Source organism: Otolemur garnettii, unplaced genomic scaffold (genome assembly GCF_000181295.1).
Source record: "Otolemur garnettii isolate 467f Iridium unplaced genomic scaffold, OtoGar3 scaffold00035, whole genome shotgun sequence".
In the NCBI taxonomy this organism is placed as follows: domain Eukaryota; kingdom Metazoa; phylum Chordata; class Mammalia; order Primates; family Galagidae; genus Otolemur; species Otolemur garnettii.
The window spans coordinates 7,963,917-8,036,005 of NW_003852430.1; the positions used below are offsets into that span (position 1 = coordinate 7,963,917).

Below are 72,089 nucleotides of genomic sequence, written 5' to 3' on the forward strand. Positions count from 1 at the left end.
GGCTATCCTCCCCAAAGCACATCTGTAAAGAGATTAGACAGCCAAATGTCAGGGTCAACTGGGACCATTTCCAGTTCTACCAGCAACTTTGCAATTTGTCAATTCATACCCCTTTTGCAGTAAAATAATTGAGATCCAACTTGGAAGATCAGATGGGACATTCACATCTGACTGAGAATTACAGGGCAATTATCATTGTCAAGAGCCTCTGCGTGAAAGAAATGCCGGAATGGAAATGATGTAGCTGCTCTCGGCATGAGGAACTGTGGATCTCGCTTCATTCCCAATGTTGGCAAATAGGCAATGGGAGCACAAAGCCTACAGACAAAACTCCCCTCTGGGGTTGAGGCAATATAAAATCTGCAATAAAAAATTGTATACAAGGCTCGGCACCTGTAGTTCAGCAGCTAGCGCACCAGCCACATACACCGGAGCTGGTGGGTTCAAATCCAGCCCCAGCCTGCCAAACAACGACAATGACAACCAAAACTAGCCGAGTGCTGTGACAGGCACCTGTAGTCCCAGCTACTTGGGAGGCTGAGGCAAGAGAATCCCTTAAGCCCAAGAGTTGAGGTTGCTGTGTCTTGTGATGCCACAGCACTGTACTGAGGGGGACATAGTGAGACTTTGTCTCAAAAAAGAAAAAAAAATTGTCTACAAGTAAAGTATACCTAGCCAAACTGTCAAAGAAGGAACAAAAATAATTTTATAAAGGTCCAACACCAGGTGATTTTTATAATATGAAGCCAAAGAATAATAAAGGAAACTGAAATACTGAAATAATAAAGGAAGCAGAAAGTTTGGTCCGTTCTCTAAGCTTGGTACTAATACTGCTTTAACTTATTAGTTTTGTAAGTGACCTGAAAAAGATGTTTTCCAGAGAGATTAAGATTTTACAGCTAAACGTATGTTTATCTCTGTAGATAGAACAAAAGTGATTTGTGAAGGCTTTGTGGGAAAGAAAAAAAGCCACAAATATGTTTCAAAGGTAAGAAAAGAAATAGGAAAAAGTTAAATCTGCATGTGCCGAAAGTATATATGTATGATAAGGGGGTCTGGAATAGAGTCTGAAAAAAGATCCCACGACATTACAGAACGGTTAGTGAAGCTATCAGCTAATGAGCGGCTGCAGATAAAACTGCGGGCCTCATCAAAAGGAATAATTTAAATATGAGAGAAGCCATTCCAGCCCTTAAAAATTACAACATGCTTATAACTAGAGTATTAAAACTAGTTCTAGTCACAGAGCTTTAGGAAGGCCTTAATGGGCTAGAAGTGGATAAATACGTGTTTACTTAAATACATGTATATCATATATAATTTTTATCATTATTATCATGCACAAATAAAATTCTATCATATAAAGGAAAATGTGTAAAATTCTTTATGGCTGTTAAAATGAAAACGTAGGGTAGCTACTACTGGCCAGTATAACATAATTAAGTATCCAGTGAATGACTGCTTTTTAACGAGTGCTCACTGTGTTTAAGCCCTTCACATGTATCAACTCATTTAATCTCTGGGAAATCTCTTCCTGTCAGCACTAGTAACATAGTGATAAGGTGCAGAGAAGTCTGATAGTTTGCCCCATGTCACACAGCTGTTAAGTGGCAGAGCCAAGATGAAAACACAGGCATTCTGATTTCAGGGAATGTGAGCTTAACCTCTGCGCTCGAAAGAAAAACCTGATTTGTTTTTTTGAGACAGTTTCACTGTGTCGCCCTCAGTAAAGTGCTGTGGCATCACAGCTCACAGCAACCTCAAACTCCTGGGCTTAAGCAATTCTCTTGCCTTAGCCTCCTAAGTAGCTGGGACTATAGGTACCTGCTGCAATGCCTGGCTATTTTTGTTGTTGTTGCAGTTGTCATTGTTGTTTAGCAGGCCTGGGCCACGTTCTAACCCTCCTCCCTCGGTGTATGGGGCTGGTGCCCTAACCACTGAGCTATGGGCGCCCAGCCCCAAAAACCTGGTTTTTAACATCAAGATTTCTTAAATGGATGTAGGTAGGTTTGAGGTAAATAAAAATAAGTATAAAATGAATTATAAACCTTGAGATGTGGATGCAAAAATCCTGAATCCTAAGAGACAAAACACATTGAAACTAAAAAGAAAAAGATCAGGAAGCCTCTAGAGTCACACAGACTTAAAACGCCAATGTCACAAACCAGGGACTGCAGGGTCAATTGAGGTAGGGAACTCTCTAGCCCCTGGGGACAGCCATTGGATGGAGAGTCAGGGCCTCCCATGGTCTGCACTCTGTATCCGCAACAGACAAAGGCTGCATAGCCAGGTGACTCTTGTTCCTCCCCAGATGGCGCTCATTCCTTCTAGGACTTGGAAACCTCAGCCCCTGTATCCACCTGTGCCAGTGTCCTCTGTCCTGTGTTATAAATATTTACAAAACAGAGAACAGATCTCACCCAACTCACTGGCATATCACCCAGCTCAGCGCCACACAGAAGGTTCTTGATAAAAAGACTTTAATTAGGATTATGTTTTGCCATTTCCCTCGACTTCCCAACTTTATACATCCATGGGGGCTACTCTGAAGGATAAGACTGCAGTTTTCATCTATTTTCTGTTCACCACTGCTAAGAATTTGGCGTGACTTTATGGCATTGTTTTGAACGGAGAACCTCAGTGAAATATTCTTTAGAGAAGTATCAGAACTAAGATTCAAAAGTGTTCATTTTACTGAGGATTCTGACCAAAAAAAAAAAAAAAATTGTTCAGGTTGGGGAAGTGATCAGCCGAGGCATTTCCTTCACGGGCACAATGGGCCCTTCTCAACTCAGCAGGTCTTTTGTTCACAGCTAACTTCATGTGGCTGTTGCTCACCTTACCTGAGCATCTGGCTTATACACAATCCTTGTCCTTTTCCAGGCCTTAGTTAGCTGGAGAAGGAATGGCACAGGCTATCGCTCTCCCTCCTCCCATCTTCTTACTCCTACTTAATCCTCCACATGCAGGAGAACAGGAAGGAGCTTACTCAGGGGAGAGTTGAGTCGAGTGGCCAACAAAAGTTCACCTTTACTCCGTCCATTACGTGTAATGTTCTATCCCAGTGATGAGAAGCTTTTCCCCAAAACATAGAATATATGTCTTGCTGTGAAAACTGTGTACTTTCAGATCCTGTTGTCAGGTTTTCTCATTCTGCTGAGAGTGAACAATCAATATTTGGTCTGGGCTGGTCTTGAAGAGAGTGTGGCCCTTCAGGATCTCCACGGCTGTATCCCCCAGAATCCTGCCTACAGTGGGGGGAGCTGGGTAGAAAACATAGTTCTGCAGTAGGCTCGGGAGTAATAAGTTAAAACTAATCCAAGGAGAAGTTAAATAGTCAGACATCAAAATCCCAAATAACTGATGCTGGACATGCCAATCACCTTCAGTCGTTCTCTAGCCTGTGTTTATAGTTCACATTTACTCCCAGCTAAAGTCATTGTCTTCCACAAGCATGTGCATCATTTGATGCCTGTGACAATGACGTAACAATACAGGATAAGCCACAGCTCCTCCTCCTCGAGTCTCTTCTCCACCCAACCTTGCCCAGCTCCCTTGGGGAAGGTACAGACGTTCTCGTCTCCAAGCACACTGCTTATGTACATTACAGAGAGCGGTGAGATCTTCCTTAGACTTCAGCTGGCTTTCCCACACCATGAAAGAGCGGGGAGCAGATCAATTCTCTGTACACCACTGCTCCATACTCCATGCACTGGGGCTCCACCATACTCTGCGCATTGTAGGTGTGCACCTTGCATTATGTTTTATTAACTTCACGTAAAGACAACCCATGTCCTCCCAGTCTTTACCTCAGCTTGTCTCTGAGTCTACACTTTAGTCTTTCAGAATGGTCTACCAGAAATACAAGAACAGAAGTTGGGGACAGGCACATTCAGAACTGCTACCTGTTGGTAATCAATTACTTTAATAGACTTTAAACCCAATCAGTGGCTATCACTATTTAATATGCTGTGCATTTCCAATAAAATTTGAAAACAGGTTTTCAACTTTAGTCATTTAACTTCAAAGCATTTTTACTAGTATAAGGCCAGAGCTTTAAGAAAAACAAAGATTGCTCTCTCAATAACAATGAAAGTAGGAATAAAAATTTTTATAGCATACTTATGCTGCTGAGACTCAGAACCTAAGAAAGTTAATTTAAATGATTACTCAGACTAAGTGAGCTTTCCTAGATAAAAGTTTTGCATTCTTTAGTTTATATTATATTTATAAACTCACTGTACAGTAGCAAGTTTCTTCACAAGCCTCTCCAAAGCAAACGTATAACAAGGATAGTCATGATATCCTTGTTCTGACTGGCACTCAAGTAGTAGACAGAGAAAAAGAAAAAGCTTTGCTGTCAGTACTTTGGTAAATAACGTTTTAATTATGAGCTTCCTACCTCCTGAAGAGGATCGCCTTCATCATTCATCTCAATACCTTTTTATTGAAGTCAGCTTTCGAAACTGTAATGTGCTCAACAAATACGTTCACCACGTATTTATATGCACACCTACAACAAAGACTGCAGATGAGGAATTCTGTGCAGGCTTTTTCCAGAGGGGTCTGGAAGGTAATACAAGATAAACAACAGGCTCTGATGTGTCATGCCCAAGGCACAGTGTGCTGGAAATGGTCTGGAAGAGTCCGATGACAATGCCTGTTCACGCCTGACTCCCCGCCAACAAAGGACATACAAAGCTTCAAACGGTGTTGATTGACTTTTTTCTCCAACATACTGAATTATTTTCGTTATATAACAATTGTATTCTGGAATGAAATCTATTGTGAAAATCAGATGATGAAACACTGATTGGGCAACTGTGTTATCAAAGCCCACAGACAAAAACCCAGCTATAAATGACCCAGATTTTTACGAATGGCAAAGATACACTCATTTATAATTGCCATTTTTATTCTCTTTTCCGGGTCCCTCCTGGCCTCCAAATTAATTCTGTTCCTTATGTAACTGCTGCTAGCTTTCTTTAGCCTTCCAGTTCTCCAAATGTCAGTCTCTGACAACTCCCAGCCCAGCCCAGCTGTCTACAGTGAACATGGAATCATCTACAGGCTTCCCCGTAGAGTCCCAGAAACAATCTTAACAGAGGCAGAGGAACAGACAATGCTCTCTTTTCTCCAGCAAAAGAAGTTTAAAATTGCATGTCTGCCGCCATCAACTTCAGTTGTACCTGGTTGGTGGGGGAGGATAGGGAGTTTCTTCTAAATCAAACCAAACCCTTGCTAAGCATTGTCACAGAGAAGTATGTGCTCCCCATGGCTGATCACTTCTGTCCAGGTCTTCTGGGCCTGAGGAAGACCAAGCCCAGACTCCAATTAGTCAAACAGACTTAACTCTCAGTCCATTCCAAAAATCTCATTTCCTAAGAACAGTGATAACTGTGTCTATTTCCATCAATTTGACCCTAGTTCTGTGACTGATTCTAAAGCTCCTGCCCTATGAAACCTGATCTACATCGAGACCTTCGACGCAGACCTAGTTCTGTTGCTGGCTCCCACCTGGCACTCTGCCCTCAACATGAGCTCTTTACCTCCCCAAGAACAAAAGCCAGGTCCTGTACCCCAGCATTGGACTTGCTCTTGGTGCTTTTCTCCAGATGTCTGGTAAGGTGTTTAATTCCCACAATGCCTTGTTCCAGAACTTCCCCCTGGTTTTTGTCTGTCCTATTCTGAGATTATATATATATTTTTATGCTATCAGAAGTATTTCTTTTGTTTACCTTTTAAAAATTATTTCAATTGTTTCAGGTTAATTGAAGGTATAAAGAATTAGGTTACAATGTTTGCATTTGTTAGGTAAAGTCCCTCTTATAATTGTGGCCCACCCCCAGGAGGTGTGCTGTACATGGTAACATTTGCCAGTTACGTGGGAACACACCCATCCCCCTCCCTCCTGGTTCCTGGCTCCCTCATTCCCACATCGCCCACCTTGAATTGATTTGAGTTTTCTCTTATGTGGGAGTGTATTAGATCATCTACTGACTTCATATTAGAATTGAGCACATTGGATTCTTGCTTTTCTTTCTATTCTTGTGATACTTTACTAAGAACAATGTGTTCCACCTCCATCCAGGTTAATACAAAAGATGTAAAGCCTCCATCTTTTTTAATGCCAAATAGTATTCCTTGGTGCACATATACCACAGCTTGTTAATCCGCTCCTGGGTGGGTGGGCATTTAGCTTGTTTCCACATCCTGGCAACTGTAAATTGAACTGCATTAAACAATCTAGTGCAGACATCCTTATGGTAAAATGATTTTTTTTTTCTTTTGAGTAGATTCTTAGTAATGGGATTGCAGGATCAAATGGGAAGTCTAATCTGAGTTCTTTGAGGAGTCTCTATACTTCTTTCCAAAAAGGTTGTATTAGTTAGCAGGCCCATCTGAGATTATACTTAATTCCATTTTTATAACTTTTTCTAGCATGTCTCATCTACATGCAAAATAAGTACCATGGTGCTAAGAAAAAAATGTCTTATGAAAAAATTTCATTTCTGAAATGCTTCCCTATGTCAAAGAAAAGAAATATGCAAGTTGGGTTACATATTCGGACATGTTAAGACCAAAGTCCCTTCTTTATAGCATGAGTTACCCACATTTTCTACTGATAATTTTATCATCACCTAATATGCAACTTGTTTTATTTCATCTTCTTTTCCTTACCTGATTTTGACAATCTCCTCTTCTCAATGTGTGTCCAAGTGTTTTTCCCAGGCCCTTCATTTCAAACCAATGCCATTAATATCCCTTATGCCCACTTTTGCAAAAAGCATTTTAAAGCTTGCTTAGACATATCATATTATAATTAAATCTGTGATATTATCATGATTCACATTAAAAGCCTTACAGTTATTTAAAATCAGATTTTCCAGAGGAGAAGCTATATGTCAGCAAAGAGTTTAAGAGAGAGATGTGAATAATTAATTGCCAATAAGTCCATATTCAACATTTTTCATTCACAAGTATTTGTTCAATACCTATTATATTCAGAGAGCTGCATCAGTCAAAATGTCTGTAGCCATTCAGCCATAAACGTAAAAGATTTAAGCCTCTCCCCTACCACTCTTCTGAGATAACATATGGGAAGATTGTTCAACTCAAGTACTTCTCTTGCCAAAAAGTTGTAATCTAATTGAATGGATCTAGAGAAGAGTGACTAAAATGATTAAAGGAATTATGGGATTCATTTTATGAGAACAGATTGCAGAAGCTAAAGTTTACTAAGTACCAACAAGGGGAAACAGTATGTTGTTTACGACTAAGTTACTCTCTGCTAATGAATTATTGAACAGGATTGGTGGCGCAAAGGATGCAAATTAAGTAGAGGATTAAACCCATTCTTTTATTGTGAGGGAAAATGAAGCCACAATCATTCTAGTTTTGTTTTATGTTTATGTAATTATACATTACAGTAGAGTGTATGAAACACAAACTTTTCACCTTCCCAGCACTAACTGCTAAAGAAAAAAAATACATAAAAACATGCCCAGTGGAGCCAAGAAAATAAATAATTTGTGAATAATAGAAGAGTCTGAAAAAGGGAACAGTCTTTCCCACAACCTCCATCAATTACAAAAATATGGTTTCAGGTCAGCATAAGGCCATCAAAACCATGACAGAAGAATACTTCTCCTTAGAGCTTTCTCCAGAATTGGGATTGTTCTAGAAACTACATGGATTTATTCTTCCTTTACAGTGCATCCAACTGTGACACACCCATGGGAAGGCTTCACTGACACCCTTTATTAAAGAAAATGTGAAAAAATTATGAAGAATAATACTTCCACTATCTTGGTAGTTCAAGAACACCTGTTCACAGAAGCCCCCCAAAGTCCCCTCCATATACCCAGCTCCTGCTTCTTCCTAGACAGCTCAGTATCTAAGGAAATGATAGATCTGTTTACAGGATTGAGATTGAAAACCTGAAATTTAAGAAATACATATATAGTTGGGGGGTGGGGCAAGCAGAGGATCAATGACCTGTGGTCTGAGCGGAAACATCTAATGGCAGGAAACCTGAAGGACTTTTTCGTCCCTTTCATTTGCTCTGAGAAGTCCAGTTCTCCTGCCATTCGCCCCTTGTTTAAACCTAATTAAGCAATGTGTAGGAAACAATGCAACTCCCTGATAAAAATACAGGATAATTATGTAAAGCTGATAGAGTAGAAATCTAGTTTGAAATCATTTTAATTTAGCATTTTCAATGATACGCACATCTCCTGGAGCATTTATATATTTAGCACGAACTTTGTAAAGTTAAATAAAGTCAGTCGTGAATGTGGAAGCCTGAAATTCTGAATTCCAAAGCACATAAGGAGCTTGCAATCACATATAATGAGTTAAAAATTATTCCAAAACAGCCCAAGCTATTTTTAAGAGAAGAAGGAGAGTGCCGCAGAATACATTTCTATAACACTATCAATTTAACAAATTTGGGCGCTGGTGTGGCCCATCTTTTTTTCTCTTACTAATTACACCCTTCTATTTATTGGGATAGTAATTAAAAATTATTGACAGCCCTGGAAAGCTTCTATTTATATGAGTTATGCCAATTAATACTTACCCTATATTTAAATATGTAATATTAATGAACATAATATGTGTTAACATAAATAATATATATATATATTCTTTTTTTTTGGCTGGGGCTGGGTTTGAACCTGCCACCTCCGGCATATGGGGCCGGCACCCTATCCTTTTGAGCCACAGGCACCACCCCATAAATAATATTTTTAATAATATCTATATTTGCTAAAACACAAAGTATAGAAAATTGATGCCATTTTTTATTTTTTGCCATTCTCTTTAATGTCTAGCTTAAGAGGTAACCACTGGAACCTCATCTGTGCTTTTGAATTCATTCTATTGCAATAGCATATGGAATGCACCCTCTGGAAAACTCCACTGAACATTTGTGAAAGAATGAGAGTGAACAGCAGACAAAGCTTTGGTATTATTATCAGTGTAATTTTGACCTCATAGTGTTCCAAAGAGTCTTGGCTGCCAGGGGTCCCTGGATGACACTTTGAGAACTGCAGGTGCAGTGAAACAGCCAGTAGATTGAAGACCTGAGTTCTACAGGAAACCATGTTTTTTAAAGGCAAATCACCTAATTTTCCTAATCTCAGTTCCTTTGTCTGCAAAATGCAGCCTGATGGCAAGATGATCTTTCCGTTTTCTCTTAACTCCATTCTGCAATTCTGTAAAATATAATACTAAAGAAAGAGTCCCATCCCCAGTCCTCTGCATCTCTCCACGCTCTGTTACTCCACGTCATATGTGCCCTTCACTCCTGTGCTTTAATTCTTATACAAATGTATAAGGAAATGTTTCCCTTATACATCTAAAAGTCAATTGACCTTATTAATTCTCACTCAGTATTTACTGTGACTAACCCAAGTAAGATCTGTAAAGTTTCTATGTGTATATTCTACATAGCATTAGAATAATTTAAAAAGATGACATTCCCAAACACAATATGGGATCCTAAAATAGAAAAATGACTTTGGTGAAGAAACTGATGAAATCCAAATAAATGATCCAATTAGTAGTTTTGTTCCAAGAATAACTTCTGAGTGTTGATAAATGTGATATGGTTATGTAGAGGAGATAATCAGAAGGGCATATAGAAACTCTCTGTACTATTTTCTTTCAAAACTCTTCTGTAAGTTCAAATTTTTAATATATCAACAATGCACAAATAAATAAGTAGGCATTCTAGGCACAGCAACATTGCCATGATTGAGAAGATGTGGATGGGGAGGGCGTGAAGACACCCTCAAAATTTCTCCACTGCAAAGATCTGCTTTTTAGGTCCCCAGTGTTCCCTAACCATTTTTCAGGAACCCCAAAGAGAAAAAATACCCCAGATTTCTCAACACACGATACAAGATCCCATATGGAAATGTGACTTTTAGAAAAATTAATAAAATTGGTTTTTTTTAATTTCCTTATCAGTAAGTTTAAAAATTACAAATATTCAATTAGCTACTTGCTTCAGTAATTCAATTAGATTCAAATTCTATGTTAGAATTAAATCAAGTACAGTGTCTAGATGATATATTCACAAGAGCTTAGTTTACTTATAGTCCCTTATTAGGGATGTGTGTGTGTGTCAATTTATTTTATTTTGTTCAGTTTTGCTTTGCTTTGCTTTTTAAAACATTTTTTCTTTATGTTTAGTTGACACACAATAATTGCAAATATTTATAGAATCCACAGTGATATTCAGTATGTGTATATAACGTATGATGATCAAATCAAGGTAATAAGCATTTGCATTACCTCAAACATGTATCATTTCTTTGTGTTGTGAACATTCAATACCCTCTCTTCTAGACTTTTAAAAATATACAATAAATTATGATTAATCTGGCCAGGCATGGTGACTCACACCTGTAATCCTAGCACTCTGGGAGGCTGAGGCAGGTAGACTGCTTCAGCTCTGGCGTTTGAGAACAGCCTGAGTAAGAGTGAGACCCCATATCTACTAAAAATAGGGAAAACTAGCCAGATATTAGGGCAGGCACTTGTAATACCAGCTACTCAGAAGGCTGAGGCAGGAGGATAGTGTGAACCCAGGAATTTGAGGTTGCTGTGAGCTGTGATGGTATGGCACTCCAGCCTGGGGCAACAAAGTGAGAGTCTGTCTAATATACATATATGAAGATGATGAATCATATTTGCTCCATAGAGCTGCAGAACACCAGAACTCATTAGTCATACCTACTTGGAATTTTGCATCTGTGATCCAACCTCTGTCCCCATCCTCTCCTGCATCCTACCCTTCTCAGCCTCTAATATCCACAGTTCCACTCTCAACTTCCATGAGCTCACATTTATTTTTAGTCCCACATATGAGTGAAAACACACATTGTTTATCTTTCTGTGCCTGACTTAGTTTGCTTAACATAATGCTCTCCAGGCTCATTCTCATTACCACAAAACAAGAGCTCATTCTTTTTATGGCTGAATAGTATTCCATGGTGTATAGAGAACATAATATCCTTATCTATTTGTCTGTTGATGGACACTTACATTGATTCTGTATTAGCCATAGTGAATAGTGCTGCAATAAACATATGAGAACAGGTACCCCTTTGATATACATTGATCTCATTACCTTTGGATAAACACCCAGGAGTGGAATTTCTGGACTGCACAGTGGTTTCATTTTTAGTTTTTTAAGAAACCACCACATAGTTTTCCACAATAGTTGTACTACTCTACTCTATATTCCCACCAAAAGTGTGTGAGAGCATCCTTGTCTTCATGTCCTCACCAGCCTTTATTAATTTTTTGTTTTTGATAGTAGCCATTCTAACAGAGTAAGATGATACATTATCCCATCGTGGTTTTGATTTGTATTTCCCTGATGATTCATGAGGTTGAGTGCTTTCTTTTCATTGACTTCTTGGCCATTTACATGTCTTCTTGTGAAAAATATCCCTTCAGATTATTTTTTCACTTTAATTACATTATTTGAGGGTTTCCATTCTGCTTTGTTCTGTTTTGTTTTATTTTTTACTGTTGAATTGTTTGAGTTTCTTATCCTAGTCTGGACATTAGTCCCTTGTCTAGTTTGTAAGTATTCTCTGCCAGAATACAGGTCATTTCTTTGTTCTATGGATTTTCTCCTTTTCTGTGCAAAAGCTTTTCCGTTTAATATAGTACCATTAATCTACTTTTGGTTTTGTTGCCTGTGCTTTTGAAGTCTTACTCCTAAAATCTTTGTTCCAGAAGTGTGCTGAAGCACTTCCTCTGTGTTTTCTTCCAGTTTTTTATGTTGATTGTGTATCCTATAATTTATTAGTTTTATTGTTATTAATTTGCTGAAATTTATTTTTTAGCCTAAAATATGGTCTGTTCTGGAGAACATGATAAGTGTTAATGAAAAGAATATATATTCTGTAGCTATTGGATAAAATGTTCTAGCAATATCTGTCAGGTCCATTTGGTCCAGGGGACAGACTTCCTGGTTACCCAAGGTGTAGGATACCACGTGAGCTATAGTGCAGGGGATCTGGCCACACCACTGGGTCCAGCTGGCATTGTGATGTCAGCAGTACTCCAGAAGTGTCTGCTTTGCTTTTTGTTTTCATTTTGTTTTAGCCTAGCATTTAAAATTCTTCCTATGCTCAGGAGAAAACCCTGTCTTAAAAGTCTTTGGGGGAGAAATAGACTGACTCTCAAAATAAAAGCTGAAACTATCAGATTCTGAAATGTTTAAATCCCACAGCCGACCTGTGTACACTTTATGTAAGCATAGGCATGTGGCATAGGTAGCCAGTTAGAGCTACCAGGATTCTGAGCCAAAGGCTCCTGATGCTGAGGAGCAGGGATATTGAGGGGTTTAATTTAGAGGAGGTAGCAGTGGCTAAAAGATTCAGTTTCTGGGCCAGGCACGGTGGCCCATGCCTGTAATACTAGCATTCTGGGAGGCCCGAGGCCAGTGGACTGCCTGAGCTCATGAGTTTGAGACCAATCTGAACAAGAGTGAGACCCCATCTCTATATAGCTGAGCATTGTGGTGGGGCACCAGCTACTTGGGATGCTGAAGCAAGGGAGTTGCTTGAACCCAAGAGTTTGAGGTTGCTGTAAGCTATGACAACCCAGCACTCTACCAAGGGCCAAAAGTGAGAACCTGTCTCAAAAAAATAAAATAAAATCCAATTTCTAGAGGCAGAAATGGTAGTAGTAAAAGTAGCAGGATCTGGGGTCCCATGGATGATATCAAAGGGCCAAGCTACATTACCCAGTGCTCAGTGGCAGAGGTATCTCTGTAGGGCCAGTTCCATACCATGCTCTCAGCTGTAGTTCAGTCTGTCCTCTTCATTTGAAAGCCCCCTGATGACTCTATAAGCTATCCAATATCTTTTCAACAAGTTCATGTTCTGCTTAATTCAATCAGATTTCATTTCTATCCTGAGAACCTCAACTGATATATACTATTTATGCAACTATAAAATTTTTCAGTCCAAAGAATTTAAGCAATATTAATTTTTGAATGGAAACATAATTGATATTTATCTATTGGCATATAACAGATGATTTGAAATTATTAAAAGATGATTTTAAATAGTTAAAAGAGAGTTTTAAATAGTCATAATACATACTATGGTTCAATAAACACAATGCAGAAGATAATTTATTTTATGACTAAAAAAGAAATATTAGACTCATTTTTAAAATTCAATCAACAAATTGAAGTTGAATGTCAGTGGCCAAGAATGACCAAATAGAAAATTGCTTAATTATTTCATTATAGTGCCGTCTCACTAAAATTGTTAAAATATTATCCTATATAGGATTGTTTGATAATTAGATTTTTTAATCTTTACTTGAAAAATAACAGTTATCATTACCAACACTTTTTGCTTACTCATATAAGAACCATGCATTGAGACTCACACATAACCTAGATTCCCAAACTCTGGTCCAGGCCTGTAACAGCTTGATTGTGTCACTTAGTATTAATACATTATTCACCAATCATATTTCTTACAGTAATATCCTTTGACAATTAGCCATATTGGAGTTAATCCCCTCTCTTTCCTATATTTTCTGGGGCTTATTCAACCTGCTTTTGAGTTGAAAGTTTTTTCTAGTTGAATCAAAACATACATATAAGAAACTTTTTCAGATTCACACCTTGATTTTAATAATGTAATAAAATTTACTTAATATAAAAGACTTAAAGTTTTTTGTGCTTTAATTGTAATAATTATTTGCCTACTCATATCATAGTTAAAAATATAACAGTTTGAACAGTGTTAATTATGAGTTTATGCCATTAAAATTGTTGAAAGAAAACAGTTTGTAACCTAACTCATTATGTGTGCTTGTATAACTTCTTAATTAAGTCCTACTCACCTTCTAACCTGATTCTCCATTAAAAATTAGGGATTTGTTACATGTTTATTATTTTCTAGTCACTTTCATCAGTCTAAGATATGATCTGCTATTTAAGAGTTCATATTACTTTGGATTCTATGTTTATAAAAAAGAACAGTCAAAAATATCTAACTTGAAAAATATCTAACTGAAAAAATTACCCAGCTCACAGTTCTCCAGTCACAAATGAACAGGCCTAGGCCATTCACTTTTAGCTCCCACCACCCTCCATGGGATGTACAGTGGAGACGAGGCTCTAGCAGATGACATGAAAGGGTTAGGGAAGTATTCCCTGCTCAAGCAGCCAAAGGGAGGATCATAATTCCCTAGGAGACAGACAGCTCTGTTATGAAGTATAAATGGTTACTGTGCTGGGCAGAATTCTAAAGACAGATCTGTCAAGATTTCCTTCCTTCTGTTATTCAGTCAAATGATTCAAGGTACTGGTGTGTAGGGACTCTGCTAATGCAATCAAAATCCCAAATTACTGGTATTAAAATGTGCAGATGATCCAGGTGGGCCTAATGTATAATCCCATGAGCCCTTTAAAAGCAGTCTTCTCTGGCTGGCAGCAGAAAGGAAACTCAGGGAGATTGAAAGCCATCAGGATTCAGTGCACCGCTGCTGGCTTGAAGACAGATGAGGCTGTGTGACAAGCAGTGAGATTAGTCTCTAGAAGCCGAAGACAGCCCCCCAGGTAAGCACCAGCAAGGAACCGGGGACCTCAGGCTACAAATGAAAGCCAAATTTTGGGCAAACCTTTTAAAGAGCTTGGAACTACATTCTTCCCTATAACTTCCATAGGAAAGCCTAGCCCAAAATAAAAACCTTGATTTTGGCCTTATAGACCTTGAAAGAAGAAAAGTCTGTTGAATCCAGCCTGACTTCTGAGTTATAGAACTGTGAGATAATAAATAAATAGTTGTCATGTTAAAGCTCCAAATTAGTGGCAATTTTGTCACACAGCAGTAGAAAATGAATACAAAGGATTAAGAATCAGAAGGGCTTGAACTTCTCAATGGCGAAGCATAATTTGAAGAAAATGGGATGGTGCTTTTGAAATTCTAAGCAAAAGCAATTTCAAAGCTAATATCATCCAGTCAAACTGACAAACCAGAGTGAGAATTCACCAAGATACTCCAAAAATACAGGATCTTCCTTATGAAGCCTTTCTTTGGAGGTGACTAGAAAATGTGCTCCACTCCAAAAAAAAAAAAAAAAAAACCAAAAAGGAAAAAACAATGAGGTTCAAAAATCACGGGAACCCATTCACGGGAGAGATAGAGGATGGTGGCTGTATTCAAGGTTTCCAGGGAAACTACCCCAGATGAAAACCATCCCTTCCTGAAGGCCTGAGAGTAATTCTTCAAAACCATGGACAATGTGAGACTGGACAATCAGAGCCACCAGGCAGTCTCTGATTGTATTAAGAGGAAATTTAGACAACTGGCTGAGAGGTTAGGGTCAAATTGATGATTCGTATATAGAAAGATAAATAAATAAACAAAATAAACTACTATTAACCAAACCTAAGGAGAACAAAAAGTTGTAGTAAAGGGAAAATAAGTATAACTGAGGAATAAATACTACTAATAGTCATTAATACTGAGGAATAAATAGTATTAATAGTCATTATACTATCACCTGGCTTGGATATTAGGCCCCTCTAAATCTCATGTTGAATTTTGATCCCCAGTGTTGGAGGTGGGGCCGAGTGGTGGTGTTAGGGATGTGGTGGGAGTGGATCCTTCTTGAATGGCTTGGTGCCCTCCCTGTGGTCATGAATCAGTTCTCACTTGATAGCTGGATGTTTAAATGGGCCTGGCATCCACCCCCCCTTGTCATGTGACACACCTGCTCTCCCTTCAATTTCCACTTTGATTAGAAGCTCCCTGAAGCCCTCAATGGAAACAGACGGTGGTCTCCTTGTACAGCCTGCAGAACCATCAGCCAGATAAATCTCTTTTCTTTATAAATTACTCAGCCTCAGGCATTTCTTTATAATACTGTAAAATAGACTGATAAATGCTATAAACAAACACACATGATACTGTAAACTCACATCGTGATTACATTAGAAAGATGGGGGCCTGGAAGTACATACCGCTATCAGTCTTCTGTTGTACAAGTCCTGTGTGGTCATCATAATCTCCCATTGCCCTCTGTAGCACTGGCTCCCAGGGAACCCAGCCATTATTCTCCACTGCAACTTATGGGAAAATACATTCCATGTGCTAAGCAAGAAACTTACAAATGAAATTTTGGAACTTAGACCATTATTCCCCACTAATAAATGCATATCCTTTTTTTCTATAGTGATGAAGATGAACAAAAAAAGGTTTTAAAAAATAAATATCCCTTTAAAGCAGTGGTTCTCAACCTTCCTAATGCCGTAGCCCTTTATACAGTTCCTGTGGGCCGCGACCCACAGGTTGAGAACCGCTGCTTTAAGGAATTGTTACATTAGCAATAGAGAGATAATACCTAGACTCAAATATATATGCCTCTGGTTAGGGGAACTCTTTCTTTTCTTGTTAATGGATATTGATAAAGAAACTGCTTTTTTTATTTCTTTGCTTTTTACATTTTTGTACATTTTAAGTTTTTAAACACATGATCAGTAGTCTACATCTGTGTCAGCTAAGGTTGGATTCATCTAGGGATAACAGAAAATCTAACATAGTAGTAGTTTAAATAGAATGTTATTTTACTCCAAAAATAAAATGTAAAGATAGGAGAGTCAAGGCTTGCAGGATCAGGATCAGGCATCTCTATTCCTTTTATTCCTTCACCAATCACGATCAGGGCTTTATACACAGGAGCCAATATAGCAACCGGTAGCAGAGATCATGTTCTCATTTCAGCCAGCAGGAAGGGTGAAGGGCACAGGTGGTCCTACCCCTCACTTTAGGATTGTAGCACTAACCTGTGCTTATACCCCACTGGTCTGCAATTAATCACATGGCCACCTTACTGCAAAGGAGACTGGCAAGTGTTGGCTCTACTGAGGACAGCAAAATGCCCAGCGGGAAATCATGGGTTCTGTAACTGAGGAAGCTTCAAAGAATAAGGACAACTATCAACCTTTGGGTCTATATTTTTCATTTGAAAAATTTTCCCCATATAAGGAAAGACCATCCTTTGTATAAACTAAATTTTCAAAAGTGCTAAATGGTCTGTTTCTGGATTCCATATTCCATCTGTTGATCTATTTGTCGATACTTACACTAATTTCACACCGTTATATTTACCACTAATTTAAAGTATACTTTTGCGATGTTGTGATATAATAAAAATATATATTTAGTCTCTGCCTCCAGTTTCTGGCACACAGCTTCAAAAACCCTTGCATTTCCTAAGCACCAAGGATGGTAGATGAATCTCTTGTTCTAATATTTAGTCTTTGACCCCGTTTTTGACAAAAAGATTTGAATCCCTTGAAATTTCCTGATTGATATGAGTGTCTTTTGTTATAATAAGGCAACTCTTGGTAGCCACCTGGCTGCAGGCTGGTTATCAGAAAGACAGAGCCGTGATTAGAAGGCTGGAAACCTAAGGCCCACTCACTCCCTGTCCTCCTGGAAGAGGGGAGAAGCTGGAGATTGAGTTAATAATTGACTGTGCCTATGTGATGAAACCTCCATCAAAATCCCTGAACTATGGGATTTGAAGAGCTTCTAAACTGCTAAACGCATGGAGATGCTGGGCATATTCCCCCATACCTTGCTTTACACATTTGGCTATTCATCTATATCCTTTGTAATATCCTTTGTAATAAACGGGTAGACACAAGCAAAGTGCTTTCCTCAGTTCTGTGAACTATGCTAAGAAATGATCAAAGTCAAAGAAGAGGTCATGAGAACCCCAATTTATAGCCAGTTGGTCAAGAACTTTTTGGATTGCGATTGGTATCCGAAGTGGGGGCAGTCTTATGGAACTGCTTAGCAGGTGGGCTGTGACTCCAGCTCTAGGTAGATAGTATCTGAATTGAATGGAATTACAGGATGCCTGGTTATGGAGAACCGATGTGGTAGAAACCCACACATCTAGCGTCAGAAGTGAGGAACTGAGGGTGAGTGGTCTGAGTGGTAGAGGAAGAAACAGTTTGTATGGGAAGCCTTCATTGTCCCTTCTTAAAAGTTTTCAGTTTTGTACCCTTCTCTTGTAAAGATAAACTTCAAAGCCCATCTTCTTTAAAACAAAACAAACAAAAGACTTCTTTAGTACTTTGGATTCACATCAATTGAATCTTCGGGGGAAATTAATATCTTTACAATGTGGGCTATTAATACAATGACATGGTTATCTACTGGTCTTCTTTGTGGTCTTTAGTTGTTACGTTTTATTTGTTGCTCAGACATTCAATTTTAACGTCTACTTTGCTTATGCTTTAATCTCTTTTCTAAGCCATCATTATTCTGTCAATTCATTTACTCATTCATTCATTTTTCCTAAGATGGCTTTTTCCAGTGTGTCATAAAGGCTAGAGGGGTCTCTAAGATAAGGTTCTACCTTTCACAGCTGATGTGATACAAGTTTCATGAGACAAAATGAGAAAAACTGATGCCAAAGCCCTTTGAAAATCTGGAAAGTTACCAGGTGCATATCTATTCTGTTCTTATTTTCAATTAGTCACTAACTGAAAACGCACAAGCTGAATCTCACAGTGACTAATGTTTCTGAAGCCTGCTTAAATAAATGATAAGTCATTAAAACATCCAAAATACGCACTGAGTCATGTATGACTCATAAAGCAGAGTCCATTACTCAGGAATGACTTGTAGAGAAATATTCCTAATATTAGAAAAAGATTAACTGTGTGAATAAGAAATGAGATATAAAACTAAGTCTGCCTCTGACTCTTGAAAATTTTCTTAGAATTGGAGCATAAACTGCTTTCTCCAGGTAACAAAAAACAAAGATATTTGTTTATAATAGAAGAAAGTAAAAATGACTTAGTCTTTCTTTATTAACCAAAGGCTGGAGAGTACAATCAGGAGACAGTGCCCTTGAAAAATAGCAGCCACAAAAGAAAAAACACGTATTATCAAACCAATACAGTTGATGTGAAAATATGATTAAGCATTCACAGTGCAGCTCTATAAACTCTGGCTTGAAAAACACTCTGGTTTGTATTTTGATATTTTAGTTAATGGCTCAACAAATAGTTTAAAACATATAATCTCTACAAGGCACCACAGGTGTTATAGAAGAGACAAAGATAAACCAAATACAGATCTGGCCCAGAGGACTCTGTTATTTGGTAGGAGCAGTGAGAAATTTTTCATTATCATAACCCAAGGTAGAGTGCTACCTACACTTGAAAACAGATGTTTAAAACCAGATAATAAAGGCTTTCAAAAGGGAAGAGGTTAATGCAAAACTCTTTGGAGGAATTGGTGTTAGAAGGCAGCCTTGAAAACAACTGGGATTTGTTCTTTTAAATATGATGGTAAGGACGGGGGGAGAAATCAAAGCACTTACCTCTGTCTGCATAGGACAAACAAGGTGAGTACTCAATTAAACAACACATCAAGAAAGGTAGAGAGAAACACAGTGATTCAGACGAGATTTCCAAAGACCTTACTTACAGACCTTGAGAGGCCTTCAAATTTGTTGTTTGGCTGTTCCTGACTTGAGTAAGATATCAAACTTAATCTGAACTATGTTTTAGGATGATTCTTTGAGAAGCCTCTTTGCTATATAAATTGAGGGAATATTAAACCAAAGATGAAACTATGGAGATACCCCAAAGAACTAAAAGTAGACTTACTCACAGACACAACCCAAGTGCCTATCAACCTGTGGATGGATCATCAAACTGTGGTATATGTATACCATGCCATTAAAAAAGATGGAGACTCTACATCTTTTACATTCATCTAGATTGAGTTGAAATACATTTTTCTTAGTAAAGTATTGAAAGAACAGAAAAATAAATATCTAATGTACTCCATATTAAATCAATATGTAAACAATTACATGTTCATAAGAATAATAAAACATTAATATAGTCCAGTTTGAGGGTAGAGGGAAGCAGGAGGGGGAGGACATTTGGCAGAAGGAGGGAGGGCATGAGGCAGGATCTCACCTAATGTGCACACTGTGAGGGTGTCTAACATGCCCCCTGGGTGAGGGGCTCTTCTACAAATGGAACTTTACCCTGGAAGTGAGAACAATGTAACCTAAAAATTGTATCCTCATATTAATTTGAAAAAATAAAAAAAATAGTCAAAAAAATTTTTTTAAAAAATAGACTTACCATTTGATCCAACAGACCCACTACTGGGTAGCTACCCAAAGGAAAAACGTCATTTTATTAAAAAGACACACACTCCAATGTTTATTGTAGCACAATTCTCAATCACAAAGATGTGGAATCAACCCACGTGTCCATCAATACATGAGTGCATTAATAAAATGTGGTTTATGTATACTGTGGAGTACTACTCAGCCATAAAATAATGGTGACTCTATTGTTCGCCACAAATAAATGGTGTTACCTATTGTAACAACTGGAATGGAACTGGAAACCATTCTTCTAAGTGAAGTGTCATGAGAATAAAAAAAAAAAAAATCACAGGTACTGTTAAGCTAGAACTAAGTGATGTGCATGGCTAGAACCATGTGCACATTTTATAGTAAAACTCAACAGAAAGCAATCAGGTAGGAGGGAAGAGGAAAGGCAGGGAATTTACACCTAATGGACACAGTGGACACTATCCAGGTGAGGGATACACTTATAAACTTCCAAACTGTGCAAAAGCAATTTATGTAACCAAAACATGTGTGCCCCATAATATTCTGAAATTGTTAAAATATATTTTTAAAAACTATACTTTCAATTTTAAAAAAAATAGGAGATAAATTAGGAAAGGCTTATAGACAAGCAAAAGAGAGGCATGGTTGGCAGAACCCTAAAAACCTCCCCAATTTCCAGGCCTTGGTGTAAACACACCTTCCAGTTATTCAATCAAACACTAATGTAGGTGTTGCTATGAAGGGATTTTGTGATGCAATTAAGGTTCCAGGTCATCTAAGGTACAAAAATATTCCAGGAGAGCCTGACCTAATCACAAGTCCTTTAATCTATGTCTAGAGGTCAGTGACAGGAAAATTACAGAGATTCAAATCATGATTAGGATTTGGCATGACAGAAGTTTTCCAGTGCTAGCTTTGAAGATGGCAGGGACCATACGGAAACACTTGCAAATGGCCTTTGGAAGCTGAAAGTGGACTCTGGCAAAAAGCCAGCAAGGAAACAGGGACCTCAGACTTAAAATAAAAAGGGCTTAAAATAACACAAATTCATATTACAGCTTTTGTAGGTCAGATGTCTTGATTACATGGTTGAGTTCTATACTTGAGGTATCATAAGGCCAAAATCAAGGTATTGAGCAGGCTGAGTTCTTAAATGGAGACTCTGAGGAATAATCCACTTCCAGATTCATTGCTGTGGCATTCTTGGTCCTGCTTATCCAGCTTAGTCTCATAGAATAAGAATATATTTCAGTTGCCTTCAGTTATCACGGGCCTACCCAAAGATTGAGAGGTGAATGCTTGATTATTTGAAAGCATTTCAAAATTGTTCACAAAACAAACAAGAGTTGAAAAATAGCTCACTCTAAGTTAAACTAATTCATAAGGAACAATAAAAGAGTTCAATAAACATTAAGGCGGGGCATGGTGCTTCACACTTGTAATCCTAGCACTCTTGGGAGGATGAGGCGGGTGGATTGCTGGAGCTCATGAGTTCAAGACCAGTCTGAGCAAAAGTGAGACCTCATCTCTACTAAAACAGAAAAACTGAGGCAAGAGGTTCTCTTGACCCAAGAGTTGGAGGTTGCCGTGAGCTATGACACCACTGCACTCTACCCAGGGCAACACCTTGAGACTCTGTCTCAAAAAAAAAAAAAAAGAAGTGAATAAATGTTGAAGAGAACTTGATTGATAGAGTTATTTTGGTTGTATGACATTCAGGTACCCTGATTTATTTTGGTCTTTATCTGTAGTATGAAAATAATTACTATACTATTACTTCATAGGGTATGAAGTACCTGAGACCAAATTTACTAAAATATACAAAGGACTTTTCAAGCTGTAAAACATTTTACAGATTTTAATTACAATTATTTCTGCATCTAGTCACGGTTATTAGTCTCCAGCCCATGGATTATCCCAGTGCATTTAAATTAACCTGAAATATGGCTGTGAAAATTCTTAATATTTTACTTTATTTCTGGTTTTAATCAATAGCTTACTGAAATTAGTGCTACATAGTGTGTACATCATAAAACTAACTACAAAGTAAACTGGAAGACTGATTATAAGTAATAGATTATTTTATCTTAATAAAAAAACAATTTGCTATTCAATGACTGCTATCTGAATATATTTACAAAGCAAAGTTCTGAATGTTTATTATCACCTCCAAAATCGATACATTCAAATCCTAACTCCCAAGTTAATGGTACAACGTGGGGCTTTGGGGAGGATGATTAGGTAATAAGGGTGGAGCCCTCATGAATGGGATTAGTGCCATTATAAAAAAGACCCCAGAAAGATACCTCACCCACCATGTAAGAGTGCTGCTTTCTGTGAGAAAGTGGACCTCACCAGACACAAATTTGCCAATGCCTTGATCTTGGACTTCCCAGCTTCTGGTTGGTAAAAAATAAATCTATGACCTTTATCAGCCATCCAGCTTATGCTGTTTTGTTAGCAGGCTAAACAGATTAAAACAACAAGGGCAAAAGCAGATAATTATATTATAGATATCTTTAATTTGAATTTCAAAATGAACCTAACAGCAATCTAGTAGTCTTGACCACTTTGAATTATGTTGAAAACCAATATATGTTTAAGTGGAATTTTAATTACAGACACTATATAGTCTTTTCAAACCTGAAACTGATTTATTATTTCAACATATTAGGCAAAACTTAAGGAAAATTAGATCACTGCCTCAGCATTTTCCCATGTAAAAAGTGAGCATTTCTCATAAAGACTTTGTACAGATAGTACTGAAGAGTGGCTGGTTAATTAATGAATGAATTAATTTTAAAGAAGAAGGGGTTTAGAAAAGAATGGTCTCCATGGAAAAAGGAAATGCAATTAGAAAAAAAGTAGAGTTACATAAAGTTAATACTAGTATATTTCCAGACAAACAGTAGGTGGCAATATCTACACAGACTTGTTTTTGGAATGCTTGTATAACATCAGAGAAAACATAAGCTAATGATTCATGAAATATGGGATTTTCCAAAACTCACGTATTAGAAGGGACATTTATTCATGAGCACATGCTTTGTTTTTATTCTTTCTATTTTAGAATAGCATGCTTATATCTTATCAGAAGGACTCCACCAAGATCATTAGCCTTCACAATGTTTTATTTATGAGTCATGGTAGGTGTCCATCTGTCTCTTAAACAAAGGGACAGAACTTTTTTTTCTTTGCACCAGTGGGGCTGATGAGGTAGTTGAATTAGAGAAGGGTAAGATTCATGGAAATAGTTATGTTTTAATTTTTATTATTTTATTTACTCATGTATTTATTTTTATTGTTATCTCAATTACAAAAGTCTGCAGAAGTTGCAGAAGGCACCTCTGGCAGTCAAAAGAAGGCAGGAGCTGCAGTGAGTCTGTCCTTTGAGCACAGCAGCCTCCTGCTGACGTTCTGTGTGATGCTGCAGGCTAAAGACAGACCTATGGCCCTCTATGTGGTTCTCACAGATGAACTTTCAACCGTAAGAATATATTTTAGGAAAGAAGTAAAATACAGGAGCTCCAAAGGCGTTTTTAATTTTCCAGAATGAGGAGACTGGTTGTTGAATGTTTCCACTGGTGGCAACCAGAGAATAGCTACAGAGGCAGGCAGAGGTGCTGCCTTTGTGACAGCAGAGGTCAGTAATAACAAGGGGGAAGGAAATTGAGCAATCTGGCCAGAACTTACCACCCCTTTCTCTGAGTGGCAGAATTAACAGGCAAGCTAAGCAGCAATAAGCAGCACACACATGTGATGATCCTCAGTACCCAGTAGGGTCTCTGGTCTCTAGTGCAGGCAATGTTTCCATCTCTGGCAACAGTGCCTTCCTGACAATACTCAGAGATGTTTTAAGACTCTTTCTACCAGAGAAATAGTTCCTTACCACACAGTATTTTGAAGCCACCATGATAGAATATAAAGTGAAAATTTCCACTATAGTCTTTTATAACTATTGAAATTTTCTCCCTCTTCACTAATAGCTAGACTTGGATTTATCTTTCAGAAGGAAGAAAATTGTGGCAAATAATGCAAAAAAACCAATGACTTTTCTTAAAGAAAGAGAAAAAAGTAATGCTAACATTTATACAGAACCAAAAAAGAGTCCGAATAGCCAAAGCAATCCTGAGCAAAAAGAACAAAGCTAGAGTCATCACATTACCTGACTTCAAAACATATTACAGGCATGATATTGGTATTGACATTGTCAAATGGAATATGATAGAGACAAACAAAAATCCACATATTTAAAGCCAACTCAAAAAAGGGAGGGGTGGGGGGGTGAGGGAGGAAGAACTCAGATGGTATAAGCCACAGGGGAAAAAGGAAAAAAGAAAAAAGAAAGCCAACTGGTCTTTGAGAAAGGTCCTAAGAACAAACATTGGAAAGGACATTCTCTTCAATAAATAGTACTGGGACAATTGGATATCCATACGCAGAAGAATGAAACCAGAACTCTGTCTCTTACTATATATGAAAATCGACTTTAAATAGTTTGAAAACTTATATGTAACATGTATTTGTCTTAAATTTATAAAGATTTATTTGGCTCATGGTCCCACAAGCTATATAAGAAGCAAGGTGCCAACAACTGGTTCTGATGAGGGCCTCAGAGAGCTTCCGCTCACAGCGGAAAGTGAAGGGGAACCAGTGTGTACAGATCATGTGGCCAGAGCAGAAGCAAGAGAAAGCGCAGGGGAGGTGTCGGGCTTTTTTTAACAACCATTTTTCATGATAACTAAGAGAAAGAACTCCTTCAAGAATGGCAGCAACCATTCATGAGGGCTTTGCCCCACCCCAAACACCTCCCACCAGGCCCCACCAACAACCTTGGGAATCAAATTTTGACCATAGCAAAACCATAGCCCACAAGACCTGGATCTATAAAACCACTAGAAGAAAACAGAAAAAACACTCAAGACCCCAAAAGCACAGGCAACAAAACCAAAAATAAACAAATGGCACTACATTAAAGTAAAGAGCTTCTGCACAGCAAAGGAAACAATAAACAGAGTGAAGAGACAACTTTGAATAGGAGAAAATATTTGCAAACTATTTATCTGACAAGGGGCTAATATCCAGAATATAGAAAAACCTCAAAGGGCAACAGAATAAACAATCCAACTGAAAAGTAGCCCAAGGATCTGAGTAGACATTTCTCAGAAAAAATACAAATGGCCAAAATCTCTTAACATCACTAATTAGGGAAAGGCAAATCAAAACCATGATGAGGTATTATCATCTTACCATGGTTAGAATGGCCATTATCAAAAAGATAAAAAAATAATAATAACAGATGCTGGTGAGGATGTGAAGAAAAGGGAACTCTGCACACTGTCAGTTTACTGTTAATGTCAGTAAATTAGTACAGCTATTATAGAAAACAGTATGGAGATTTCTCAAAAAACTACAAATAGAACTAACATATGACCAAACAATCTTATATTGGGTATTAATCCAGAGGAAAGAAAATCAGCATATCAAAGGGGTACATGCCCTCCAGTGTTCACTGATGTGGCACTATTCACAAGAGCAAAGATACAGATTCAACTTAAGTGTCTTTCAACAGATGAATAAACAAAATGTAACATATACACAAAATGAAATACTATTCGGTCATTAAAAATGAGATCATGTCATTTGCAGCAACAGGAATTGTGTTAAGTGAGCCAGATGTAGAAAGACGAATTATCTCGTGTCTGACGCATACGTAGAAGCTAAAAACAGTTGATGTCATGAAGACAGGGAGTAGCAGAATAATAATTACTAGAGCTTGGAAGGGTGTGGAGGAATGAAATGAAGAGAGACTGGTTAACACACATAGAAGGACTAAATTCCAGTTTTTGACAGCAGAGTAGGGTGACTCTAATTAACAACAATGTATGGTAGATTTCAAAATTACTAAGAAAGAAGTCTTAAAATGTTCTCAGCACATGGAAATAATAAATACTTTAGGTGATGGAGATCATGAATACCCTGACTTGGTCCTTACACATTCTGTGCTTGTAACAAAATATCACATGTGCCCCATAGATATGTACAAAGGTTATATATCAGTCCAAAAGAAAAGGATGGAAAATAAAATATTATCCCCATATCCTTTTGGCAAATCATTACGGAGGGCCAGGCACCGTTCTAACTGCTTGGGAGTACAAAAATAAACAAAATACATCGCATCTCTTTCCTCGTGGAAATTAACATCTGGCAGGGGAAGGCAGAAATTAAACAACAACAAAAAATATCATTAGGGTGGTATTATTTTCCCAGGGTTGTCATAGCAAAGTTCTACAAAGTGAATAACATAAAACAACAAGAATTTGTGGCCATAAAGTTCCAAAAGTTAGTTCAATCAAGGTGACAGCAGGGCTGTGAGACCTCTAAAAACGACAGGGGAATCTTCCCAGCCTTGAAACCTAGCTTCTAGGGGTTTAAGGTAATCTTTGACTGGTAGATCATCTTCATCTCGCCAACACCTGTCTTCACGTGACATTCTCCCCGTACCTCTTCACATACTCTTCCCTCTATGCATGCCTGAGCCTATGTCCAAATTTTTTTTTAATGAGGACACCAGTTATATTGGACTAAGGCCCCTCCTAATAACTTCATCTTAACTTGAAGATGTGACATCTATTTATAAATAAGGTCACATCCTGAGGTACTAGGGGTTGGACTCCAACGTATTATTTAGAAGGGGATACAATTTTGCTCATAACCCACACAACAACAACAATAACAAAATCAAACAGAGCAAAATAAAAATAACAATCAAGAGGCATGATAAGAGTAAGGTAGTCAAAAGAAGGGCATTTGCATGGATATGGTGAGATTTGAACAAACAATTGACGAATTGTGCCAGGCAAGAAGATTCTGCCAATACAGGATTTTAAATGCCAGAATTTAAATATGACCAATCATCTTCATCCTTTGCAATAGATTTGTGGTTCTAAAGGTCTATTAATATCACTACCAGATATCATTCTTTTTCACTCTGAACAAGTTTATTTTCCGTTAACTTCTCTTTAGCAAGAAGAAAGGGGATACTGATTGATTGTAAATGCCGATGATTATTACTGAAACAAATATTCATTTTGCAGTTACCGTGTGCCAGGCACGCTTGTAGCCCCCTGGGAACTGAGCAATGAATGGAAACCATAAAACTCTTTGTCTTACCATGAAGAATTTACATTTCGATAGGGAAAACTTTGAGTTTCATTTTTCACAGCTTCATCCCCCGCTGGTTTGGAAAAATTGAAGACATCTGCCCAGCAAGAGCAAAATGCATCTCACAACGATTAAGAATCATGGTATCTCATAAGGATACGTGAAGGTTACCTGGTCCAAGTACTGTTTGGATGATGAATCTTTGATAATGCTTTCCTTAGAACGGCACTAACTTGCACATCAACACCTTTAGCAACAAAAGGTCAAAATCCTTCCAACTTTACCATCTTCTGGAGCCTTTCTCACCCGGCCCCCTCCATTCACGTCTTGCTACTGTTTCTAGAAAGAACTATGCTCTGCACTTGCTATTTTCCAGATACCTTTTGAAATTACCATTTCTCCATCTTTACTAAAATGCCACTTTCTCAGTAATCATTTCTTGCTTACCCCATTAAAAAATAACTCTCCTATACCACATTGCCACCTCAACTGTTCTTATTCTCCTCTGCATTTTTTTTCTTCAAAATACCTATCACCTCTAATTTTTTAACTCCTTTGTATATGGTCTGTTTCCTCGACTAGACTGTAAATTCCATTAAGGCAAAATTTTTTTCTTCTTCTATATTTGTTCCTCTGGAGTAAGAAGCAAGCCTGGCACAGAACAGAAGAATAGATATTTGTTTAAGGAATGAATATTTAAACGTTTTTTTTTTTTTTTTTTTTGCTGTTTTGGGCTGGGGCTGGGTTTGAACCCTCCACCTCCAGCATGTGGGGCCAGCACCCTACTCCTTTGAGCCACAGGCACTGCCCCTGAATATTGAAACTTAAAATCTAGTGGCATCCTCTTCATTTAGGCTAAAAGGGAGTTCAGGGAGTTGCCTGAAGGCCATCAGCTTGTTCCAGCTGGGCCGCATCTGAATCTTAACACTATGAACTATTTTCATTTACAGTTTGGGAAATTCAGAGAGACTTTCAAATTGATGTTACTCATATTCATGTACTACATATCTTTTTAAAGGGGGGGGTGTCTAAATCTTAACAAGGACGAGAAGTTTAGTTCAAATATGCTATTTTACTTTATGCATGGATAAAACTTAGAGATCCCAGCCTAGGGAATTCTTGTAATTATAATACCAAATATCCAGCCTGATCTACAGATGAAGTAAGTGGTATGACTTTTATATACAAAGTGTATGTTTCTTTTCAATGGGTAAGTAGATGTCTACTATGACTAATAAACATATGTGGGAGATATATTTCTACATTAGCTTGGCCACATTCATATGCAGGTTTGATTGAAAATATTAAATATTAGGTGGTAATGGTGACTGGTGACTTGAAACTTATTCTGATACCAAAGGACTCCTATTTTAAACCAATGTAGTTCATAACACATAGTCTAGTGATTAGGATGAATTTAAAAAAATGTAGAGTTATTCAAAGTGATAGGCAAAGCAGTGGTTCAAAGCTCTGTTTACAGATTACAGTCACCAGGGAAACTCTGTAAGCATCAACACTCAGTCTTAACTCCCTAGAAGTTCTGCTTCAATGGGGGAAAGGTGAGGCCTGATAGTATCTTAAGCTTCCCGGGTGATTGTTCTGATGTGCATGTAGGTGGATAGTCACTTCAATAAAGAATTGAATATTCTCTAGGAAGTGACCAAGGGAACTGTTAGATTTATATATTGAATTTACAGAACTTTTCCAGAAGCACACTGACTTAATAGGATTATAGACCTCAAAAGATTCAAGAAAAAAAAGCAAAAGTTACCTTTCTCTCTCAGGCATTTGCAACATGGAGATTTACAGATATTGTCATTTTGATAGTGGATATACATTTGTTATATTTGAGTTCATTGTAAAGCTATCTGAACTAACGCTGGATGGCACGCCCCTCAGGGAAGAAATCCGAGCCACCTGCTGCTGGGGGTAGACATCAGAAGACTGTCACCAGCAAGATGTCCAGCATAGAATCACATCAACCCAGGTTCAATTTCCAAGTCTGTCACTTAACATTCATATTTAACTTCTTTATGAAATAAGGATAACAAAACCTAGTTAGAAGGATATGTGACCAGGGACATGTAACCAGGGCAGTCACAGAGTCAACAGGGGTCTATACTTAGGCCCTAAGTTTGAGGTCCAATCTTCTGTGGCCACTGTCCCAAAATTCTTAACAATTTTATCTTAATTTGAGGTTTGTGAATGAAGTTGTGTGGGACAATGGAGTAGGCACTGGAGGCTCCGAGTCTGGACTCACATGGGTCCTGCCTACCCATGTCCCCAGGGAGAGTTCTCAAAGATGCTCTCCTCACCCCCTACCAACTGCTACTAGTCTCCACCCCCAGACAGGACCTGCCCATGGGCACAGAAATGGTTGGGGTCATATCTAAGCTCTCTCCTCACCAAATCTTCAGGCCTAAGTTCCTGCGAGAGTCTACACTCATTGTGTAAGTAACACCATGAAGGCAGGCGGATTGTTTGAGCTCACAAGTTTGAGAGGAGCTTCAGAAAGAGCGAGACCCAGTCTCTAAAAGATATAGCTGGGTGTTGTGGTAGGCACTTGCAGTCCCAACTACTTGGCAAGCTGAGGCAAGAGGATTGCTTAAGCCCAAGAGTTCGAGGTTGTTGTAAGCTATGACGCCATGAAACTCTACCCAAGGTGACACAGTGGGACTCTGTCTCCATAAAAACAAACAAACAAACAAACAAACCACTTTGACAGGTAGAGAAAGAAACCATGAAAAAATGGAAAAGCATTTTCCCGGCCTCTTGAATAAGAAGTCTACATTTTCATTTTTCACTGGACCTTGAAAATTATGTAGCTGGGCTGGCTTGCAAAGCATAGATTTTTATCATAGATATTTTTTGTGTGACATCAAAAAATACGAGATAAATAGATTGGTTCTGTCGGAATAGAAAGGCTAGTGGGTACAAGTTTCTCAAAATGCTAGTTTGTTTTCATCTCCCTCATTATGTCTTTCCCTTTCAGCAAGGCAAGTTATCAAACCATTAACAAGCATAGATTGAAAACTGGACCAGCCTTATGCGAACTCAACTAAGAAGTTAGAGAAAAACGCAGACATATTCTGGACATTCTTCTTCTGATCATTTCTGTTATCTGGAAGCTTTGGATAAAGACCAAGGTGGATGTCTGTGATAGTAATTAAAGGCCTCATCACACAAGGACTCAACAACACTAGAAGTGCTAAACCAAGAGATTTGGTCTGTAAGCCATTAAAACCAGCCTTTCCCTCTAGGGAGACTTATATTCAGAATGATTAGAAATTTATACTCTGAAAATTATTTGGAATACCTTAAATTCTTTTTAGAAACAGGACATACATGAAAAGAGAAAATGAAATCTCCTTTATGGCAGTGCCGGTGGCTCAGGGGTTAGGGTGCCGGCCCCATATACCGAGGGTGGAGGGTTCAAACCCGGCCCTGGCCAAACTGCAACAAAAAACAAAATAGCTGGGCATTGTGGTGGGCAACAGTAGTCCCAGCTACTTGGGAGGCTGAGGCAAGAGAATCGCCTAAGCCCAGGAGTTGGAGGTTGCTGTGAGCTGTGTGATGCCACAGCATTCTACCAATGGTGATAAAGTGAGACCCAATCTCTACAAAAAAAAAAAAGAAGAAGAAGAAGAAGAAAGCAATCTCCTTTAGAGCCATCTGCCGCTGATATTTTTGCTGTGCCTCCTGAGAACTCAAAGGGCCAAAAAGGGAAGAAAGTAATAAGTCTGTTCACTGCAGCTGCTGAGTAATCTTTTTCTACATTTACCTATAAATGAAAACCAGCAATCAAATATGTCATCTTAGTGTAAAGACTTAGTAGCCAAATAGAAAAGGATCTACATTGCTGTAATGACTTTTGGTCTTTTTAAGTTTCTAAAGTTAGACAATGTAATTTTCCAAGTCCAAGGTGATGATGGGAGAAAAATAGAGGCCCAGAGTAGTTTGGTTAAAGAACTCCTTATTCCTAGTTCGCATTTTTACAGTGCTAAACACATTTTCTCCTTAATCTGCCCTTTGTAAACAGAGTATTCCCAAATCTTTTTATTTTTTTCATGATAAAGCCTTTTCATCTCTGCTTATTGTCAACGCTGTCTGTAAAATCTTCTCTGCGCTCCATCTTCCTCGAGTTGTAGACCTCAGGAATTATGTGTCTGTAACTCATGAAGGTAAATAGGCTATTTTGTGACAAGATCATTTCTAGTTATGTTACGACTCCTGTTACATTTATCATGCAAAAGAGATAGAGCCAATAACACAGGCTCCTCTGGGACTACTGTGTCCAGAAGACCCCAGACCAATGGACAGCTGTTAGTCCCAGGCAGAAGAGATAGTTGACTACACTGTAAAAATTAAAAAAAATAAAAAAATCTTCCCAGCTCTCTAAAAATAAAGCTCCACTGAGCACCCAGATGGGTGAAAGTGTGTTTAGCTGGGCTTCATTTCTTTGGTCAAGCTGACCTAGAACTCTGTATACACAAAAATCCAAACATGCTGAGCTAGGATCCTGAGGGATAGTACTGTCTTTCCTGACTCACTTCAAATGAGTTGGTCAGATTTTTTTTCCCTAAGAGTAGCAGTATCCTAAGTGTGTAGGAGTGGGTAGTGAGAGAAGGGTAGGGAGGAAGGGTGGAAAGGAATTTTCTAAAGCCAGGTTGCAAATTGCAAAGAAATGATCCTACTTGACAATGTTGACCAGGGGGATGTACATCGCTATGGTGATGGGACATTGTAGATTTTGTTTATCTGAGTTCCTTTTAGGAAATTATAAGAGTAAAATTTAGAAATACGTAAATTTGTTTCTAGTCCTTACCTTAAACCTTGTTATTGTTGTTAATTTTAATTCTGTGGAGGTAAAAAGTGGAAACCTAATAATCACATGTATATGTAAAAATTAAAGAAAAAGAGTAAAATTTAGAGGAAAAACAGTAAAGAATAAAATAATAAGGATTAGATTAGCAAGTCTTCATCCTGTCCTGTCAATGTTTCTATAGCACAGAATATAAGGAATCATAATTATAAAACAAGCCATTGTGTACTCATAACAAAGAACACAAACTCTGGGCAGCGCCTATGGCTCAGTGAGGAGGGCGCTGGCCCCATATACTGAGGGTGCTGGGCTCAAACACGGCCTCAGCCAAACTGCAACAAAAAAATAGCCAGGAGTTGTGGCGGGCACCTGTAGTCCCAGCTACTCAGGAGGCTGAGGCAAGAGAATCACCTAAGCCCAGGAGTTGGAGGTTGCTGTGAGCTGTGATACCATAGCACTCTACCGAGGGGGACAAAATAAGACTCCTCTGTCTCTTAAAAAAAAAAACCACAAACTCTGACAGAAGCCTTTCCTAACACTAAGAATATTCATTTATATTTATTAAAAAGTTCTTCTGGACATAATTATACAGATTTTTTATTATACATCATTTTTGTGCACACACCCAAAAGGTAAGGCAAAAATTTGTTTATGGGTTTTTTCCTATAGTTTTTTTTTTTTTTTTACCAAGTATGTCTTTCAGGCTTACATTCATCAATGGCCATGTTTCAATTTATTTCCACAAAATATCCTCTAGTATATCAACTGTACTTTATACAGCATTTCATAAAATAACCTGCCAAAGAATCAAAATCCATTGGACGGGACTCTGTGCTGACGAGAATACCTAAAGCTGGCTGGCATCTCCTTGACTCCCTTTTAAGAGTGTTGGAAACACGTGTGACTCACCACCTCCCATACCTCCTCCCACAACCGTTTTGTTCCTATGGTTTAAAAGAGTGCTCTATTAAGAAATTAAGATGAGAACAAGGATATTTAAGTGAGCACAAAGTTTCTTCCTACATGATCCATGTTAGTTACCAAAAGAAGAACAGGCACTACAGCGTAGGAACCTGGTAACATCATCTTAACCCAGTGATCAAAGTTAACATCAGTAGCAAGAGAAAATGACATCAATTAACTCCTAATACATGGGTGCTGTACTGAAAGGAGATTTCTGTGGCTTTCTGACCTTCCCTTTACCCCCGAAAACATATAAACTGAACATGTTATATTCATAACTAACTCAAATTAAGGTAGATTTTACAAAGTAACTGGCCTGTAATCTTCAAGAATTGGCAAGTCATAAAAGACAGGAGAGAACAAAGGATTGAGGGCTGGGTGTGGTGGCTCACCCCTGAAATCCTAGCACTCTGGGAGGCTGAGGCAGGTGGATTGCTTGAGCGCGTGAGTTGGAGACCACCCTGAGCAAGAGCAAGACTCTGTCTCTAAAAAATAGCCGTGCACTGTGGCAGGCACCAGTAGTCCCAGCTACTCAGGAGGCTGAGGCAAGAGGATCACTTGAGCCCAAGAGTTTGAGGTTGCTGTGAGCTGTGACACCATGGCACACTACCTAGGATGACAAAGTGAGACTTTGTCCCCAAAACAAACAAACAAACAAAAAGAATTGTTCAGATTAAAGAAGAGTAAAGAAACAAGACAATTAAATACAAAATGTGACCTGGATTGGATCCTGAACAAGAATTATTACTTCTTTAACTAAAAAGGGCTTCTGTGGAACAATTGACAAAAATAGGAATGTCTTCAGATTGGAATATTTTATTGATGCTAATTGGCATATGCTGATATCTGTGCTGTGCTTATGTAAGAGAATGACCTCGTTTTTAAGATAGACACATTGAAGTACAATATTATTTAAAAGTAAACAGCATCCTGGCCACATGTTTGCAATTTACTCTCAAATTTTTCAAAAAAACACAATATATATTATATACATAGACACAGAATGATAAAGTAAGTGTAATAAAATGTGGAATCTGGGTCATATTTATAAGAGAATTCTTTTGTTAGTTTTTCTCTAAAATTATTTCAAAACAAAATGGTTCTAAAAGAGCTCTACTATTGTCTCTGGCATTTTCTTTCAAATAGTCAACACCCATTCTGTAAGTTTGGCTGAGGGTACTATAAAATGTCATTGACTCTAAGATGCACACCAATTTCTAAGCAGTTTATATGGAGAAAATATGCATCTTATCATCACAAACATATTTTAGTCTGCACAAATTTATTTTTTGTTATTTTTTTATTTTTTTATAATTAATTATTTTTTATTAAATCATAACTTTGTACATTGATACATTTATGGGGTCCAGGGTACTGCTTCAATATACAATGTGAAATGTTTACATTGAACCAAGTAACACAGCCATCACAATTATACTCATTTCTTAATAGTTTTGAAATGTACCATTGCATCATGCACATCAGGTGAGGTCCCCCTGAATACCCTCCCTTCTCCCATCTCCCCTCTCCCCACCCCTCTCTCTCCTCTTCCCTTCTATTTTATGGACTATAGTTATGTTTTGCCATTCGTATGATTGTGTAGGTGGTTATATATTGATTTCATAGTAATATTGAGTACATTGGATACTTTTTTTTTCCATTTTTTGGATACTTTACTAAGAAGAATATGTTCCAGCTCCATCCAGGTAAACCTAAAAGATGTGAAGTCTCCGTCTTTTTATGGCTGCATAGTATTCCATGGTGTACATATACCACCATTTGTTAATCCATTCATGGGTCAATGGGCACTTGGGCTGTTTCCATGTCTTGGCTATTATGATGCACAGACAAATTTAAATAAAATGATTTAAGCAAATGATGATTCTCCCATTTAATATTTGTCTATATCAGCTTCCTGTTGCTGCTGTTAATAACACAAGTTAGTGTCTTAAAGAAACACAGATGTTTTACAGTTCTGGGAATTAGAAGTTCAAAATTCATCCACAGGGAAGAAAGAGGAAAATCCTTTTTCTTTCTTTTCCAGCTTAGAGAGCCTGCCTACATCCCTTAGCTCATGGCTCCCCTCTGTTATTCTACCCAGCACAGTATCCCTGACTATAAAACCTACATGGCTTGGGCATTAAATGTCTTTAACCTTGACTCCTCGATCTCTTGCTTAAATATTGCTGCACAAACATATGGTCTTGTAATAAAAAGAAATTATGATGGGAAATGAGATAAAAAGTTGCTAATAATAAAAATGTTAGGAAAACCTGATCTCAAGGAAGAGAATGTGACATTTTGGCATAAATGTTTCTTAATTATCACGGGAGCTCTAGCTGACGTTAATACACCTTTACTGTTATAATTAATGTTACTGTTGTTATGGAGAAATGATAATTCTGTTTTGCTTTTTTAACCATTTACATGACTCAGTGATACAAATGCTAGTAATTAAGGAGTTTCCAAAATTTTTTAATAGGATTCAATATGCCCAAAGGTAATAAAAAGTACTGTGGCCTAAAGAATCCATTGTTGGCAATCCTCATGACTGATACAGACTTTCTGAAACTGTATTAAATTAATAAACACACATATTAACAGTATACATATTCACATATATCTTAAACAGTGCTTGACAACAAGTATTTAAGTGTATGTTAGCTATTATTATACATTTATATTTCTATTATATAGCAATCATTATGATCTTTCTTGGTAAATATTACTACTGGTTTGCATTCAAATGGCAAGAAAATCTGGATCATATGTGGAAAGATTTTGTTCAGATTCCAGGTTGAATTATGAAAAAAGTATAAAAATACTCATTCAGTGACTATGTATACGTTAGTCTGAATATAGTACACATACCTGCTTCATAGGTTGTTGGTCAAGATTAAGCAGATAATGCATTTAAGGAAGTTTGCATTTGGCTGATACATCAACTCTGATAAACTTTTTAAATGGTATAGAAAATGCTGAGTGTGGAAATGAGTTAAGAAAAACAAGAAAGAAAGATAGCCTATTAGGAAGGGAGTAGAAAATTGACACCTGTAAGCCAGGCAATTCCCTGATTGAAAATATTGTCTATTAATATTATAGACAATATTGAAATTAATATTGTCTATAATATTATAGACAATTTATACATCATAAATATATAATTATATTATATACATAATATAATATTAATATTATAGACAATAGAAAATATTGTCTATAATATTAATATTAGACAATGAAAATACTGTCTATAATATTAATAGACAACATTTTCTGATATTAATCAGATATCCTGATATCAATATCATTGTCTGTGATATTTACAGACAACATAATAATAGCTAATACATTTTAGCATATACTATGTTCCAGGTATTATGATAAGATCATTTTCTATGAATTATCTCACTTAATCCTCATAATCAAATGAAGTATTATCTCTATTTTGCCTAGAGATTAAATAATTTTCCTAAAGCCATGCATTAGATACAAACAGCAATAGTGATATTCAAACCCAGGCAGTCCAGAGCCCAGGTTCTAAAATACCTTACTATATTTGCTCCACAATATATGATTTTGTACTCTACAGATTCTACTTTACACCCTGTTATCTTACCCATGTTCCCCTGATGCTCGTTAATTATGCTTAAATTTCCTGAGTTGCGTCTCTCTAACCATTCACACTTTCCTCAAAAGCAGAGACAAGCTTCCTTTTTCACTTACCCAAAGGGCTTGTTCTCACAGACAGAACACACGGCATCTCTGAAGAGACACCCTGAGCAATCCAGTAAAGAGCAGGGCAGATAATAAACACCCGAAAGTACTATCTGAAATCTAAGGATATATCAAAATTATTTTCCATCCTCACTTTTCTTAATCAATATTTTCTATTTATTCAGAACCAAGCTTATGAAGGATGAAGATTGTCTTGCTAAAGAACAAGCCCTCTGGCTACTGATGCTGACATCCAGAAAAATTACTATGCTTGGATTCAATATTCTTCACTGTTGCTCCCTAGTAGACTCAAGCAAATGGCAATGGATACACTCGGCCTTTTCCGAGAGTTTAGAAAACATTCATCCATTGCATTTCTCTAATTTCTTTTTTAATTATCTGACTGTCTCTTATTTGGGCGTATTAGAATTTTAAATATGAAAAAGAAACCATTAGAGAATAGGCCTAAATTGAAAAAGAAAGTGTGAAACTGTATTTTATTTGACTTATTTAAACTCATCTACTGTGTATTCGAATCAGTTTGCTACCTGCCACAAGGTTTTTGGGTGAATAACTTTAATTATATTAGAACACGAAGAGTACATTTTTAAGTTTATACATTCATAAGCAGCCACTATTCTTATCCAAACATTATTCATCTGAAGGAAGCAGTGTTCCTGGACTGTCAAAACCAGAACAAAGCAGAACAAAAGAAAAATAGGCTATCTGGTGTGCCTTCTTTCTGCCTTCCGGATCTAGAACAGACTATTCCCATATTAAGAAAATTACTTTGGGTGCAAATGATACTCTAGAAAGAAGCAGACTGACAGGCACTGATTCTGATGTTATAATTTCTGTCTAAAATTAATTTTAGATTAATTTTCCTCTTGCTTAGAAGGAAAATATTGCTCAGGGAACAGCCTGTCTTCATCTGGCTTATAGTAAACATTTGCCACTTAGCATTCAGGAGCCAGTTGGACTTTTTAATCTTTGGCAATAGATGCTAACACATCTTTTATGAATCATGGTGAGCCAACAGGAAGAGAGCAACTAGAGGATGTAGGAGGCCCAGCAGTCACCCAGGCAGGAGAGTGGAGATTAACAACCATCATCTGCAAACCCTGAAGGTGAATTTCATACACTCTCCATCGGCTGCATGGCTGCCTCCATTAGACTGCCTTTTGCCTCAGCTCTCCAGACTCAGCCTCAGGGGGTTGAGTTTGTTCGCTCAATGCCTCATTCAACAAATACTTATTGAGAACTTACCTTATGGCTGGTATTATTCTCCATGTTAGGGACATAATGGATGTATGTGGCCAATAAAAATGTGGTGTCTGTCCGTCCTTTGTAGGAGACCATGCACCAAGCTTGTGAAAGCTGTCACCAGCTCTTGAGGAAGGCGCTGGGAGGGGGACAATCTCCTAGCCTGCATGGAGATGTTTGGCTGCCCCGAGACAAGCCCTTAAGTAGGTGCATGTGTTAATAGGTTAAGATCCCTTGTCCCTCGTTAGCAAGCAGGTGTTATACATTGGACATCTGTGGTGCAGCAGGGTGGAAGTTGAAGCCCAGGAGAAAAGTGTACATGGGGATCATTAAGCACGTAGCTCCAATACGCGGGCCCCCCCACACCTGTTATATAAGGCTTTAATAAAAGACCATGACAGAGGTGGCTTGAGGCTCTCCCTGGAATAAGGGAAGGCCCCCTCTTGCAGGCATTTGTACCTCCAATCCATGGTCCCGGCTGCTTTTATTCGCACGGCGACGGGGTGCCCATGGTGGGTACCACCACTAGGAGCAGCCCATAGGAGCACAGGGATAAACAAGCAGGGAACTGCCTAGCTAACAGTGGGATAAGTACTGGTACATTCATGTTCTATAGAAAGACTATCTGATGCAAGCTTAGAACACTGAAGTAAGCCTTCTGGAGGAAGTGATGTTCTGACTGAGGAAAAAAAGATGACAACAGATAAGTAAAGAAGAAATGGAAAGACAATCTAGAAGGTGAACCACTGAGTGCAAAGAATCAGGTGCAGGCACGTTCAAGGAATTTCAGGTTCAGATGGGCTTCAGAAGCAAGTGTGAGAAGAGCAGAGAACAAAATGAAGGGAGAAAGGTCGCCAGGTCCAGTGTATTAGTCAGAATGTCTGGGTTCCACTCAAGTAACAAGTAAACACCAATAGATCAGTGATTTCACTCAATAAAAGTTCATCTCGCACTCAAAATATGTCTCCACTGTAAGCTGGAGGCAAGTTGGAGGAGGTTGGGTCTCTGATGAACGCAACCACTCAGGGATGCAGGATGATGAAGATTTGCCACTTCATATCTGCAGTACGAGGAACGCCTGCCCTTCTTGGTCATCCCAGCAGGGGAAGAAACATCTGAAGGTCCTTTTATGTGTCAGTCTAAAGTGACATAGAAGACTTATACCCTATGAGCTAACACTAGTCATATGGTGCCCCCATCCCACCCAAAACTACAAGGACCTAGAAATATAGGGGAACAGGTGAAATATTGACTATGTCCTGCTGTTTCTGGTGTAGGCATGATATTGATGGCTTTGTATGCCATGTTTAAGGAGTTTCCTTTATTCTGAGGACATCAAGGATCCACGGAAGCATTTTAAGCAAGATAAAGAACTGGATTTTAATCTTTTATGTAATACTGTAGAATGTCCTGCCCCTTACCCCTTCATGCCCTCTCCTCACTTCTAATTAATTGGATAGGGCCTTTCAGAACAGTAGCCATGAACATCATTCTGTTAGAGAATGAGAGATGTTTCAAATCAACAGGATGGTTGATTGTCACCTGATCCCTCAAGAAGCAGGGGCTGCTTTGAGTGCCTCAATCCTGCCATAAAAATTAAGCTCCCAGTTATAATGTATCAGTCTGGGGGAAGATGGGTCAGTCTAGCACAGTCAGGGATGTGTTTTAGTCGACAGAACTGTGGGAAGAGGCACCGTAAGTCCTGAGCTCTGAACAGGAGCAGAAGCTGCCCTTATTGGCAGGTCCTTTCCTTTCCTCTACACACAAGCCACAGTAGACATCCAGGACCATCAGACCCCAGTTTAAAAAGGACCTTAGTGTGGCGTCTAGAGCAAGTCACAACCCCCTCAGGAGTAACCAGCACATGAGGGGAAATGTTAGAGGGAAAGGAAAATTTCTTTACCTGTAGTGCTGATAAAATCACCTTTTTAGATTTTTCTCAATGACTATTATTAAGAGACACACATCTGATGTGTATGTGTCGGATCAGACCATCCCAGATCCTCTTTAACTCTTTCTGCAGTGCTCAACAACTCCATATTTGTCAGAAGCACCTCAGAACCTTTTTAAAAGTAAAGTTCTAGGGTCGGGCAGGGTGGCTCACTCCTATAATCCCAGCACTATGGGAGGCTGAGGTGCGCAGATTGCCTGAGCTCAGAAGTTCAAGAGCAGCCAGAGCTAGAGTGAGATTCATCTCTAAAAAATAGCCAGCTATTGTGGCAAGTACCTCTAGTCCAAGCTACTCAGGAGGCTGAGGCAGGAGGATCACTTGAGCTCAAGAGTCTAAAATTGCTGTGAGCTATGACACCTCAGCACTCTACCCATGAGGACAAAGTGAGACTCTGTGTCAAAAATAAATAAATAAAAGTAGACTCCTAGTTTGCGTGCACTCAATTTACCAAATCAGACTGGAGTAGAACCCATGAAGTTGGGTTGTTTGTTTGTGTGTGTGTGGTTTTTTCCTCCCCAAATTTACTAGGCTTGGAAATTATTGCTCTGGTTAATGTAAGAGCAATTTGCCACAAAATCATTTTCTAGCTAAAGATATACTATAGCTTTTAGTCATTTGAGGGTTTTTTTTTTCATTATTTAAGTGTTTTGACTCATCTCTCTCAAAAACAGTTTTCCAAGACCCAAAGACTGTCTTCCTATTGAGTTTCTGTGCCACATTACACGTTGGTAGGCATTCAGCAGACATCTCAGACATACAGACCTGAAAACAGTAAAATCAATTCGAAATAGAATTCTAGATGGAGATGAGTCTGCAGACACATATCACAGAGAAGGAAACAGCATTCCTCCCTAGGGCACAGACCTATTTTTATGTTCAAGCTGTTCTCTTTGGTAGGCAGTATCGTAAGCATCACCAAGATAAATCTGCTGCTTGACAGGTAGAGTCTTACGTGACTGACTTGATAAGATTCCCTTTCTGAACACGGTTTTCTCAAACCTCACAGAGAAGTTATGGTGGGAGCATTTTTATTTGTCACGTTGCAGGTTAGCCAACAGGGCAAAATTGTGCATCATTGTGGCATCAACATGAAAAATAGTTGTTTCGCATGGTTTGGGCATAAAAATAGAGACATAGATATATGGAATAAAATAGAAAACCTAGAGATTAAACCAGCCTCATATCACCATCTGACCTTTGATGAACCAAACAAATGCAGACCCTGGGGAAAAGAATCCCTATTTAACAAATGGTACTGAGAGGACTGGTTAGCTACATGCAAAAGACTGAAACTGGACCTGAATCTCTCACCTCTTAGAAAAATTGATTCGTGCTGGATAAACGATTTAAATCTAAGATACAAAATAATAAAAAGTATAGAAGAAAGTTCTGGAAAAAATCATGGGAGAAGCTCTTAATGTGTTTTAGTGAAATATTTTATGAAGAAAACCCAATTGGCAATTGCAGCAACAACAAAAATCAATAAAGCTTCTGCACAGCTAACAACACAATAAGCAAAGCAAATAGGCAACCTTCAGAATGGGAGGAGATATCCGCCTGTTACAAATCTGACAAAGGGCTAATAACCAGCATATACAGAGAACTCGAGCAAATCAACAAAAATCGCAAACAACCCATTTAATCACTGGGCAACAGAAATGAACAGAACCTTCTTCCAAGAAGTCATGATGCAAATCAAAATCACCTTATATCACCTAAATGTAGTAAGAATAGTCCACGTCACAAGGTCCTGAAGCTGAAGATGCTGGTCTGATTGCAGAATAAAGCGAACACTTATATCAGCGGTTCTCAACCTATGGGTCAAGACCCACAGGAACTGTATTAAAGGGCTGCAGCATTAGGAAGGTGGAGAACCACTGACTTACATATTCTTGGTGGGATTCCAAATTAATACAGCCTTTTTGGAAAGAAGTATGGAGAATCCTCAGAGAGCTAAAAGTAGAGCTTCCCATTTGATCCTGCAATCCCATTATTAAGTATCTACTCAGAAGAAAAAATCATTTTACCATTTTACTACAAAAACATTTGCACTCAAATATTTATAGCAGGCTTGGCACCCGTGGCTCAGTGGTTAGGGCACCAGCCACATGCACTATGGCTGGTGGGTTCGAACCTGGCCAGGGCCTGATAAACAACAATGACAACTGCAACAAAAAAATAGCCAGGTGTTGTGGCAGGTGCCTGTAGTCCCAGCTACTTAGGAGGCTGAGGCAAGAGAATTGCATAAGCCCAAGGGTTTGAGGTTGTTATGAGTCGTAACGCCACAGCACTCTCCCAAGGGTGACATAGTGAAACTCTTATCTCAAAAAAAAAAAGAAAAAAAAAGATATTTATAGCAGCTCAATTCAAGATCCCAAAGACACAGAAACAACCTAAGTGTCCATCAACTCGTGAATGGATTAATAATCTGTGGTGTATATATAGGGTGGCCATAAAGTTCATGTGCGATTTAAAATGTATACCCATCTGTATATGTATGTCATAGAATATTATTCAGCCGTAAAAAAGATGGAGACTTTACATCTTTTGCATTTACCTGGATTGAGTTGAAGAACATTCTCCTTAATAAAATATCTCAAGAATGGAAAAACAAGCATTCCATGTACTTGATACAAATTTGAAACTAGCAGATGAACACTACAGGTCCACATGAGAGGGAAAACACAATTAAATTCAGGAAGCAGGGATAGGAAGGGAAGGGGCTTTATAAGCTCCTGCCTAATGAGGACGATGTAGGAGTATATGGCACCCCTCCTGGGTGAAGGACTCCAATATATCTCAGACTTAGTAACAAACTCAAACAATGTAACCTGATCGTATGTGCCCTTATATTAATCTAAAAAAAAAAAAAAATCTGCTGACTAAATAAATTCATTCATTTTTTAAAAAGGAAAATCACTGTTGCCCTTTTTCTCTTAATATTTGTGTTCTTTATCCTTATTCTAGATGTTAGGAGTTGCATTTGCCTTTTACATATTTTTTTTGCCTTGCACTTCATACATGTCTGAATATTTTCAGAAACTTTATGAAAACACAGAAACCCCATTTGACATTTGTTCTCAATCTTCAGAAAGAAAGTACGGGGAATTCTTTTTTAGTTGAAAGCCAAACAGTTATCACAGTTATAAAGCCTATACAGTAACATTGAAAACTATCTAATATAAAGATTTTTTATCGCTTCTCGGAATTTTGGCTAAGATCAAGTGTAGTATCTGTTCTTATCAGTTTAATATAAAGATTTTTTTCTAATCACAAAGGTAATACATGCTCAATGATGAAAAACTTTAAAAACGTCAAAAGTGTAAAGGATGAAATTGAAATCAACTTGGACTGCACCTGTGGCTCAGTGAGTAGGGTGGCGGCCCCATATACTGAGAGTGGAGGGTCCGAACCGGGCCCCAGCCCCAGCCAAACTGCAACAAGAAAATAGCCAGGTGTTGTGGCAGGCGCCTGTAGTCCCAGCTACTTGGGAGGCTGAGGCAAGAGAATTGCCTAAGCCCAAGAGCTGGAGGTTGCTGTGAACTGTGACATCACTGCACTCTACCAAAGGTGATAAAGTGAGACTCTGTCTCTAAAAAGAAAAAGAAATTGAAATCAACTTTTGGGTCTGCTATGGTATATTGGTTACTCTAATTCAAGCCACTGTATCTGCCCACCTGCATTTTGGAGGATGGAGAGCTGAAGCTAAGAAGGTTCGTTGAGCTCAGTTTCTATATATGTCCTGGCTTCCACCAAGCAAATGTACCCACAGAGATTTGGAAAACGGAAAAGAAGTCCCGTCTGCACTTCGCCCTCAAACACAGTACTGCTTGAGTTAGTTTCTCTGCAGCAATGGTAACAGAGACAGAAGTATCTATTCCCTGGCTCAGTGGTCACTCAGCGGAGTTTGTCTGGTCCTGGAGCCAACGATCATGGCAGCAGCTACAGAAACATGGCTGGAAAAGCAGACTCTTGGCAAATCTGAAAGTCGTTTCTGGAAACTTAGTCAAAGCGTACTTCTCCAGCCCTCCTAGTGATTCTGCAAACATGTTATGCTCTTATTAAATTCCTTTTAAGGATAGCTTTTACCTTCAACCAAACCCAAATTGTCTTAATAATAATCTCTTAAACCAGCCACAATCACTGTTATTTTTTAATTGTCTCTCTTTATAGTTATATATGTAATGAATGAACATAATATTTGGTTTTTATTATATGAAATTATATAACATATACTATTTTTTATGGACTGCATGTCTACGTCCGCCAAAATTCATATTTTGAAATCCAAACCCCCAATGTGATGGTATTAGGAGGTGGGACCTTTTGAAGGTAATTAGGTCATGAGGATGAAGCCCTGATAAATGGGATTAGTGCCCTAGTGAGAAAAAAACATAAGAAAAATGAGTTTTCTCTTGGCTATGTGAAATTACAAGGGGAAAGTGCTCATCTGAAAACAGGGAGAAGACCCTTACTACACATCAAATCTGCCAGTACCTTAATCGTGAACTTCCCAGCCTCCAGAACTATGAAAAATAAATGTTTATTGTTTAAGCCACCCAGTCTGTGGTATTTCGTTATACTACATAGCAGCCCAAACTAAGATGCTGCTTTTAGTCTGATTCTTCCCTTAGCCATAGACCATAAACATTTTTCTTAGTAATACACATAATTTTATAAAATAATTTTGATACCTAACTTATTCCATTATACAACTAAGCCACAATTTATTTAGCTAATCTCCTACTTTTATACCACCATGCTTTGACCCAACTTTCCCCATTAGAATGTACTGATGAATACTCCTGATTCACTTCTCAGGAATATGATAGCATCATTGACTTCTTTCGAAACTTGTCTAGGCATAGAGACAATTTTATTCATACAATGGTCTTCATCTTGTATTTTTCCCTACATTTCCAAATTGTGATATAATGTTAAAAGCTCAAAAGAAAAGAACTTGTCTAGGCAGGGTAGTGCTTGACCAAAGTATACTTTGGGTAAATACTGCCAACATTCCCATTACAAAGTAACAAGTTTTGGCTTGGTGCCTATAGCACAGTGGTTAGTGCGCCAGCCACATAAACAGAGGATGACAGGTTCGAACCCTGCCTGGGCCAGCAGCACAGCAACGACAACTGCAACAACAACAACAAAAATAGCCGGGCATTATGGAGGGCACCTGCTACTAGGGTGGCAGAAGCAAGAGAATCGCTTAAGCCCAGGAGTTTGAGGTTGCTGTGAACTGTGACGCCACAGCTCTCTACTGAGGGCGACATAATGAGACACTGTCTGAAAAAAAAAAAAGTAACAAGTTTTAGGGCAGCGCCTCTGGCTCAAAGGAGTAGGGTTCTGGCCCCATATGCCAGAGGTGGTGGGTTCAAACCCAGCCCCAGCCAAAATAAATAAATAAATAACTAAAGTAACAAGTTTTGCTCACATCAGCAGAGCAGGTACAAATTTTCTTAGTTGGAAAAAATAAGGCTAAATAATTACATGTACAATGTGGTTGTAATCATTCAAGTTTAAACTATACATAAATAAAGTAACTGGAAAATTATATTCAAAAGAGTAACAGTGATTTTTCAGTCTTGCAGATGTATAGATAACTTCAAGCCTTTTCCTTATTTTCCAATGTTTTTACACACTACCTTTAAAGTTTAAAACACATATAATAATTAACCACATGCAATGGCTCTTGCCTGTAATCCTAGCACTTTGGGATGCTAAGAAAGAGGATCACTTGAAGCCAAGAGTTCAAGACTGGCCTAAGAAAGACTGAGACCTTGTTTCTCCAAGAAAAAAAAAAATTTTTTTAATTAGCCTGTAGTCCCAGCTACTCTGGAGGCTGAGGCAAGAGGATCTCTTGAATTTAGGAGTTTGAGGTTGCAGAGAGATATGAAGACACCTCCACACTCTACCCCAGGCAATAGAGTGAGACCTCATGCCCCCCCCCCAAAAAATACATACAATAATTATAATAAGCTAGCTTTCTTTAAATATGTGTTCTTAGTAGTTGAGGTAGATTAAAATATGCTGTGTTATTGTATGAGAGGGTAAAAAAAAAGTCCAAAAATTATTTTCAACTTAAGGGAACAGTTTATAATGAGAAATAAGATAAATGTATATCAATTAGTTTGGGGGTTGTTTGCTTGCTTGCTTGTTTTGACACAGAATCTCACTCTGTCACCCTGGATAGAATGCTGTGGCACATCACAGCTCACAGCAACTTCAAACTCTTGGGCCCAAGTGATATTCTTGCTTCAGCTTCTGGAGTAGCTAGGATTACAGGTGCCTACCACAACAGCTAGCTAATTTTTTTTTATTTTTATTAGAAACAGGTCTCATTCTTGCTCAGGCTGGTGTCAAGCTCCTGAGCTCTAGCAATTCACCCACCTCAGCCTCCTAGAGTGCTAGGATTATAGGTATGAGACACTGCACCTGGCCTGTCAATTAATTAGCTTAAACTCATCTGTAGTCTGTGTGCCAGTCACATAGGGAAGCAGAATCAGAATACCCACAGGAAGAAGGCAATCATAAATACACTATAATCTGCTGGCTGAGAAGGTTCCTCCCCTCTGCTCAAAATTTAACCAGAACTCTTAAATTTCATCATTAAATGTTTAACCTTGATACTGAAACTGGTAGTACCAAGACAAATGTTCCTTCTTCTCTAGACCCTACCCTTTTACTCTTTTAGAAAATGACTTCTGAAAATTAATAGCAAATAGACCAACCTTTCCTTCATAAAAACTGCTCAATAGAAAGCCTTTCAATACAACTGGTTGATGCCATTTGAAGTTGTTGTTTTTAAAAGACAACAGGAACCATGGCTACGACAACTAACCTCATCACCACAGGTTTGCAAAATAAGTCATTCATTTGGAAAAACTTTAAGTTGTATCAGTAATGTCTCACGTCCACGATAACTATCACTGCAGTAAGAAATCACAATAAAATGCAGGTAGCTAGTTGGTACTCTCAGTCCTTCCTGTCAAAATCCAGACAAGCAGTGGAGCTCAGAATTTTCCCCCAGAGTATGACATTGTACCTGAAAGCACAGTGTCCTCAGAGGAGACAGAAATGTCTCTCTGTCATTACTTGAGTGTCAAAAAAAAGTCACTATTTCTTTTCTTTCTTTTTTTTTTTTTAGTAGAGACAGAGTCTCACTTTATCACCCTTAGTAGAGTGCTGTGGCATCACAGCTCACAGCAACCTCCAACTCCTGGGCGTAGGCAATTCTCTTGCCTCAGCCTCCCAAGTAGCTGGGACTACAGGCACCTATCACAATGCCCAGCTATTTTTTTGTTGCAGTTTGCCCAGGGCCAGGTTCAAACCCTCCACTGAGGGCCAGAACCCTACCCACTGAGCCACAGGCACTGCCCAACAATTTCCTCTTTAATTCCAAAGAAAATATTCCTCCTTGACATGTGACCTCATATCATGTTTTCATATTCATGCAGGACCTACTATCATCTATTAATTTTCCTGGTAGCTTAAAAATAAAGATGATCGGCCAGGCATGGTGGCTCACACCTGTAATCCTAGCACCCTGGGAGGCTGAGGCAGGTGGATTGCCTCAACTCAGGAGTTCGAGACCAGCCTGAGCTAGAGTGAGACCCCTGTCTCTAAAAAGAGCTAGGCATTGTGGAAAGCACTAGCTACTTGAGAGGCTGAGCCAAGAAGATCACTCGAACACAAAAGCATGAGGTTGCTATGAGCTATGAGGCTACAGCACTCTACTGAGGGCAACAAAGTGAGATTCTGTCTCCAAAAAAAGACAATCCCCCAAATGCCATTTTTCTTTAATCTTTAAGATATCTTATAATTTTCAAGAGGAAGTAGAAAGCATAAAATGAGACCCTTGGATATTGTATGTCCTCTGCAAAATATATTAAATTTGTTAGGCAAGAATTTTGAAATACAGAGAATGACATCCACATTAAAACTTCATATTTCTATAGCGATATAAATAAAACATCTCTCCATCATAAATACTTATGAGTAATAATGTTTATTTAACAGTAAAATCTTAGTCAACCAAAATAACTTGTATATATAAACTGGGTTCCAAAGAAGATATTCCCCCTTGACTATGTGACCTTCTGCCATGTTTTCACATCGGTGCAGGACCTACCATCCTTAGGCGTCCTTTCAGACTGAGCCGTGCCTGTCTTTCATCCTGGCCATAGCAAAGCACCAAGTGTGTGCACCTCCCCCCGCTTCCATGTAGATTCCCCTTGATAGCACCTTGCCTCAAACCAGTTCCAGGAGCCTCTTGTCGTTAGCCAGGTGTTCTCTGTTGGCCCTACCATGCAGGTGACACAGAAGCTTTGTGCCCATGCACACATGTGCTACCCAGGAGGGCAAGACCAAAGATTTGACCAATGACAGGTAAAGACTTCTCCCTGTTGGAAGTGTTTCGGATTGTGTGTGAAAACCCCACACTGTACCCCAGAAGTGCATTAATGTACATAGTTACCATTCAATAAAAAAAAAAAAGACTTCTCCCTGTCACAGAAGAACAGCCCTAGATATGTTTTATACAACTCATCGTCTGTAGAGACGTATATTTGATCATATATGCATATCCTCATTTTGCAACAGCCTCCTTTTTTACACAATCACTCACTCAATCTTTGATCCCTGGACTCAAATTCCTCAGGAAAGTGTTTGGAAACAAGTCCTTATCCGAAGCTCTGCTCCCTGGAAAACCTACGCTAAGACCACGACTGTGGAGCATACAGTTATAGATAATCAGGATTACAGTAGTCCGATAGTGTCGTTACAACAGCTCAAGAGTGGGTAAAAATTAACATCATTACCATCATCATCAGCCGTGTAAAAAACAAAAGAGACAGGCGGCGCCTGTGACTCAGTGAGTAGGGTGCCGGCCCCACATACCAAGGGTGGAGGGTTCGAGCCCGGCCCCAGCCAAACTGCAACAAAAAATAGCTGGGCGTTGTGGCAGGTGCCTGTAGTTCCAGCTACTCAGGAGGCTAAGACAAGAGAATCGCTGAAGCCCAGGAGCTGGAGGTTGCTGCGAGCTGTGAAGCCACAGCACTCTATTGAGGGTGATAAAGTGAAACTCTGTCTCTAAAATAAATAAATAAATAAAAGTAAAAGAGATCACCTGGTTCAATTCTCTTCATGAGTTCAAGACCCACGCTCCAACTAATGAAATAGACATATGTATGCTGTATGTGCTATAAGCACCTATATCTCACATTTGAAAGACTGTTTAACTTTTCCTAGTTTTCTTTGCTTTAAGAACTAAAATTTTAAAGTTTGAAAAGAGTGTATTTTTTTAAAACATTTTTTTCTCCAGTGAAAGAAAGGCAATCAATCAGTTCATAGGTCCATATCCAGAGACTGGAACACATGAACGTGGCTTCACCATAACACACACACATGCACACACTTGCTCACACATATATAGCCAGGAGAACAATTGCATATTCACACAAAGACAAATATATACCATGACAAAATAGACTAAACCTTAGAAATAAATATTCTGAACAGGGCATATTTTTACCTAAGTGTCCCACATTAGCTGATGATCATAGTGCAAATTATGCCCTGGATGAATAAAAATAAGACACAACAGATTATATTCATGTTGCTAAGTCTTTACTGAATTAAGTTCCCCTCACAAATTGTGTTGGACAAAAAGTCAAAGACTACATTAAATGCTGTTAATTGTGCATTTAATAACTTCCAATACCCATAGGGTACTATATATATATTATTTCTATACATTTTTTTCTCTGTGAAAAGGGCAGAAAAAAATGAAATAAAATAAAAATGGCATTGAAGTGGGAGGATGGAAGAAAGCTAAAGAAGTCGATTGGAGCGTGGTCGGAGCCGGTGACACAGGATGCTCGTGTCTTTCCCCACCACGAGTGCAGTGGCCTGGCCCCTTCCTCCCAGGTTCACCATCCTGTTCCATCTCATGCTCCACCAGCCCCTTAGAAAGTGGGCAGGGAGCAGCCTTCCTAGGCTGAGAAGAGAAGAACCAGCACTAGAGGAAGGGTCCTGGGGTCAGACCATGCATACAGAGTAAAAATGGCCCCCCATTATTCCTCCAAGGGAGAGATTTTTTTAAATAATATGAAAAATTTTGTTTTGTTTTCATTTTGGTTTGAAGAAAGTCTTTTGACCATCTCAATATTTGTATTTATTTTTTCACTATACTTGTAGCAAGGATTACTGTCAAACTCCATCACTGGGCCAGAGACCCTTGTGGGGTTAGCATGTAGCACACCACCTACCCTTGTGAGTTCACGGCCAAAGTGGCCTAAACTCCAAGCTCTAACTATGTCCTCTCAATATTTTTAGCAGATTTCAAATTATTTGCAACTTCATTTTCATATTTTAATTGACAGAAAAGCAGTCTTTGAGTGTGTGTGTGTGTTCTTTTTTTCAAATTAATATGAGGGTATAATTTTTAGATTACATTGTCCTCACTTCTAGGGTAAAGTTCCAGGTGTAAAAGAGCCCCTCACCCAGGGGGCGTGTTATACACCCTCACAATGTGCACATTAGGTGAGATCCCACCTCATACCCTCCCTTCTTCTGCCAGTTGTCATTCCCCCGCCCCCTCCCATGTCCCTTTACCCCTGTACTAGACTATATCTGTGTTTTATTGTTCATATGAGCACATAATTGTTTATATATTGGTTTCATATTAGTATGGAGTACATAGGATATTTATTTGTCCACACTTGTAATACTTTACTAAGAAGGATGTATTTCAACTCCATCCAAATAAATTTAAAAGATGTAAAGTCTCTATCTTTTTCATTGGCTGAATAGTGTTCCACGGTATACATATACTACAGTTTGTTGATCTATAGGTTGCTTCCATGCCTTGGCAATTATGAATTGAGCTGCAATAAATATTCTGGTGCAAATGTCTTTGTGGTATAATGATTTCTGTTCTTCTGGGTAGTTACCTAGTAATGGGTTTGCAAGATCAAATGGAAGGCACACTTTTAGATCTTTGAGAATTCTCCATACTTCTCTCCCAAATGGCTGTATTAGTTTGCAAACCCACCAGCAGGGTAGAAGTGTTCCCTTCTCTCACATCCACGCCAGCATCTGGTGATTTGGGACTTTGTGATGTGGGCTACTTTTGGGGGGTTGGGTAATATCTTAGAGCGGTTTCCAAGGGAGAGATTTGGGTGGAAGAATGTTAGCGGCTGGACAGCAGAGGCCTGTGCTGGCTCCTCTTTAGCTTCAGATGAGAGATGGACGGACTAGTGAGCCTTCTGAGCAAAGCACTTAGTACCTCTGTGCATTTTAATATTTTTTTCACCTAGTCATCTTATTTAACCCTCCATATCTATGAAACAATTGATTTTATCATTCTCATTTTACAAATAGAGCAATAAAATTCGGAGAAGATAAATTACTCACTGAGGGTACAATATATTACACACACTGCAAATCAGGATTTATCGATCTATTTCTTGAGCCATCCTTTCAAACTCTTGACTTCATTTTTTCTCTGGTTACTCATTACTATTTTCTTCCATATACCAGCGTTTCTGCAAACCACTTTCCTAATTTGATATTCTAAAAGGTTCTCAAACGTCTGATTTCATTTCCCTAAACATCACCAACCCTTCGTGTGTTTATGGTCTTCTCTGCTTCTAACCCTTTAGATCAGCCGAAATCATTCCTAAACCACAAGCCTCCAATTTCTGCAGATACAAACTAGCTGCCTTCCTAGCAGTCCTCTCTTTGCTTGAAGGGCCCTGATTCATGTGGTGCCTCCCTCCGCCTGCCACATGAATCAAAGAAGGGTCATCCCATTCTCGTTTCCAACAGTAAATCCTCCTAGGTTGGTGCCAATAATTATGGTTCCCCTTATTTTTCCAGAGATTGACTTAATAAAGGGCGGTCATATAACATATTTCTGCCCAGTGAAACATAAGGGACAGGATATGGGAGGGACTCTCAGAAAGGTTTTCTACTGTTGTTATAAGCTAAATTGTTTCCACCCACCCATCCCAAATCACAGTTTGAAGCTCTAACCCCCAATTCCTCAAAATGGTAGAGAAAAGATCTATCAAGAAGTAATTAAATAGGGTGGGATGTAAGATTGCCTAATCCAATCTGACTGATGATCTTTCAAGAGGAAATTTGGATCCTCCAGAAAGACACCAGGGATGTGCACACCAAGAAAAGACCACATAGGGAAATGGAGGGACAGTGGCCATCTGCAAGCAGGAAAAACGGCCTCAGTAAAGCCAAACCTGTGACATCTTGACCTTGGAGCTATGAGGAAATTAATTTCAGTGGTTTAGGCCACCTAGTCTGCAAAATTTCATTCTAACAGTTTAGCAATCTGGGCAGCACCTGTGGCTCAATGAGTAGGGTGCCGGCCCCATAAACCAGGGGTGGCAGGTTCAAGCCTAGCCCTGGCCAAAACTGCAAAAAAAAAAAAAAAACAGTTTAGCAATCTTATGCAAGCATTAAAAAATGACATTCAAATAAATAGGTAAGTAATGATATTAGGAAGAAAGCACCTTTCTGTTATGGTCACTTTCATATCTGGATGTGAGTATGGGAATGTCTTAGTCATCTTACAACTGTGCAGCAAATCCATCTGAAAACGAGTTTCTGAGTTGAATATGGCAGATCTGGGGGGAAAAAAGGACAAATAAGCAAAAACCTGATTCATTAATGATATTGAGCCACTGAATTAACAAAAGCTGGATCACTCTGCCTCCAAAATTTCTCCTACAGGAGGAATATGTTTTCCTGACTTTGTTCAGCTGTGGTTTTCTATAAATTATAGCCAAAATAATCTTACCAATACAACCACTCAACTAAGGTTTAGCTATTGACAAGCGAAGTCTGTTTCAGCAATTACTCTAGAATTTACTCTCTAACTTCTCAGTTTTATTCTAACCTTGAACTCTTGGCTCTGAAAGTTTGCCGCCAACCTGTCTGTGGGCTTTTAACTTATCTATAACTTATCCATTGTCTCCCAAGCATTTGATTCGAAAGTGTCCCCAACAGATGTTTACTCAGTCCCTCTTAGGTGGGAATTACAATCCTGGATCCATCCAACTATAATGAAGTCCAAGACCAGTTCCAAAATGTAGGCAAACTCAGAAGGATAAGCTAGTAATCTACTTCTCAATAAATATATATTTTTTTCATTTTTTGAGACAGAGTCTCAGTATGTCTCCCTCAGTAGAGTGCCATAACATCATAGCTCATAGCAACCTCAAACTCCTGGGCTCAAGTGATTCTCTGATCTCAGCCTCCCAAGTGGCTGAGACTACAGGCACACACGCTGCCACAATGCCCAGCTATTTTCAGAGATAGGGTCTTGCTCTTGTTCAGGCTGGTCTCGAACTCCTGACCTCAAGCAAACCACCCATCTCAGCCTCCCAGAGTGCTTGGATTATAGTTGTGAGTCATCAAGCCCAGCCTCTCAATAAATATTTAAAGAAAGTAATCTATTAGGAAAAGAATAATGTGGTTTCTGTAAGAGGATATCAGAACTGTCTAGTAGGAGTCTTCAAAAGGGTACATTAGTAGACAAATAAGAAAAACAAGCAGAGATAAACTGTTTAGACTTTAATTCAGACCTGTCAAGCACAGATTATCTTAAAGGTGAATCTTCATTGTATTGTACAGTTGGTGCTGCACATCCAATGGTTCCACATCCACAAATTCAAACAACTGCTGATGGAAAATATTTGGGGTAAATATTACACCTGAACTGAACATGTACAGACTTTTTTCTAGTGATTTCTTAAAGCAATACAGCATAACAACTATTTATATCAGGTGTCCTCAAACTACGGACTGCAGGCCACATGCAGCCCGCCTAGGACATTTACCTGGCCCGCTGGGTATTTTTGCCGCTGCTGCCTGTCCTGCTTAGCAGCTGACTCATCCCGGGGCCCACAGTCCAGCCCTCCAACAGTCTGAGGGACAGTGAACTGGCCCCCTGTTTAAAAAGTTTGAGGACCCCTGATTTATATAGTATTTACATTATAGTAGGTATTATAACGATTTAAGGAACGATATAAAATATAGGAAGAATGTGCATAGGTCATAAGCAAATACAGTAGAACCTCCATAGTTGACCACCTCCCCACACTGACCACCTCCTAAGTTGCCCTAATTAGCTGCTTGGAAGGTTGAGGAAGGATTAGGGTGAGGGTTGACCACTTGAACCCAGAAATTTGAAGTTGCAGGTTGCTGTGAGCTATGATGGTACCACTGTCCAGGCAGCACAGTGAGATTCTGTCTCAAAAAAAAAAAAAAAAGAGAGAGAGAGAGAAGGGAACGAGCAGCATAAATAATAGATCTATACGAACAAGTCATAAAAAAATTAAAAACCATCTATTTTCTACTGCTACTCTCACCGTCTGTTACTAACAGAAAAAAAAATAAAAGAAACTTACCTTACATTTTCAGATCTAGAGAAAAGAACATTGGGTCTGATTCAGTTCTTATCTTCTTGTGTTTCTGTGTTCATTTTTAAACAAGTAAACGTAGCATACCCTGGATTTAGAACCTATCCACCTTATTTTGGCAAAACAACCTCATTGTCTTTTTCAACCTTTGCCTTTTGCAAAAATCCCACTGCAAAATCAAATGCAATTTGATCAGAGGGAGAGAAAAAAATAGGAAAATTTTAAGGAACTATATGGTTTAACCTTAATAAAAATATGGCTTATGTTTTGAACAATGATCATTTGTGGTTCCCCCAATCTTATTTGAATCCAAAACTCTTGGCTGCCACTATGTGCTATGACATTAGTACATACTTTCCCCTTTTTTCCCCCATAGCAACCTCAAACTCCTGGACTCAAGCAGTCCTCCTGCCTCAGCCTCCCAAGTAGCTGGGTCTCAGGCACGCACAACCATGCCTACCTAATTTTTCTATTTTTAGTACAGACTGGGTCTCGCTTTACTCAGGCTGGTCTTAAACTCCTGACCTGCAGTCCTAGCAGACTACTCTGGCAGAATGGAACCTGCAAAAGACAAAATTCCAACCATTCTACTCACGAGTTGCCTGGCTCTAAGTGAGAAGCCCCAGTGAGAATAAATTCCATGAGCTCTGATATTGGCCCTGGGCATGGAGGTGAAAATTGTGCCCAGTCTTTCGTCTTTGCCCTAAGACCCAGTTAGTTCTAGAGAAATCTATATTAAAATGTACGCAACTGGAGCCTGCAATGATGATATTTTGAGCAAAAGGAAGGTTTAGGGTTTTATCCATGAGTAAACAGATGGCACACACAAAAGTTTAAATGAAGAGAGTTTAATGAAGGAAATTGTCACAGACATGAGAGAGGGGACACATAAGAAGCCAGTAAGAACTGTGATTAGCAACTGGAAGAACCTGTTATTACTCCCAAGCGTGAAGGCATGAGCAGCAGCAAGAACCCTTGCTGGTGGCAGAGGACCTTCTGCTCTTGGCTCCTATTTTCTTGAAGAAGTCGAAGGTGAAGAAATACCAGCGTGATTAGACAAAGGTGGATATGGAAGTTTGATGACAGTGGACATATTATTAAGTAGTCAGTTTAGAGTGAGAAATTTGCCTAAAGAAATGAATAACTGGCAGGCAACTGAGAGCCCGTTGAGGCTGCTGAACACAAATTCATAGTGCTGTCAGTCTGTCCATCCTTCCTCCCTGATATTCAGATGGGCAGAAGCAGGTGTGCAGAAAATATGCAGTCCATCCCCTGTCGCTTCGATCAGGAAGACGCATTGGGAAGATAGAAAAGTTAACATTGTTCAATATTTTTTACAAGAAAGTGATATAGGAATTTGACCATGGAACCTAAGAGATATATATACAGGACAACAGAGCTGAAAGTAAGAATTGAGAGCCTGAAGGTTCATATTCCTTCCAAAAACTGTTACCATGAAAGTATTTGTGTCCATAGGCTGGCGTATGAAGGGGTTTGGCCAGGGAGTGAACTATTTGAATTAGCAACTATGGAAGGAGACCCTGACTGATGATTTCCAGGTTCAGAATATAACTACAGAAGAGATACATAGTTGGAGTGGGTAGGTCATTGGAAAAGAGGAGTTCATAATCGAAAGATTTGGAAATTAGATGAATGATGTCATGGCTAATTTTATGTGTCAGCTTTACTGAGCCCAAAGTACTCAGATATTTGTACCAAACACCAGCCTAAATGTAGCTGTGAAAGCATTTTTTAAATGGGATTAACATTTAAATAAGCCAACATTGAGTAAAGCACATTATCCTCCATAAAGTGGGTAGAGACCATTCAATCAGTTTAAAGGCCTCTAAAGGAAAAAACTGAGGTCTCCCAAAGAGTAAGGAATTTTATTTCCTAATTTTATCAACTTTTCCTTTGATCTCTAGCCTGCCAACCTGAGCTGTACATTTCATACTTGCCAGCCCCCACAATCACATATGCCAATTCCTTAAAATAAATCTATATAGATGAAATAGAGATAGATAGATAGATAGATAGATAGATAGATATTCTATTAGTCCTGTTTCTCTGTAGAACCTTAACAAATTACTATCAGTGATAAATATGGATGTTAAAGTCAAAGAAGTCTTTGAAAAGTAATCCTAGGGTATTATCTTAAATAAAAGTTTGCCTTTATCCACTGGCACCCATGATGAACTTGGAACGAGGTCAGATGGATAAAAACATTACGATTTGTGGTGCAGAGTATGTGTGTGGCAGAAAATGTCAATAAGTTGCACACTATCTATCAATATCTGTGGCATAATGCAAACTCAGAATTTAGGGGAAAACTTAACATTACTAAATGCCTAAATTAAAAAAAGAATAAGGGTCTCAAAACAATGACTTCAGTTTCTACCCTAAGAAACCTGAAAAATAAAAGGGCAAATGAAATCCAAAGACAAGGAGAAAGTAACGATCAAAGTATAAATTGATTAAACAGAAAACCAGTAGGGAAAATCAATGACACCAAATGCAGGGTTTTTTTTGAAAGATCGATGCAATTGATAAAGCTCTAGACAGAATGATCAGGAAAAAAAGAAGGGACAAATTAGCAATATCTAGAATGAGAAAGGTGGGATCATTACAGTAAAAGGTGTATAGGGTGACATTGTTGTGGCAAAGAGACTTTCAGGTGCACCTCCATACCCCCCCCCACCGTGATGTGCATTTCATGGTATTCATGACTTTGTATGATCCTTTCTCTTGAGTGTGAGCAGAAACCGTAACTTGCTTCTAACCAATGAAAGGCAGTGAAGGCTATGAAACGTCCATGTTTACGTGGATTACAGAATAATATTATGATTGTCTTGCTAGAGTCTTTTTCTCTCTATTGCTAACTTTTAAGGAACAAGCTTCCCTGAATCCCACAAACACAAGAAAATGAATTCTGCCAACAATCAAAAAGAGCTTGAGAACAAATGTTTCCCTGGCCATTCCCTTGATGAGAACCCAGTACTGGCTGACAACTTGATTGCAGTCTTATGAAACCCTAACGCAGAGTTCCCAGCTAAACCATACCTAGAGTCCCATCTTCAGAAACTGTGAGATAATAAATGTGTGTATTAAAACATTACATTTATAGTAATTTACTATATAGCAATAGATAACTGATACAATTATGAAAAACTTTATCACTACAAATTTAATAATTTAGATAAAATGGACAATTTCCTTGAAAAGTACAAATTACCAAAACTCAATCAAAAAAAAGATAGTAGATAGGATCTACAAAGAAGATTCTAGAATGAATATGTAAGCTTTGCAACATTTCAGGGTATGGAATTGCCTTAGCATGTTTGGACTGCTGTATAAAAATACTATAGATGGGATGGCTTACACACAAAAGAAATGTATTACTCACAGTCCTGGGGGCTGGGAAGTCCAACAGCAAGGCACTGCCAGATTTCATGTCTAGTAAGGGACCACTTCCTCATAAATGGCCATCTTCTCACTGTAACTGCACATGGTAAAAGGGACAAATCAGCTCTCTGAGATCTCTTATATACAGGCATTAATCCCACTCACCAGTGGATCATCTCCCAAATGTCCCATCCCCTCATACCATCACCTTGGGGGTTAGAATTCCAACATACCAATGTTGGGGGAAATAGAAAGATTCAGTCTAGCACAATGATCAATATATTAAAAAAAATTTTTTATTTCTATATACTAGCAATGAATAATCATGAACTGGAATTTTTTAAATATCTTATAATATCATCAGAGTATGAGATATATCTGATAAAAGACATTAAATGTCTCCTTAGATTGATGTAATCAATCAGTCATAACGATCAAATGTTACCTGGCCAGTCTCTTCAGGCTCTTTAAGCTAGTTTTACACGCATCTGAACTTCTTTTTTTCTTTTTTTTTTTTTTTTCTGTAGAGACAGAGTCTCACTTTATTATCCTTGGTAGAGTGCCATGGCATCACACAGCTCACAGCAACCTCCAACTTCTGGGCCTAAGCGATTCTCTTGCCTCAACCTCCCGAGTAGCTGGGACTACAGGCACCTGCCACAATGCCTGGCTATTTTTGTTGTTGTTGCAGTTTGGCCAGAGCCAGGTTTGAACCCGCCACCCTCGGTATATGGGGCTGGTGCCCTACCCACTGAGCCACAGGTGCCGCCTGAGCCATAGACGCCTCCCTGAACTTCTTGATTGAGTATTTATTTTACCTAATTGTCGGAAAACAGCGATTTATCTTTTGCTAAGTTTTAATTAGATCTGTTATAGTAGTCAGAAGCCAGATGACTTTGAAGTCATGAGGCTTTGAAGTCAGATGACTTCATTTTGAATTCCAGCTCTGACAGTTAATAACCATATAATCTAAGATAAAAATTCTAGTATTTTGGATCTCAATTTCATTATTTATAAAATTGGGATAACACTGCTTAATGGCTTTGGAATCAGATGCCCTGTGCTCTTACACAAAGCTCTGACACTTTCTTGCTATATGAATTGGGGCATGTTAAATAAAATGTTTGCCCTTTAGCACTATCTCATCTATAAAGTAATACCTACATCCTACTATAAATGATATAATATATCTAAAATTATTCAGAATAATACCCAGTACTCAGAAATGTTAGGCTTTATAACGTTCATAAAGGCAGATACAGTTTTGACACATGGAAAGTATCATAATGTTAGTAGCTATCATAATTATTTTTCTATTATCTAGAATTGAGCTATTCCAGGTTCAGTAAAGAATATATGAAATGTTGAAATGTTTTAATTCTTTATATGCAGTCATTTTATGACAAGTAGGACTTTATAATATTATAAAATTGAATAAAGTTGTGATGAAATATTTAAATGAATAGTTAGACTCTAAAACAAGAAATGCCAGAGACCATTAGGTTTTCAAACTTTATTTAGCAGCAGAACCTTTTTTTCAAATAAAATCTTATTCAGACAATCATTATATCAGAAAATATATATCAAGTATATAAAGCTAATAAAAGTTTTTCAGTTGAACTGTAAGCCCACCAGTCTAACACAAATTGGGTATTTACTACGTGCCATGACATTCTAAAATTGTACCATCCCCTACAGAGGCTCTGACGCCCATCCTTGGAACCATAAAGTGTGGTTCCACAGTTTAAAACACCCTCCTTTGGTATTTTGTTAAGCCATTCGAAGACAAGAACTTCATGATGTATGTTTTAAACAAATATCTAGCATAGCATTTGGCACTTAGTGGGTGTTGAATAATTATTGGTAGAACTGAATAGCACAGAAAAAGCTAAGGAATTCTTAGAGCCCCTCACATGCTAGTAAACGGCTAATGTCTCACACTCCAAACAGACCACTTTCCAATATACCACTTCCTCAGGTAAAAAACAATTTCTTTACCAATTCTCAGGCAATGAGGTATGGAATGAATCTAGACCAGACTGAGCTCAGTCTAACCTATGTCCTGGGAATATTTATAAGCACTTGCTGAATTTGTATGAAACTTAAATTGTGCTCAGAGTTATTCTGATTATTTCTCAGAACGCAAAACTACTTTTCATCTCTGAAGTGGCGACTTCATCTCTGAAGTGGCCTCAGGACTCTATGACTCCAAAGATCTCTTTCCAACATTGACTAGAAATTTTTCTAGCTCTCCAAGGAATACTGTCCCAGCCAGACACAGTGTTCTACATAGCACTCTGGGAGGCTGAGGCAGGAGGATTGCTGAGCTCAGGAGTCTGAGGTTGCAGGAAGCTATGACGGTGCACTATTGCCAGAATAGCAGAGCACGACTGTCAGAAAAAAAAAAAAAATGACTCTCAAAGATCACAGTTTTGCTCATCTAAATCTGAGATCACGTTTTGGAGTTTTCCTATGCATCAGGAATTACGGTGTGAACTAATATTTACACAGACACTCTTCCAACTTATTTTCAGTTTTAAGTTAGAGTGCATGTAAAGTGACTAGCAAGTGAAGGAAAAACAAACAAAGACATCAGAGATAAGACACTGTAGGACATGGCTTGTGGGTCATCTTCTTCCTACATGCCACACCTCTTCTATCACCACATTGAAAGATCTGTCCTTGAGGACAGAGGTTTTGATCTATAGTTCTATTGCCCTGCTCACATTGCTAATGGTTCTGATAAGTAATAAAATGAATTTTTGATGAGCTTTATGAAGTGGTCTATATTACACTAAAATAGGTAGGCATTATCAAATGTGCAAGTATTCAATTAACATTTGGTGATTAAAAATTCTAAACTAAAATATTTTATGTAAAATATTTCTGCATTAAACAAGGTAAACAAACAAAATAAGTAGGAATAAAATGATTTTTTTTATTCTAATCAAATACTACACACGAGGCAAAGAGAAAAATTAAAATAGTGATTTTTCAGAATCATTTTTAGACTTGAGGGCAAATCAGAAGTAAGAAATTTATTAGAAAATCATTTGCTAGGATAAGTCAATAGAGACAGAAAAATGGACATTATAATTCCTATAAGCCATTATAAAAATTGTGAAAAAGTAAAGACAGTTTCTGAATTAAAGTATCACTGTTGAACAACTAGATTAATAAAACGCAAAATGACACTATATATCACAGAAGTTAGGCATTATTATGGAGATCTGTATAATTAATAACAATCTAATTCTTTGGCATGTAATTCTAATTCTTGAATCTTTGAAAAATGAACTCTACAATTTCTATATTTCAATAGGGCAACGGATAATCAAGAAGAGTTATATTTTTTCCTAAATCTATAAAACCTTTTTTCTAAGAAATGGATGGTATTATGAAATTAGTTGGAAAAAAAGATTGGTTGACATTTATTACATAAGTGATTGTTTCTCCTAACGTCTAATTTTCGCTCCTCTCTTACTTAACTAGATTTGCAACTGATGACATAGCTTTATGAATAGCACGAGCCCTGTTTTAACTAAGTGGATCATTGGGCTAGAAATAGAGATTCCTCTGCTGTACTTCGAGCTCTGAGTAGTCCCGTGACCTTAGGCAACCTTCTTAGCAGGAATCTCAAATTATCCTAATCATAACTAAAATGTCATTTTCCACCTACTGGATGTATTGCATAAGGGTTGTGATGTGATTAGCCTCCTTTATACAAATAATACGAATTACTCCAAAAAAAGGAAAAGTGCCATGAAATTATTTCCACATTAATGTCACATTTGATAACCTGCAATGACTTAGCTTTTAGTAGGACAAGATCGTAAGCGCAAACAGAAGAATGGAGTTTTAAAGTTAGTAATTTTTGTTAAAGTATATTGTAGCTTTCATATGTATATAACTATTCATTTAACTAAAAGACCACATTACCTTTAACATTAGGGCAAGAGGATTCACTAGTCTTAGGGCTGTTATTAAATGCATCTTGCAATGTACTGCATCACGATTATGATCAAGTCACAATATTTTCCCCTCAGACATGAGGATAATAATACTGTCTCATTTGTGTTTTGTTTTATTTGGGGGGAGTTAAATGAGCTGATGGATGCAAACCGTCTGACATAGGGTCCAATGCACATGAGGTACTTTAAAAAGTCAGATTTTAGGCTCGGTGCCTGTGGTTCAAGTGGCTAAGGCGCCAGCCACATACACCTAAGGTGGCGGGTTTGAATCCAGCCCGGGCCCACCAAACAACGATGACTGCTGCAACAAAAAAATAGCTGGGTGTTGTGGCAGGCGCCTGTGGTCCCAGCTACTTGGGAAGCTGAAGTAGGAGACTCGCTTGAGCCCAGGAGTTGGAGGTAGCTGTGAGCCATGATGCCATAGCACTCTACCCAGGGGGACAGCTTGAGGCTCTGTCTCAAAAAAAAAAAAGAAAAAAGTCAGATTTTATATTTTTTCAAGAAATCCATGCCAGGAGTGGTGGCTCACACCTGCAATCCTAGCACTCTGGGAGGCCACGGCAGGTGGATCACTTGAGCTCACGAGTTCAACACCAGCCTGAGCAAGAGCAAGACCCCCATCTCTAAGGCACTCTACCAAGGATGACAAAGTGAAACTGTCTCAAAAAAAGAAACAAAGAAAGAAAGAAATACCTGACTTTTATTGTTGCCACATATTTCTTTAAAATATCCTTGCCTGTCAGTGTACAGTTGTTCAATGGGTATAAAGTTTCAGTTATGTTCAGTTATGTTAGAAGAATAAGTCGCAGGCTGGGCAAGGTGGTTCATGCCTATAATCCTAACACCCTGGGAAGCTAAGGTGGGTGGATTGCTTCAGCTCAGGAGTTTGAGACCAGCCTGAACAAGAGATCCCATTTCTACTAAAAATAGAAAAACAAGCCAGCCTTGTGGTGGGCGCCTATAGTCACAGATGCTAGGGAGGCTGAGGCGGTCGGATCATTGACGTCAGGAGTTGGAGGTTGCTGTGACCTAGACTGACACCCCGGCACTCTAGCCTCAGCAACAAAGTGAAGCTCTGTCTCAGAAAAAAAAAAAAAAAAAAGAAGGCATTATCCAACTTAATGCCTATAATACCGTGCTCCTCAGAATGATTAAGAGGGTAAATGTCACGTCAAGCCTTCTTTAAAAATGATAACAGAAGAAAGCAAAGGGACATGATGCAACTTGAGCAGAGTTGGTTGTGTCCATCACCCTGATTGCAGTGATGGTATCGTGAGTGTGTGCATGCGTCATAAAACTACGCGTTCCATATGTGCAGTTTTCATGGATCAATTATAGCTTCATAAAGCTGTTTCTTAAAGAAAATTTAAAATTTTTAGACAAAGAGTAGAATAAATCTCCCCTCATTTGTTGAGATAGTTAGAATGACTCTTGTTACTTAGAAGTCAAAAAAGAGCTTTCTAACACATTATGCCCGGCTACTTCATGAAGCTCTAAATTGTTGATGAGTTTTACTTTGCACACATTCATTCCAGGTTCTCATACGTGTTGGATAAGTAGTGTGTGATTTCTCTCTCTTCAGATACACTCGAGTAGATTTTCTCATCTAATCTTATCACATCCATGGAGAATGCACGCTTTGGAAAGGGGCCATTTGTTTGACCTAATAGATAAAATAAAACATCCAAAATGAAACAAATTGTCCTCATTCCCCATTTTTTTGACCATTGCGAAGAAAACTCATAAATCTGGATTCTTCTGGATTCTTTCATCTCCACTTCAAAATTCATCTTCACTTTCCATTTCCAAAAAAGAAGCAATTTATTTCAAAAAAAAAAAAAAGTATTTATTTAGTTAAGGGTTGGCTCCATATCTCCTCTCTGAAAATAAAAAATTTACTTACAGGCAGCATGATTCATCACTACTGTCTCAAACGCTCCTAAGACAGAGAATCTTCTGCCAACACTGGAATGCATGTTTGTATTAAAAGAATTTGGCATTCCCAAGAAGAAGCAAGCAGTCAGGGGTCCAGGAAAATTTATCAGATGGCCGTCGGGGCCAAATTGAGGAATAAGGAATATACATGTATCTTTGACATCCTGTATTCCCTCCTCTCTCCAGCCACTCAATCTTGCCCTATACCTCTTTTTACTCCCTTCATTGTTTTGCTAATAAATGAAATTTTAAGTTTTCATATTAGCTGAATATAGTTTAAAGTAAACTGGCTCAGCACCTGTAGCTCAACAGTTAAGGCGCCAGCCACATACTCCAGAGCTGGAGGGTTCGAATCTAACCCAGGCCTGCCAAACAATAGTGATAACTACAACCAAAAAATAGCCGGGGATTGTGGCAGGTGCCTATAGTCCCAGCTACTCGGGAGGTCACATAATTTGCATTTGTGCATTTTACGTCAATGTTATAAAGTTATATTCACCCAGAATATGTGCATTGCACCTGTTCAGTGTGAAATTACCCTACCCCTCCTTCCCTCCTCCCCTATTTAATTTCCATTGAGTTTTATTTCCCTGTGTGCTAAGTGTTAATCGACCAGTTCCAATTTACTGTTGAGTACCTGTGGTGTTTGTTTTTCCATTCTTGCATTACTTCACTTAGAAAAATTGGCTCCAATTCCATCCAGGTTGTTATAAAAGATACCAGATCACTTTTTTTTAGAGCTAAGTATACTCCATGGTATACACATACTACATTTTATAAATCCATTATGAGCACTTGGGTCATTTCCACATCTTTTGCAATCATGAATTATGTGGCTATAAACATTCAAAGGCAGTTGTCTTGAGAAAATGTCCTTTTTTTCTTTGAAGAAGTGGCTAGTAGTGGGATTGCTGGATCAAAAGGTAGGTCTACCTCCATACAGCTTTCCAGGGAGGTTGTACAAGTCTGCAGTCCTGCCAATAGTGAGTGAGTGTTCCTCTCTGCATCCATGCCAGCATCTGTTGCTTTGGCACTTTTGATGTGAGCTATTCTCACTCTAGTTAGGTGATACCTTGTTATGGGTTTGATTTCCATTTCCCTGATGATTAGAGAAGTGGAACTTTTTTTTTATGTGTTTCTTGGCCACTAGACCATCTTCATTTAAAACACTTCTGTTAAGTGATATCATGGCCAAGCAATCTAAGGCACAGGATTAAAAAGTTTCCAATCATGTTCTTGGCTACTTTTTAATGGGGTTGTTTGACTTTTTTCCTGCTTTTTTGCTTGACTTCTTTGCAGAGTCTAGTGACCACCCCTTTATTAGATGTATAGCATATAAATATTTTTCCCCATTCTGTAGACTGTCTACTTACTCTGTTGATTGTGTCCTTGGCTGTGGGAAACTTTTGTTGTTGTTGTTGCTGTTGAGACAGAGTCCCACCTATGCCCCTGAGCAAAGTGCAGTGGCTTGGTAGCTCACTGCAACCTCAGACTCCAGCTTGTGGGTATCAAGCTGGCTCAGCCTCCTGAAGCTGCTGGGATTACAGGCACTCCCCGCGGTCCTCGGCTGGGTTTTTCCATTTTTTCATGAGTCGTGGTCTCACTCTTGCTCAGGAGAGTCTCAAACTCCTGAGCTCAAACAATTCTCCCTCCTAAGCCTCCCACAGTGCTGGGATTACAGGTGTGAGCCACCGCTCAAAAACTTTTTAATTTGATCAGGTCCCATTTGTTTATTTTTGTTGTTGCTGCGATTGCCATTGGGTCTTCTTCATAAATTTCTTCCCTAAGTTGGTATCTATAAGAGTTTTTCCAATACTTCTTTCTAGAATTCTTATCGTTTCATTCCTTAGGTTTAAGTCTTCAACCAGGTGAATTAATTTGTGAGAGAGGTGAGAGGTATGGATCACGGTTCTGTCTTTCACATGTGGCTACCCAGTCTTCCCAGCACTGTTTATTGAATAGGGATTCTTTTCCCCATTCTGTGTTTTTGTCTGCTTTATCAAAGATCAGATGGGAGAATGAGGATGATTTCTTTCAGTCCTAAGGGTGCTAGTTACTTCCTATAGTTAATACCTCCTTGATGACTAGAATTCACTTTTTGTCCTTACCTGATTAATAACTTTATACTTAGTTACTAATCTTTCAGATTCCTTCTGTTTAAATACCAGGTGTAATTTCTGGCTCCTACGTGGACCCTAACTATCATGCAACTTAACATACACGTAGTCCTATCAAATAAACCAGTACACCAAGATTGTTTTAAAGTAAAATTGTGGGGTGGCACCTGTGGCTCAGTGAATAGGGTCTCAGTCCCATATACCAGAGGTGGTGGGTTCAAACCCATCCCCAGTCAACTCCAAAACTGCAAAAAAGGGGGAAAATAAATGCATAACTGTCAGCAGTTATTAGAAGGACAAAGATGAAAAATGGTGGAAGGAAGGAAGGGTTAATAACCATTCATACAAAGTGGGAAGCTGGGAAATACTGTCCATATATAGATACAGGAACATTGTGACTACAATTTGAAGTGCCAAAACTAACCTCTAAAACTGGGGATTAATCACATATGACAAAATTAAGAGAAGAAAAAAAGGGAACAATGCTATCAAATTAAATTTTTTTCTAAAATAGCAGGATTATGTTTAGAGATGATAAATTTTAAAATAAAAGAATAAGCACCTTGTTATGCTTAACTATATGGAGGTAAACACAAAATTACATGATTAAAATGTTAGTCTCTGGAGGGTAATGCTAGAAGTATGCTGAAGTGACGCAGAGGATGGTAGCTTTAGTTTTTCCACTTAATTTTTTTGTTGTTGTTGCTTGCGATTCATTGAAGGTACAAAGAACCAGGTTGCATTGATTGCATTTGTTATTTCTATTTAATTTTTAATACATTACTATTTGATTTTTAAATTTAAATTTTAAAAATGCAAAGAAGGACTTATAGTAGTAATCACTACTAAAAGCCCTGATCATTCTATATAAAATGAACATAAGAAAGCTCTAGAAGGTGAAAAGAAGAAGGAAGACTCTGGGAGGATTTGGGGTTGGGGGGGAGGGGTCATGTTTTCTGGATTTAGAGCTGAAAAAGCCAATACCAGGAAACACCCATGAGTATAGACAGAAAAGCCCCAACAGAAGCCAGCAAGAACCAGGAAAGGGAAGCCCAGCAAGACAGAACCTCACCTGCCACAGCTATTCCATTCTAACCAAAGTTTATGGAAAAGTCTATGCCCCATCCCCACCCATGCCAGCAAAGGAAGCTAGACCTTCCCTCACAGCAGCAGTAGAGTCTGAACTCTCACGCCCCACCTAGCAGTAATGAAACACCCTTCCCACCCCACTGCCACAGGGCTCGAGGAGGTCTAGCAGAAACGGCCCCAACATAGTGTCAGCTGAAGTCAAGGGAGGGGTAGTAATAAAACACTAAGGACTCTGGTTGCAACCAAAATCTCATATACAATTTTTTAGGCCCACCTAAAACTTCAGCAAAGAAATAGAAAGTAATGAAGAAAATAAAGGCTTCACCTACCAGGCATCAGAGAGGGAAGCTGCCCTCCCCATCCCAGACTGGGGCGCACAGTCCATGTACTGCACACTTGGAAGGGAGTCAGAGCCAAGGACTCAGGCCCCTGACAAGCCACATTTTTATGCATATCTGCATTCTTAACCCAGGCTCCACTCCTTTGAGGTCTCCTTACTGGGGAACCCTGAAGGAACTTGCATTCACTTTGACTTAGTACTTTTTCATTTCTACCCTTCCTCCCTCTTCATCTCCACCAGCTCCCTGGGTCCATAAAACTTTGGTAACTTTCTGTTCAGGACACTCCCTCAGCAGTGAGATGACACCATATCTGCACTGATCCACCCCGCCCTCAACTGATGTGCCAATACATGGAGATAAACAGAAACCAGGAAAGCCAGCCCATGCTCTAGTTCAACCTCCTGACATTACCACCACAGGAAGTGATTAAGGGATTGACCGTTCCTTAGTTTGTTTGGCTTGTTGCTTTGATTGGCTACTCCAACACCTGGAAGTTGAGTCGCTCCAGCTCAGCTGACCCTCAAGGTACTAATACTGCTCCCAGTGAGGGAGCTATCATTACAGCCAGAATCTCCACCCCCCCTCACAATAATAAGGTGGTGCCCTACTTTCCCCCAACAGAGTGTTATAAGAGAAAGCTCACTAAAACAGGTTTAAATAAAATCCAGACTCTTATAACATAACATAAGGTTCAAAATGTTCAGATTTCCACTGAAAATCACTCACCACACCAAGCACCGGGAACATCTCAAATTGAACAAAAACAAAGATGTCACAGGTAATAAAATTACCTGACAAAGATTATAAAACAATAAATTAAATAGCCATAAAGTGAAAATAAAAATAAAAATTAAAAACAAAGAAAAACCAGGTGAAAATTTTAGAATTAAAAAATATAGTAGCTGGGCATAGTGGCTCACACCTGTGCAAAAGTGAGCCTTCCCCCTCCACCCCAATCTCTACTTAAATAGAGACACTACTGCATGTTGTGGCAGGTGCCTGTAGTTACAGCTACGTTGGAGGCTGAAGCAAGAAGATTGCTTAAGTTCAAGAGTTTGAGATTGCTGTGAGCTATGAGGCCATCGCACTCCACCCACTGGGACAGAATAAGACTCTGTCTCAAAAAAAAAAAAAACGTTCAGCACCTATAACACAGTGGTTATAGCGCCAGCCACATACACCAAAGGTGGCAGGTTTGAACCTGGCCCAGGCCAGCTAAACAACAATGCAACTGCAATAAAAAATAGCCAGGGGTTTTGGCAGGTACCTGTAGTCCCAGCTATTTGGAAGGCTGAGGCAAGAGAATCATTTCAGCCCAAGAGTTTGAGGTTGCTGTGACCTGTGATGCCATAGCACTCTACCAAGGGCAACATAGTGAGACTCTGTCTCAATAAAAAAGAATTGAAATAAAAAAGTAATTGAAATAAAAAGTTCAATGGATAAACTCAAAAGCAAAATAAAGGGGTAGAATCAGCAAACAGGAAGGAAAAAAAACATAGAAATCACTCAATCTGAACAATAGAAGGAAAATAGACTGGGAAGAAAATGAATAGCTCCCCAGGCACCTGTGAGACTGTAACAAAAGCTCTACCATTCTTGTCACCAAAATACTGGAGGGAAAGGAAAAAGAGGGCAAGATTGAAAAAGTATTTGAAGAAGTACCAGCTAAAATTTCCTAACTTTGATAAAAGATATAAACTTACCAATTTAGGAAGCTGAGTGAATCACAAATAACACAAACTCAAAGAAATTCATGCCAAGATAAATAATAGTCAAACTTCTAAAAATTAAAGACAAAAATAAAATCATTAAAACAATGAGATGTAACACAGGTACCACTCCAATGCTCAGAGTTGATAATGGAGGAGGCTATGAGTACACATATGGGTATATGAAAACAGAGAGTATATGACAACTGTATACTTCCTGCTCAATTTTGTTGTGAACCTAAACCTTCTCTGAAAAATAAAGTTTGTTTAAAAAATGAGAAATAAGTTTACCTCTTTTACCTAAAGGAATAAATAATTTGAATGATAGTGAATTTCTCATAAAAAACCAAAAACTCAGAAGGAAGTGGAATATTTTTCAAGTTCTATAAGAAAAGAACTAATAATCTAAAATAGTATTTCCAGTGAAAAATCCCTTTTAAGAAAGAAAAAGAAATTAAGACTTTACTAGGTGAAGGAAAAGAGAATTTACTACCAGCAGACTAACCCTAAAAGAATGTCAAAAAGAAATTCCCCTAAAAGAAAGATAACAATAAAAAAGAATTCTTGGAATAGCAGAAAAGACGAAAGAAGATCTATGAGTCATCACAATAGATTTTATTTCTCCTTTGAGGTTTTCTAAATTATGTTTGAATGTTGAAGCAAAAATTGTAACACTGATGTGGTTCCCAATGGGGAGAGTTGGGGGTACACAAAGGATAACAAGTTTCCATGCTTTACTAATACTGACAAAAAGTCTCACTCGGTGGCTCATGCCTGTAATCCTAGCACTCTGGGAGGCCCAGGCAGGTGGATTCCCTGAGCTTACAGGTTCAAGACCAGCCTGAGTTAGAGTGAGACCCCATCTCTAAAAATATCCAGGTCTTTTGGTGGGCACCTGTAGTCTCAGCTACTTGGAGGCTGAGGCAAGAGAATAGCTTTAGCCCAAAAGTTTGAGGTTGCCTTGATCTGTGATGCCACAGCACTCTACCGAAGGCAACAAAGTGAGACTCTGTCTCAAAAAATAATAAGACTGACAAAAGGATGACAGTTATAAGAGATAAGTTATATATATACACATACACACACACATATATATAAACAGATTACTTTCCCCTCAAAAGTCTATATGAAGAGATACATTCAAAAACACTATAGATAAAGCTGGGCACAGTGGTGTGCACCTGTAATCCTAGCTAATTAGGAAGCTGAGGTGGAAGGTTTTCTTGAGCCCAAAAATTCATGATCAACCTGGACAATATAGTGACATCCAATTTCAAAAAAACTACTAGATAAATAAAATAAAATTCTAGGCCAGGTGCAGTGGCTCACGCCTATAATCCTAGCACTTCAGAACCCTGAGGCAGGAGGATTTCTTGAGGTCAGATGACCACTCTGAGCATAGTGAGACCCTATCGCTACTAAAAATAGAAAAAGTAGCTGAGTGGGGTGGCACACATCTGTAGTCCCAGATACTCAGAAGGTTGAGGCAGAAGGACTGCTTGATCTCAGGAATTTGAGGTTGCTATGAACCAGGCTAAGATGAAGGAACTTTAGCCTGGGTGGTGGAGCAAGAATCTGTCTCAAAAAAATGTCTAAACAGTATTTAAGTAACTCTCACTAACACTGAGAAAGGGAAAATTGAGAAACAAAAAATAAGAGTACGAACAGAAACAAAAAATAAAATGACAGATTTAGGCTCTACTTTACCAATAATTATATTAAATGTAATTTGCCTAAATACTACAATTAAAGGATATGGACTTACAGAGTGGATTAGAAAAACATGACCAAAATATATTCTATTAACAAGAATTTTTTTTGTTTGAAAATAAAAGGTTAGAAAAATATATATTAGTCAAGCTATAATAAAAAGAAAGCAAGAGTGGGTACAAAATGTAATTGTTTAGACAAACACCAAAATCAACAAATATCCAGGCAAATCTTCATCTTCAAAAGAAACAAAAGGAGTCAGCAAGCAATCATACTACATGGTTGTAACACTATATAGGAAAGTGACACTGAAGACAGATCTTGTATTGCCTACACCACCTTCCTCCACCCCCAGCCATGCTGCCCAGTGAGCAGAGTGGAAAGAGAACCTGTGTGCCCAAGGCAAGGAGAGTTCTGTGACTGTGGGCCTTTGCATTGAAACTCAGGGCCACCCTGGCACAGGAGAACACAGCACAGGGCAGGATTCTGCCTGTGCCAGTAGAGGGAGCATCTAGACTAGCCTGGCGAAAGGTAAATCTCTGTACTGAAAGCCATAACCAAGTTCTGGTTAGCACTACCACCAGCTGACAAAAGGAGCCTGGAGCCTGGATGAAATCATCAAGGTAGTCAGACCACAAAGGTTGCATTCCTTAGGCAATTCCAGGGCTGCTGGCTTGAAGGCAGCGGACTTGAGGTAAATGACACAGCAAGACAGCAGTGGTGGTGGCCACACCAGTGCCTGTGTCACCTCTTCCCTAACTATAAGCAGTACAGCTCAGGAAAAGTCTTCTTATACTCAGGGTAAAGGAAAAGGAAGAGGTTAGAAGATTGTTTTGCAACTTGAGTACCAGATCAGCCACAGAACAATAAAATACCAAGCAGACATCTGAAGCCCCTGATTTCAAGCCTTAGTTTCTTTTTTTTTTTTTCACTTTGGTGAAAATGCAGAGAATCTTTTTTTTTTTTCAGACAGCTTCAGAACCCCAGCATGACTCAACCTGAGCAAGACATCCCCGAGGCACATCATAATTAACTTCACTAAAATTAATATGAAAGAGAAAATTCTGAAAGCAGCTAGACGTAAGAAAACCATAACCTACAAGAGGAAGAATATTAGAATGACTGCAGATCTCTCTGCTGAAACCTTTCAGGCTAGAAGAGGGTGGTCATCGACTTTTAACCTCCTAAAACAAAATAACTTTCAACCCAGGATCCTGTATCCAGCTAAACTGAGTTTCATTTATGATGGAGAAGCCTTAGTTTCTGGATGGGATTTCTGAATCTACCCGCACCAGAAAGAGACATTTGTTGTCCTG

General features: G+C 38.6%; 1 non-coding gene and 1 pseudogene across 1 annotated transcript; one reads left to right on the top strand and one right to left on the bottom strand.

The window, feature by feature from the left end:
- Positions 1 to 43,246: 43,246 nt before the first annotated feature.
- Positions 43,247 to 43,360, top strand: LOC111725289 (annotated as a pseudogene).
- Positions 43,361 to 50,247: 6,887 nt separating this feature from the next.
- LOC111725280 lies at positions 50,248 to 50,381 on the bottom strand. Its single transcript, XR_002773380.1, has one exon. It is a non-coding gene; the product is annotated as a small nucleolar RNA SNORA62/SNORA6 family (small nucleolar RNA).
- Between the last annotated feature and the right edge of the window lie 21,708 nt (positions 50,382 to 72,089).